We start from the raw sequence: 72,089 nt of genomic DNA, 5'->3' as shown, positions 1-72,089 counted from the left end.
AATGCAGTCTCCAACCCCCTGGTGTGTGTCTGGGGCCTAGCCTGGGGAAGCCAGGATTTCACAAACAAGAGAGACTTTCATTTGAAGTAAGCCTACTTCAAAGGCCAAAATGGGTATAAGAAGGACACCCAAAACCACAGACTTTAGGTCACTTCTGGACATCAAGAGGAACCTCTGTCTGGAAAAGAGCTGAGGAGAAGTGCTGCTCTGCCTGTGACTGTGCTTTGTGGAGCTATCCTGCAGTTGCTGCTTCTGTCTGTGCAAGGGGACAAAGACTGGACTTTGTTCTGAATTCCTCCTTGTGAAGAAATCTCCAAGGGCTTGTCCTGAGCTAGCCTCCTGTTGTTTGAATTCTCAGGGCCATCAAAGACTTCTGCCAGCACCTGGACTCTCTGCTGAGACTCCTGCCCTGCCAAGTGGTGCCCTATCCAGTTCCTGGGGCCTTGAAAGGCGAAGCTGTCAGACCAAGATTGAAAATCCATACACAGACTGCCATGCTGGGAAAATATCGACGCACCTTCCGAGATGCGGCTGAAAAATGACGCGGCATCAACTTCACGGCAGAAATCGACGCTCCACCAGCACCACAGCTGGAAGATCGATGTATGCAGCTGGAGAAACTTCGGGCAACACCCGGTGACGGAGGCTGATAACGTCGCAATCCACATAGCACAGTTTTGCTGATACCGTGCAAAAGGATTTTCGACGCAAACCTTGCTCGGCGTGGAAAAACGATGCAAAGCCTGTCCAGACCCGAGTGCTTGCCCGGACTGATGCATCGCTCTCCTGCAGAGAGAAAAAACAACGCACGTCGTCCCGACTGGAGGAGAAGAAATGACGCACGGTCTTGCTTGCAGGTGAGAAATCGATGCATCACTAACCTTTTCCAATGCACACTTGCCTGCGCATGTCATTTTGACTCTACCCAGGTTCTTTTCAATGCTAACAATGTTTTTACTTGTCAACAGCAGTACAGTGCGTGCTCTACGGGCAACGTAAATGCAAAAAACAGTCCTTATCCAAGGGCATATTTCATGCATTGTGTTTCTATGCAGTATGTTAACCTTTTGCATTGCAGAGCTTTTACCTTGAAAAGTCATTAATGCTGTTTGTAATACATTGTTCATTTGCAAGGCTTGTTTACAGGATTACAGGGTGTGGTCCTTATTCTAAGACATTCTAGAAGCCTTTCCTGCAGCATGGTTGGGTGTGGCTCGTGGGCAGGGCTTGGCTGTATATAAGGGAGCCAGCCCAGCTCCACGTGCTCACTATTCAGAGATCCCGGTGCAGAGCAGCAGCATTTTCCTGAGTTCCTGTCACGGAGGCCTATCAAGTCATTTCCAGGCCTGCCCTCATTTATTTGGTGATCTTCAAGCAGGGCGGTAAGGTGGAGGTCGGGTTAGGCCCGACTCCGTTTCCAGTGACATTCGAGTTTTGGGCCTAAACATAAAATCGAGTGTGCGATTGTTTTCCTGGCATTTGGCTCTTGGCATTCAGGTCGGCAGTGTGCGCGATCCTTTCATGGCAATTGCATCATGATGTTTGAATCAGCAACAGTGTGCGCGATTCATTCCTGCCATTTGGCTCTTGGCATTCAGGTCAGCAGAGTACGCGATCATTTCATGGCAATTGCATAGTGATGTTCGAATCAGCAACTGTGTGCGCGATTCATTCCTGGCATTTAATTTTTGCTATTCGGATCGGCAGTATGCGTGATCATTTCATGGCCTTTAATTCTTGATGTTCGAATCGGCAACAGTGTGCGCAATTGATTTCTGGCATTTAACTCTTGAAGTATAGATCGGCAGTGTGCGCGATCATTTTCATGGCATTTGGTTCTTGATGTGCGAATCAGCAACAGTGTGCGTGATTCATTCCAGGCATTTAACTCTTGAATTACAGATCGGCAGTGCGTGCGATCATTTCATTGCATTTGAATCTAGATGTGCGAATCAGCAACAGTGTGCGCGATTCATTCCTGGCGTTTTAACTTTTGAAATACAGATCGGCAGAGTGCGCGATCATGTCTAGACATAGAAATCTTGATGTGCAGTTTGATTAAGGTGCATAATAATTCCTGAACATTTGAGTCTTGGAACTCTTAATCAGAGTGTGACGCAGCAGTGTTATTCATGATACTAGTACAGTTCATTCATGCAGAGAAAACCAGGTGCTCTTTGATTTTTGTTGTAATGCAGTGATTATTCTAAGAACTATTTGGAGAGCGTTCATTGTTCAAAATATGATATGTTAATTCTGGAATGTTTGTATGAAACTTTGCATACCCTTTCTTAAATTCCAGGTACCTAGATTCCTGAGGCCTAGTTATAGTGAAGCTTTAGGCCATTCATGGTTTCAGTATAAGTGTTATTTGAAACAAAGCTTATTGAAAGTCATTGTGATTAATCTTGCAATTGTGTTGTTTAACTCTTGCTTCCACAGGTCTCCTTCCCCGCTGTTCCCAACCCAAAACCCATTCCTCCACTTGGTCATTCTTTAACTCTGTGTTGTAATAACTGGTAGAGTTTAGAGCTGCCAAGAGGTGGACATGTTGGGAACATGCGCAAGCCCCGAGGATCTGGTCTCCTTGACATTACTGTTTTCTCAAGGATGTAGGACTCTTGTGCTTTTAAAATTAATAACTTGACTTGTGTATGTTGGATTTTTGACGTTTTGGTCTTGTTTTGTTTAGATAAATATTTCCTATTTTTATAAACCTGTGTTGTGTCATTTTGTAGTGTTTTCACTGAGTTACTGTGTGTGTTGGTAAAAATACTTTACACCTAGACTCTTAAGGTAAGCCTGCCTGCTTGTGCCAAGCTACCAAGGGAGGGAGGGGGGGTTGACTGAGGGTGATTCTCCTTTACCCTGACTAGAGTGAGGGTCCTTGCTTGGACAGGGGATAACCTGACCCCATTTCTAACAGCTGTAAAGTGAAACTGGGAAATTCTGTCTTCAAATTTGATCATATTTGAAAACATCTGAAGATCTGATTATGTCTGTGGTTTGGTCCGGTTAAAGAATCTTCCATTTGTTCAAGTTATCTTACAGTTGAGGTGTCTGTAATGATCTGAGTAAATAACTGACAGAGGGCAAAAAGATAAAGTATTAAGACTGTAACTGGATGTTTCTTCTATGCTATAGACCTGCTAGAGATCCACAGAGGTTAGGGAGAAATTTCAGAAACTAGTCAACATATTGAAGAAGTCATGTTAAGAATTGAAAGAAGATATATAGCCCAAAATAACCATGTGCACCAATCTCTGTCCTCACGGATAGTAGCTTGGGGATCAAATACATTTGTAATCACTCTAAAATTAAGATTTTTAACACCATCCCAATACTAGCGAAAATTGTCAAAAGTGATTTGTCTTTGGTGTCTCTCCCCCATGACCAAGGACATATACTAAGTTGGTCTAATACAATTATACATCCAGCTGAGGATAGTGGTAGAACAAGTGCTAAAGTCAATTGATTGGCTAAGGCAGCCCAGTGAAAAAGACTTTGAAAGTTCTACTCATAACTGATATTTGCCTTCCACTGAATGAACAGCAAGAAAATGTTTTGGAAAACTGGTTCTTCTAGTAGAGGAAATCAAAACCAATCTTACCACCGGTCCAATACCTCTCCTTGGCGATTTCAATGCAAAATTTCACTTCTGAATCCCAGGGCTAGTTCTAAAAAGACTAGAAAATGTCCTGACCGTTCAGGAGCAACTACTGAGAGTCTGTAAAGCAAATTTAATGGGCAAAAAAATTGTATTAGCCCTAAAAATCACTAATATGACCATAATAAATGTTAGAACAAATACTGAACTGCCTGCCAGAAGTACAGTGACAAGGGTAGATTGTCCTCCCCCATCAACTTTGCAATATTTTCTTTTGAGGATTTCTCAGTGTTAAATAATTCGCAACTTTGGGAACTATTCAGCAGTGATCATACACATCTCCTGCTGACTCAGTATTATATTGTGAGGTCGAGAAAAACATGGCATAATAGCCAAAACATCAGAGTGAAGAACGAAAGAACAATAGTAAGGTCATAAAAATTGAAAGAACAGTTTTAGGCTGATCATTGCTCTCCTGGAAGTATATGTCACAGACATCTTATGAACAAAATGGAGGAGTAGGTAAAACTGCAAAAAAAATTAAGATCGTGGGCAGACAACAGTTTAAATAAAGGAAACCTATTATAGGAAAAGGCCTGCTTTCTGAAGGAGAAAGCTGAAGCAAATCTTAACAAAATCATTTGAGAAACTTTCAAATTAGATCGAAGACAAAGAGATTCCTTAATAAAACAACAAGGGAAAGAATCTAGGAAGGAGATTTGAATAGCTAATTGATTTTAATAAATATTGTATGAAATTGTGTATTGGTTGAAAGGGGTAGAAGTCCCAGTATTTATGCAGCACACAACCAATAGTAAAGTAAAAATACAGCACAAGAAAAATCCAAAAATAATTTGGCAAAATTAAGTATATTTGAATGATAAAAAATATACCAGAATGACAAAAATCCAAACAGTATAACCAGAATTTTTTAATTTCAAAGTTTTTAGTGAAAATAGTGGCATGAAGCAGAAAGAGCCACTTACGCTTATGTGGCCATGCTGGACCGGGAGAAAGTCACAAGTGCAGACTGACCACAATGGTGCACGGGTCAGATACAGGGACCAGGTTAGTCAAGCTAAAGAATTACTTTTTCAAATCTGGCTTCTGTTCAGGTTAGAGGAAGTTGCAAAGAGGATGCTTTCGGTATCTGCAACAGGTCGGGCATTGCAGCAGGTTTTGCTGTAGAATGAAGACATGGTGGTCATTGGAGCTTTGCATTGGTCGAGTTTCATGGAAGGTCACTTTCAGCATGAAGAACAGGTGTCACCGAAGCTTCGCCTTAGCGGTTGTCACCGGCGGAACAGTTTTGGCGCAAACAGGCCCGTTCACAGTCCCGAAGAGCCCAAGCTTCACGATTTTCACCTTTGAACCTTCATTGGGAGCTCTCACTGATGCTAGCCATTTGTCCAGAACCCGGTGGGGCACCCCTTAGAGATCATAACTCACTACAGCAGAGGTCGGCAACAGGCCTCAGGCAGGTCCAGTTGGTGGGAGTCAGAAAAGCCATTGCAGACAGGCCTCTATAAGCTTGTTGTGTCACACAGAGGGCCGCCAACTAACCTTTGGAGTCACTCTGGGAAGCTTGGCATCAAGGCAAGCATGTCCAATCTTCCTTCTTTAGATAGTAAGGCAGTCCTTCAAGCAGTAGGACAGTGGATCTGGCTGTTCGGCAGTCCTTCTTCTGAATCTTCTACAAGTCGAAGAGAGTTCTGCTGAATGGTTCTAAGAATCCTATTTTTATATCTGGTGCCAGCCTTTGTATGGGGCATACACAATGTATTGGCTCTGCTGTTATGATTGATAAATTACAGGACATGCAAGCTGCAGCATTCAGGGAGAAAGAAGCACATTTGGGCTCAGCAGCAACAGAGGGAGAACAGAAAGGAAATGAACTATGGTCCTGATTCTCTTTTTTTTCCACAAGTAGTCATGACTTATTCATGGACTTTCTGGAGAATGTATGATGGAACAACGAATGCTGGAACCACGCATGCCTGAACAACGCAGTCGGAACAACGACCGCGTTGTTACCTTGAATGCTTTATCACCCATGCCTTTACAATGATTTTTCGTTGTAAAAGTATGCCTAGTAAAGGCACGTGTGATAACGGCAGGTGTGGTTCTAGCATGCGATCCCCCACCTGCCCTAATGCCCAGAAGTACCCCACCCATAATACTAAAACTACCCCGACCCCCCACCCCTAAAACAAAAATAGCCCAGATAAAGAGCCCTAAACCCTTGCCCGACCACCCCCACCCGCCCAAAAAACAATCAACCCTCCCACCCACCCCTAAAAATAAAACTACCCGGATACCCCCACTCCCAAAAACCAAACTACCCCGACCCCCCACCCTGTCCCTAAAAACCTAACTACACCGATCCCCCACCCACAAAAACAAAACTACCCGACCCCTGCACCCTTGCCCCCAAAAACAAAACTACCCTAATCCCCCTACCCCCACCCCCAAAAACAAGAGATAAAATTATTAAGGCCCTATCTGTGCAGGCCATTTCCACTAGAGATCACACCAACAAGTGCCCATCACTGAACCCTAACAACTCCTTACTACCCAAACAATTATTCACACCTTAATCCGAAACACTTGTTACCACACTACCTATATCTGTCCTAATGTGGTATTTGACTAAAAATTTAGTTGGTCGAAATTATCCTAAACTTGATTACCCTAACTGTGTGTCAGAATCAGAACTCACATTCAAACTCCTGCCCATCAGAAACTTAAAGGCAGAAAGTTGCCTTTGTACTTCTGTCATGTTAATGGAGCATTGTATTGTTGAGTGTCAGTATCCGGCCCGGGTCTTAGTCCGCTTTAACCTCAAGAAAGTACTGTGTTTATGCTCTTTAATCTCATTCTCCAATATCTCCAAACTGTTCCTCAGATCTCTCCTGAATGTGTCAAACAGCTCCTTGTCCTTCCATGCTGCTGTATCAATGTTAGTCTGTAGTTTCTGCAATTCCTTGCGCATTTTGGTAAGGTGTGGATCTGCATATTTTAACAGAGGCCCAGTGGCACAAATTTGACCACTATGTAATTTTTTAATCAACCGATGTACCACCATTTGCTGGATGTGCACTTCAATAGCATTTCGACAGTTTTGGTTTGCTTGCTATGCCTGTTGTCAAGCTCGTAGTCGATCATTCAAAGATGGAAATATCCATCGTCATGGCATTCTTAAACATTCCCTGGGACGCCACCTCCCTCTTATTCCACAACTCCTCCATGTTGAACAGTATCCAAAGGATTGTAATAAACCGAGTCATGGATTTAACACCGGTGACAGTCTATTCCTGTGAGACACCCTGGTACCTTGCAGAGGGCTTGCTGAACTCTGAACACCTTTCCCAATTACAAGCTCGAGGATCCGGGCAGGAGTAAACAGCGCAAGTGCACCCCTTTGGGTACATCTCACCGCCTTCAAGCATTTCCCGCATGCCTCTTTGATCATCCAATGTGTTACTGGTGGCAGCAGGTTCCTATACTAGGGGTCGTAATCAAAGAACCGGTTCCTAGAGCCTCCCCGCCGGCCTGTAGCAAAATTAATGTTGGCCCACATATCTCTCCTTGAACAATACTTTGACAGGCTTCGAGTGCCAGCATTTCCTTGTGGGCTGTCTAGGTATTGCTAATAGAAAAATATACATATGCGCAGATGATCCTTATGGGTACTACAGGTATGTAGACTAAAGCCCATATTTATACTTTTTTAGGGCCGCATTTGCGTAATTTTTTTATGCAAACGTGGCACAAACTTACAAAATACAACTGTATTTTGTAAGTTTGCACCGCTTTTGCGTCAAAAAGCGGCGCAAATGCAGCGCTGAAAAAGTATAAATATGGGCCTAAGTATTTTTTAACTTATAAGACATTTTAACATTCTAACTTAGTGATATCTGTTGTTGCAATACTTTTGTAAAATTTTATGGCATTTTGAAGTATTTCACTGACGTACCACAGTACCTAGCGAAGACAAGCCATTAAGTGATTGGCTAACGATTACCATTACAAAACTTAAAGGCAGAATGTTGTTTTGGCTGTGTCTGTGGTATGCTTTTATATATAGATAAGTATTAGGTATGATATGTTTTTTCCCTATCCACTACCACTCTATTAAAGTGGTAATAGTCGAGAAAAAATATTTAGAAATTTCTATATATTTAAAAAGAAATGGATGGACTACCGCAGCACTTTCTGGGAAGTATCTCGGTGCTTAAAATAAACAAATAAATATGATAAAAAAAATAAAAAATACGCTGTACTACAGTTTATTTTACAAATATAGGGCCTGATTTATGAAAAGTTAGCGCCACATTTGCGTAATTTTCTAAGGCAAAAGCGGTGCAGACTTGCAAAATAGAATTATAGTTTGTAAGTTTGCTCTGCTTTTGCGTCAGAAAATGACGCAAATGCTGCGCTAATTTTTATTAAATCAGGCCAATAGTGTGTTACACTGTATATTCTATTCTTGACAGTTGAAATATTTAAAAACATCTAATGGTTACCAAGGTAATATCTATAAATTTCCGCACTAGTTAAAAGTTTTAAAAAATGTGCAGTACTTCGGAAACTGCTGTAAAAATATATAGATAATTATAAATACATATCTCTAATTAATTTCATTTTCATAGGTAAGAAACAACAATGAAACCTAATACTTACTTACATATAAAGTTCCTAACCCAGAACACAGCATCAATGTGCTGAAAATGACATGGCTACCTTTTACCTTTGGTAAACACAGCTATTAGCCAATCACATACTGCCTTCTTATCTGCATGTACTGCAGTATACCAAGAACTTGCCACAGGATACCCCAGCACAATATATAACTATTGTAAAACTTATAACTTTAACACTACCTACACTATTTACACATACTCCCAAAAATGACCATTTACACCTCATAATGTATATTTCTGCCACATCTCTATATGTTCACCCACTTTCATGCTACAACTTTTTTGATTACCACAATCCACGCTACACCACTCCACTCTATGCTATTATAATCTATGCCACTTCACTCCGCGTCACTCCACTAAATGCCTCTTCACTCTATGATGATTCACTGTACATCACTCCACCACACTCCACTCTTTGTCACTGCCTCTACACCACTCCACTGTATGCTATTGCACTCTACCTGACTCCATTCTTTGACACTCCGTCTACATCATTCCACTGTAGGACCATACACTGTACACTGCTGCACTATACACTATTCCACTGCACGCAACTAAACTTTACTGCACTACACTCTATGATATTCCACTCTATGCCACTCCAAAGTACTCTACTTTAGAGTACTGTACTGCACTGTACGCTATTCCACTGTATGCCACTCCACTCTATGCCACTCTAATGTTCTCCACTCCACTACTCGCCACTCCACTCTATGACAATCCAATGTGATGCTATTAAGCTGTACACCTCTCCATTTTACCCCACTCCACTCTACGCCACTTCACTCTATGCTAATCTATGCCTCTGTACTTTACCCTATTCCACTATATGGCACTCCACTGTGCGTCACTACCATGCATGCCACTACACTCAACATTATTCCACTCTACACCACTTCACTGTATGCCACTCCACTCTATGCTGGTCTTCTCAATGCCACTACACTCTACACTATTCCAATCCACTCTACAACACTCTACTCTATGTCACTCCACAATATGTTATTACGCAGTATGCCACAGAAGTCCACCTCACTACACTGAACCCTTCTCCACTCCACTCTAGAACACTCCACTCTACAGTATTCCACCCCACACCACTCTACTTAATGTAACTCCACTGTACGCCACTCCACTACCTGCCATTCCACTCTATGCCACTCCACTCTACCCCCACTCCAGTGTACGCTATTCCATTGTACACAACTCCACTCTACACCACTCCAAGCTGCCCTATTCCACTGTATGCTACTACACTTTACCTCACTCCACTTTTCGCGATCCACTGTATACCACTCCAGTATACACAAGTCTACTCTGTCACTCCCCTCTATGCAATTATCCACTCAACCACTCCAAATTATCCACAATACCCCTCCACTCTATATCACTCCTCCTTTGCCACTCCACTCTGCGGTGCTCCACTCTATGCTATTACACTATACTCCGCTCCACTCTACCACAATCCATTCTATTCCACTGCACTGTACACATCTACACTGTATACTATTTTACTGTTGGCCACTCCACTCTAAACCACTCCACTGTATGTCACTATGAGGTACCCAAATCCACTATAAACTATTCCACTGTACACAACTCCGCTGTACACCACTCCACTGTATGTAATTCCACTCTATACCACTTCTCTGTATGCCACTCCAAGGGACACCCCTCTATTATATGCTATTCCACTGTTAACCACTCCACTTTATGCCACTCCACTTCTCTCTACTCTACACCACACAATACCACTCCACTCTATGCCATTCCAGTGTACCCCACTCCACACTATGCCATTCCACTATGGGGGTCATTCTGACCCCGGCGGTCTGAGACCGCCGGGGCCAGGGTCGGCGGGAGCACCGCCGACAGACCGGCGGTGCCCCGCAGGGCATTCTGACCGCGGCGGTTCGGCCGCGGTCAGATGCGGGAAACCGGCGGTCTCCCGCTGGTGTCCCGCTGCCCTGCAGAATCCTCCATGGCGGCGGAGCGCGCTCCCCCGCCATGGGGATTCTGACACCCCCTACCGCCATCCTGTTCCTGGCGGGACTCCCGCCAGGAACAGGATGGCGGTAGGGGGTGACGCGGGGCCCCTGGGGGCCCCTGCAGTGCCCATGCCAATGGCATGGGCACTGCAGGGGCCCGTGTAAGAGGGCCCCACAAAGTATTTCAGTGTCTGCTATGCAGACACTGAAATACGCGACGGGTGCCACTGCACCCGTCGCACCTTCCCACTACCCCGGCTCAATTCTGAGCCGGCGTCCTCGTGGGAAGGCTGATTTGCCCTGGGCTGGCAGGCGGCCTTTTTGCGGCCGCCCGCCAGCCCAGGGCAAATCCCAAAATACCCTCAGCAGTCTTTCGACCGCGGAGCGGTATTTTGGTGGGGGAACTTCGGCGGGCGGCCTCCGCCGCCCGCCGAAGTTAGAATCACCCCCTATATGTTACTCTCTGTACCCAACTATAGCCACTCAATATTGTATTTGACTCTATGTCACTACGAACTACCCCACTTCAGTGTTAACTAATCCAGTGTACGTTACTCCACTCTATGCCACTCCACTGTACACTGTTCCAATCTACGCCACTCCACTCAAAGTCACTCTAGTGTACACCACTTCACTCTTCACTATTCTAGAGTATGCTATTTCAATGAACGCTACTCTACTGTGTGAGATACCTCTGTATGCACCTTCATTCTACACCACTCACCTGTATGCCACTCCAATTTACCCCAATCCACTCAATGCCACTCTGCTCTGGGACACTCCCCTGCATGCCACTCCACCGTTCACTTTTCCACTGTATACCAATCCACTCTACCCCACTTCATTCTATGCCACTCCACTCTACATTACTCCGCTGTATGCTATTGAACTTTAAGCCACTCGACTCTATGCCTCTGCAGTCAATGCCACTCCGCTCTACAACACTGTACACTATGCTATTCCACTATATGTAACGCCACTCTACCCCAGTCCACTCTACGCTATACCACTCTATCCCACTTCACTCCACACCACTCCAGTCTATGCCAAACCCTGTATGCTATTGCATGGTATGCCACTCCACTCTATGCCACTCCACTCTATGCTACTCCAATTTACCCTACTCCATTCTACCCATCTCCTGCCACACCACTCCCCTCCACTCTGCCCAGTAACACTATGCTCCACTCAGCAACAGTCTATGCCCCTCTACTAGGACACACTGTTCTTCACTGTATAGCACTACATTGTACAACAATGTATTAATGTCAATGCCAGTGTACAACACTTTTCTTTACCCCATAGCAGTTTAAGACACAATGGGGGTGATTCCAACCCTGGCGGTCGGTGATAAAGCGGCGGCCAACCCGCCAACAGGCAGGCGGTCAAAAAAATGGAATTCTGACCCTGGCGGGAACCGCCAACACAGCCCGCCACTTTAACACTTCGACCGCCACGGCGGGACAGACAAACAGGTTGGCGGTCACCGCCAACAGGCAGGCGGCAGACAATGTACCGCCCACCCTATCACAACTCACCAATCCGCCACCTTTTCCAGGGCGGGAGCCCCGCCGATAAAAACACGGCAGAAACAGACTACGAACAGGAAAACGCTCACCGATACACACTCCACGAGGAAGGAGGACAGCATGGAACCCGAATTAAACATCCAACAGCTATTGTCTACCTGCTCATCTACCACAAGTACGAACGCCGGCGCAGACGACAGCGGTGAGTACTGCACCTACGACACAAGGGAGGGGGGAGGAGAAAAGGTTACGGGCACACACATACGCGACACACCCACCCCCCCACCCCCTACCCAAATCCCTACACACCAATGCAGAGCAACAAGTCAGAGTGACACCCCCAAACCCCCCGGAATAATGCAAAGACAGAATCAAAATGAACTTTAAAATTTATGTATAAAATAGGTTCATTGAAGTCATGGTAAATATGCAATATGAAATATACAAAATAAAGAATGAACATAGTGAAAATTATAAACATAGGCAATAAGTCCTGCACAGTTAGTTAAATTTCCATAGTCCGTGGGCCAATGTGTACAAACACATGGGCAAAGCCCACACAGGAGACCGGATACCATTGGAGAGAACACTGCAGGGGCATCAGATGATAAAACTACAGGCACCTCAGGGGGAAGGGAAGGGGGGGCACCTCAGCCACATGAGTCCACAACGCCAGATCCACAAGGGGCCTCCATGCCCACTGTGCCATCCTGGGGAGTGCAAAGCCACAGTCTCTCAAGTCTCTACAGTGGGAGGGTTGCCCACTGTGCCATCCTGGGGAGTGCAAAGCCACAGTCTCTCAAGTCTCTACAGTGGGAGGGTTGCCCACTGTGCCATCCTGGGGAGTGCAAAGCCACAGTCTCTCAAGTCTCTACAGTGGGTGGGTTGCCCACTGCTACATCCTGGGGAGTGCAAAGCCACAGTCCATCAGATGGATAACCGACTCCACTGGTATTGGAGGAGGCATGGTGCTCAGAGTGCTTCGTGAACACCTGCTCGACACTAGAACCGGCACTGTCAATGGGCCAGCGGTGCTTGAGACGGCGTTGCCCAGTGGAGCGGTACTTGAGACGGCGTTGCCCAGCGAAGCGGTGCTTGAGACGGCTGGGCCCAGCGGAGCGGTGCTTGACAGGAAGGACCCAGCGGAGCGGTGCTTGAGACGGCGGTGCCCAGCGGAGCGGTGCTTGAGATGGCGGTGCCCAGCGGAGCGGTGCTTGAGACGGCGGGGCCCAGCGGAGCGGTGCTTGAGATGAAGGGCCCAGCGGAGCGGTGCTTGACTGGAAGGGCCCAGCGGAGCGGTGCTTGACAGGAAGGGCCCAGCGGAGCGGTGCTTGACTGGAAGGGCCCAGCGGAGCGGTGCTTGAGACGGCGGGGCCCAGCGGAGCGGTGCTTGAGACGGCAGGGCCCAGCGGAGCGGTGCTTGACTGGAAGGGCCCAGCGGAGCGGTGCTTGAGACGGCGGGGCCCAGCGGAGCGGTGCTTGACAGGAATGGCCCAGCGGAGCGGTGCTTGACTGGAAGGGCCCAGCGGAGCGGTGCTTGAGACGGCGGGGCCCAGCGGAGCGGTGCTTGACAGGAAGGGCCCAGCGGAGCGGTGCTTGACAGGAAGGGCCCAGCGGAGCGGTGCTTGACTGGAAGGGCCCAGCGGAGCGGTGCTTGACAGGAAGGGCCCAGCGGAGCGGTGCTTGACTGGAAGGGCCCAGCGGAGCGGTGCTTGACAGGAAGGGCCCAGTGGAGCGGTGCTTGAGATGAAGGGCGCAGCGGAGCGGTGCTTGAGACGGCGGTGCCCAGCGGAGCGGTGCTTGAGATGGCGGGGCCCAGCGGAGCGGTGCTTGAGACGGCGGGGCCTGTTCAGCGGTGCCTGTCCTGTCTTTCTAGGGAGCCAGACCTGGCCAAGACACCCCGCTTAGTCGCCCTCCGACCTTGCGGTTGCGGGGCCCTCCTGTGATGGAGTCTTGGGCCCGTGGGTGTCGTCCGTCACACCCGGAATGGGGCTGGTGGGGCCCTCCTGGTCAGCTCGCCTGCTGCATGACTTCTCCGCCCTCCTGCCCTTGCCCTCCTTCGCTGAAGCTCTCTGGCCCTTGCCTCCCTTTGATGATGTGGCAGGTGACGGGGCAAGGCTACTGTCCTTGGTGGCAGCCGTCTCAGGCTTCTCGCGCCGGCCCTTAATTTTTTTTGTCCTCTTCCCAGGGGGTGGGCTGGCTGTCCCCTTGCTGCTGGCCGATGTTCCTGCCCTAGGAGCTGGTGGACTCCAATAGCCCTGCACTATGGTCATACTAGAAGCAGGGCTGGAGGTGGCTGAGGTGCTCTTTGGACTCTTACCAGATGGAGGGGGTGGGTCAGGTGATGCAAAGAGGTTAATTTTGGAGAGGAAAAGTTTTGTAGGAGCAATGGGAAGGGTAGGTGCAGTGGGTATGGGAGTGGAGGAAGAGGATGTGGTTGTAGGAGAGTCAAGTGTGCTGTCTTTGGGTGCAGGTGCTTGTGACGGAGGCTGTCGTGAGGTGGATGGCTGTTGGATGGGTGGCTGCCTGCGTTTGTGTGGTTTGGAAGAGGGGGTGACAGACACACTGGGAGAGGACACAGGGGACGTGTAAATGGCAGTGGGGGTGGTGACTGCACGTGTGCGGACTGTACTGGAGGGTGTGCTGGTGATGGAAGTACTGGCTGATGGTGGTGTGCATGCAGGTGTGAGTGGAGACGTCACAGGGAGGGAGGAGGGAGACGAGGAGGAGGGGGACACAGAGGTGGTAGTGACTGTTGCCATGTCTGCATCTGGATGTTGCTTGGGTGAATGCTTGTGGGATCTGTGGTGCTTATGTCTGGATGAGCTGCCCTTGGGTGTTGAGGTGTGTGCAGGCTGGTCTGATGGTGTGAATGGGATAGGCTGAGGAACAGGAGACTGGGACTGGGTGGAGGCAGTTAGAAGAGGGAGGCTGGAGACAGGGACAATGGCTGCCGTCAGTGCTGAGGCCAGAGCGTTGAACGATCGCTGATGGGCAGCTTGACCCGAATGAATGCCCTCCAGGTATGCATTGCTCCGATGCACCTCCCTTTCTACACCCTGGATGGCATTCAAAAGGGTAGACTGCCCAACAATGATGGTCTGGAGGAGGTCAATGACCTCCTCACTGAGGGCAGCAGGGGTAACTGGGGCAGGGCCTGAGGTGCATGGGGCGAAGGAGATGGCCGGCTTCCTGGCCGAGCGGGCATGGAGCGAAGGCTGAGAGGCTGCTGGGAGGGCGGGGCTGGTGCGCTGGGTGGCGGCTGTACCTGTTGTGGCGGTGGGCACGGATGTTGCCGCCACCGCAAGGGAGCTCCCTTCCGAGGACGTGTCGGTGTAGCTGACGTCTCCACGGGTCCCCGTTGTGGAGCTCCCCTCGCCCTCCGTCTCACTGGTGTACTCGGAGTCTGTTGCATGGCCCTCCGGGGCGATGTGAGATGCAGCTCCCTCGTGCGCCGATGCCAATTCTCCTCCGCCTGATGATGCTAATGCACACATGCACAGGAAGAAAAAGAAAAAGGGTGGGGGGGACAAATGAAGACAGGTTGAGTGCATGCATTGGCAACACCGTTGTCGGAGAGGACAGACACAGAAGCCCCCAGCACTACGCCGCGCAATCGGGGTACGCTACTCAGTTCTTGTGACTAGGCCTACAGGTCTATGGATGACAAATGCACACATGGGTGATGCAGGACCAAGGATAGCTGTACTTGCACCCTACAGAGGTGGGGGGCGGGGGCACAGGGCCATGCCTAATGGAGGGGACTAGCCTACAGAAAGCGCCCTGGCCTAGAGTTACCCACAGCCCTCCTCCCCAACCCAGACACCTCCACTGCGCGCAAAGATAGCAGAATGTGCTGATACTCACCCCCTTGTGTCTGCTGTGATGTCCTCACGCGCCCATCCAAATCGGGGTAGGCCACCGCCAGGATCCGGGACATCAGGGGGGTCAATTGGCGGCTGGCACCCCTTCTACGTTGGGAGGCCATCCCCAGCAGAGACTCGGCGGTCTTTCTAGTCCCGCGGCGGATGTCCTCCCACCTCTTTCAGCAGTGGGTGCCCCGTCTGTTGTGGACCCCCAGGGCCCGGACGTCCTTGGCGATGGCACGCCAAATGTCGATCTTCTGATGGGCGCTGACCTATTTGACATGTACAGGGTGGGAAAGGAAATATCATCACTTTTCTGCATGATCGATGTGAGTGGCCCCCCCTCCCCAACCTTGCCATGTGGCACATGCTCTCATCTGTCGTGCGTTGCACTCCTCATTCGCTCCCCTCCCCACCATCTTACATCCACCCCACTCAACACAGGCATAGCCCATTCAACGTGCACCCTGTGTACTAACCTGTTGGTCTGGAGGACCGTAGAGTAGCGCATACTGGGGGAGGACCCCATCAACAAGTTTCTCCAATTCCTCAGATGTGAAGGCAGGGGCCCTTTCCCCAGTCGCAGCAGCCATTGTATCTCCCAGACCGAGGTCACAGCAGCACTTGCAGTATAGGTCCTCTCCTGTGGATGATCAGGTCTCGAGTGATTAATCAGATAGAAAATGGCGGTCACGCACGCGGCGGTGCGTACCGCGGCGGTGCGTACCGCGACCGCCGGCGCACATCGTCATTGGCTCCTGAAACCCATAGGGTGCAATGTTAACCAATGCGGCTTAGCACCGCGGTCTTCGACCGCCTACCGCCACGGTGTGCCACTCCAGCGCATTGACCTCACATCCCACTGTCACACTTCACAGGTCAGGCAGCCACCATTTCAAGGGCCCACATGGCATCATTTCAACTGCGTCACACAGGCCTAGGCCGTGCATTGCCACTCATACAAGCCTTTCAATGCATTGCGATTCTTTCACTGTGCAAGCTGTGTGAACGAACCTGTGGCTTGCTTGACTTTCTGCTCCATGTTGTCCTTCCTAGGCACCGTCCGCTGGGACTTGCGAGGAGAAGGATTAATCCTCCCGTGTACCGACCGCTGGTGGACCTGTCGACAATGGAAGAACGACATATTATACTTAGATACAGGCTTGACAGAGCCACTATACATGAACTGTGTGCCCAGCTGGAGCCAGACCTGATGTCACCCATCCGCCAACCCACAGGGATTCCCCCTCTGGTGCAGGTTCTGTCAGTACTCCATTTTTTGGCAAGTGGGTCTTTTCAGACAACAGTGGCCATGTCATCAGGGATGTCTCAGCCTATTTTTTCTAAGGTTTTGTCCAGAGTGTTGTCTGCCCTGATGAAATACATGCGGAGCTACATTGTTTTCCCTGAGGTGGATGATTTGGCTACAGTGAAGGGTGATTTCTATGCCCTTGGACATATCCCCAACATCATTGGTGCCATTGATGGGACCCATGTGGCTTTGGTTCCCCCCAAAGAAAGTGAGCAGGTGTACAGAAACAGAAAAAGTTATCATTCGATGAATGTCCAGGTGGTCTGTTTGGCTGACCAGTACATCTCCCGTGTAAATGCCAAGTTCCCTGGGTCAGTGCATGACGCGTATGTTATGCGAAATAGCAGCATCCCTTATGTGATGGAACAGCTACAGAGACACCGTGTGTGGTTATTAGGGGACTCTGGTTACCCCAACCTCTCCTGGCTATTGACCCCAGTGAGGAATCCCCGGACCAGGGCAGAGGAACGGTACAATGAGGCCCATGGGCGAACTAGGAGGATCATAGAAAGGACCTTCGGCCTCCTGAAAGCCAGGTTTAGGTGCCTGCATATGACAGGTGGATCCCTAATGTACTCACCAAAGAAGGTGTGCCATATCATCGTGGCCTGCTGTATGCTTCACAATCTTGCTTTGCGACGCCAGGTGCCTTTTGTGCAGGAGGATGGTCCAGATGGTGGTGTTGTAGCAGCTGTGGAGCCTGTGGAGAGTGAAGAGGAGGAAGACGACGGGGACGACACGGACAACAGGGATACAGTCATACAACAATATTTTCAGTAGCACACAGGTAAGAATCAACCACGCCATTTCACATTTACTTAAGGCCTCCTGCGTCTCTACTGTCTGTGTTTCCCCCCAGTTCCTTTTAACTGAATTGTGACTTTCCCTTCCCTTTTCAGAGCTGTATGACCCACTGCGTGACTGCTTTGTTTGCCCATGGACTAAAGCTTATTGACATTGGTATGTTGTCATCACAATGTAACTGAACATAATTGCACCGTTATGTGTAATACATTTGTGATAAATACAAGCAGACTCCTGTTATTTTAAGTGCAATTAGTGATTTATTTCAAGTGCTACATATAGGTACATGATTGTAAAACGGTGATGGGTGGGGTTGGAGTAATGTCCATGGCAGAGTCCAGTTCTCAGTTTCACAGGTGCATTGTCCATATGCCTGTGGAAGGATGGAGCAGGGCCAGTTTAAGGTTGGACAGGGTGACAATGTGGGACAGTGGGATGACATCAGGGGGTATCTTATGCTGGCGGGGGTCTTGGCATCCTACTCTGTCTTCTTGTGAGATCTCAGGTTCCGCTTGCGATGTGGTTGTTCTTCAGCAGGAGGTGGGGTTCTGGTGGCCTGTCGTTGTGTGGGGGCCTCCTGTCCACTAGCGCCGGCGGAGGTGGTAGGCTGTTCCTGGTCCAGGCTAGTGACAGGGGCCCTTTGGGGTGCCACATGGTCCCGCAATGTGGTGACTATCTGGTTAAGGGCCAGGACGATGGTCCCCATTGCGGAACCAATGTTCCTCAGTTCCTCTCTGAACCCCATGTACCGTTCCTCCTGCTGTGCCTGGATCTCCTGGAACCTGGCCAGTACCGTCGCCATCGTCTCCTGGGAGTGGTGGTATGCTCCCGTGATGGTGGTGAGGGCCTCTTGGAGAGTGGGTTCCCTGGGCCTGTCCCCCCCGTCGCACAGCAGCCCTCCCAGTTCCCCTGTGTTCCTGGGCCTCTGTCCCCTGGACGGTGTGCCCACTACCACTGCCCCCAGGTCCCTGTTGTTGTTGGGGTGGTTGTTCAACCTGGGTGCCCTGTAGTGGCGGACACACCGCTGATTGACGTGTCCTGGAGACAGAGGCATGGGCCCGCTGGGTGGGAGCTGTGCTGGTGTTCCCAGAGGGGGTTAGGTCTGCTGTAGCCTGTGGCTGTGTGTGGGGAACCGACTGTCCAGAGGTCCCCGATGGGCCGGGCTGGTTATCTGAGTCCAGGGAGACAGAGCTGCTGTCATCGCTGGGGGCCTCTTCTGGGGGTGGGATGGACATCTCTGGACCCTCCGTGGCGGTGTGGTGGCGTTCGGGTCCTGCAGGGGTATAGGGTATGGTTATTGCTTCTGTGTGTGGCATTTCGTGTGATGGGTGGGTGTCGGTGTACCCAAGTGCAGGCATTCCCTTGTGGGGGCTTTTGTGAGGGTGGCTTGTGGGGGTGATGTGTGTGTGCAGTGGGCATGCTTTGGTGATGGGTGTCCATGCTTTGTGGTCGCATGCAGGGCTTGGTGTTGGGATGGGTGGGTTGTGATGGTGAGCCATTTGCAAGGAGTTGGTGTGATGGGGGTGGGGGTGAGGGTGGGGGTATGTGCTGGCATGCAGGTGGGGTGGGGGTGGGAAGTAGTAGTTAAGAATTGACTTACCAGAGTCCATTCCTCCAAATACTCCTGCGAGGCCGTCAGGATGCAGGATGTGCAAGACTTCCTCCTCCCATGCTGTAAATTCTGGGGGAGTAGGTGGGGGTCCGCCGCCAGTCTTCTGCACCGCGATGTTGTGCCTTGATACCATGGAACGCACCTTCCCCCGTAGGTCGTTCCATCGCTTCCTGATGTCGTCCCGATTGCGTGGATGCTGTCCCACCGCGTTGACCCTGTCCACTATCCTTTGCCATAGCTCCATCTTCCTAGCAATTGTGGTGTGCTGCACCTGTGCCCCGAAGAGCTGGGGCGCTACACAAACTATTTCCTCCACCATGACCCTGAGTTCTGCGTCAGAGAACCTGGGGTGTCTTTGGGGTGCCATGGGGTGGTGTGGATGAGGTGAGGGAAGTTGTATGTGTTGTGGAGTGTAATGTGTGTGGTGGTGTATGGTGTTTTGTGTGTGGTAATTGTGTGGGTGATGTTGTGATTTGCCTAAGTGTGATGGTCTACTCTAAGCAGTGCTGTCTCTCTCTGTCCTTGATTCGCAATTGTGGTCGTAGGGGTTTGTGGGTGATGTGGGTGTGTGTTTTATATTGTATTGGGTGTGTGGGAGTGGTGTGTATATGTGTCTCAGGTGTGTGTATTTCAAATTGTCCAATGTGGTTGTGTTTTGTAAGGGTGTGTGTATTTTGACCGCGGCGGTGTGTACCGCCAATGGAATACCGCGGTTGAAAGACCGCCGCGTGGATTCGTGGGTCGGAATGGCATGGGCGTATTTCTGTTGGCGTGACGGTGGAGGTTTGGCCATCGCCATTTTTTCGCTGACCTTTGGTGTGGCGGACTTTTGTGGATGTCGGGTTTTTGGAGGTTTTCAAGTAGCGGGTCAGAATGACCGTGGCGGTTTACCGCGACCGCGGCGGTGTTATGGCGGTCTTCTGACCGGCGGTAAGCGCCTTTTACCGCCGAGGTCAGAATGACCCCCAATATTGCTCTCTACGACATTCTAAGTGACCCCCTCTATGTCACTCTACCCCAGTTGATATACTTTACTGTATGAGACACTATTCCACTGAACTTCTCTGTACTTCACAACTGTACTCTACTCCCCTCCACTCGCTACTCTATGCCACTCCTGAACCTATTATGGCCCTGGGGACCCCATTCACCAGGGCCATATATATTTTAAAGAGTAGGAGGGCCACATGGACCCTTCCGAGCCTCAATAGGATATGGGGGCCCTATCCCCAAGACCTTATTTATTTTGAAGTGTAGGGGTCTGTGTGGCCCCCTCCCCAAGCCTTATTAGGCCATGGGGACCCCATAACCAGGGCTGTTTTTGTTAAAAAAAACAGCAAGGGGGCACATGCACTCCTCCCAAGCCTTATTAGGCTCTGGGGACTCCATCTCCCAGGGCCACTACTCAAAACGAAGGGGAGGCACCCCCAGGCCCTGTCCCACCCCTGGGGGATTGTAATAAACAAGCATGGTGGCCGGCGCTTGTTTATTTTTGCCACAGATCCACAGACCGACCATGAATTTGAAATAAAATATTTTTTAAAGTTTTTATTTGTCAGTTTAAACTGTGTTTTGTCAGTGAATATATAGATATAAATAAATATGTATATGTGAATATTACCTACTGGCCAGTAGGTCGTTTCAGTTAGGACCATGTTTCCATAGAAAAAGTGTTTTTGATTTGTCTGGATCTTTGGCGTTGTTTGATGAATCTTCACAAAATTTTCCCCAAAAAGTGTTCCCGTGATTCTTAGTATGATGGAAAATTCCAGGGTGATCCTTCAAGTAGGGGCCGAGAAAAAAAGCACGGTCAAAAAAACGTGTTTCCCATGTTAATTCCCATTGGAGTTTTGAATATGACTACGGCCGAAACCGCTGGACGGAAGTACACTAAATTCGACAAAAAGCCAGCTGTTGATACGCAGATTGTGCTTTAGGTTATGTGGTGTAAATCTGGTCAGTAGTTTTTGAGAAATTAAAGGGAAAATAACTTTGTATATCTGAGGTCGTGGTGACTTTGCAAATAATTATGAGTTTGTGCGCGGAGCTGCAAAGCTCTGCTTAGCTGCTAACAATTCATACCAGGAAGTGTTGGCAGCCATCTTGGGACCTGGCTTCAACCGAGTCCCAGAAAAAAAGTGTGAAAAATTAGATAAGGGGCCAGGGTAGGAACACCCTGACTCTTTAGCTCTGGTGTTGGGTCCCAGAGGGATCCCACCCCCTCCCCCCCCCCAGGGCAAAAAGTATTAAAAACATGTTTTTTGCTGTGAATTCGCAGTGGATCTGGGAATCTGCCACAAAAAATTAAACAAAAACAACAAGCAAGAACTCCGGGGGAGTGTCACAAATAAAGTGGGGGGGGGGCACATGTGCACCCCTGGGCTTGCTGAAGCCCCGGAGACTGCCACCTTCCCAGGGCTTAAATTCTAATAAGAACACAAAGAGATCATTCCTCTTCCTGGGATTGAATTATGGAAAGTGCCACAGGACCATAAAAAGGTGGCAGGTTGTGAGTGTACCCCCTAAAGGTAGCCACCTTGAGGGTCAAAGTAGGCCCCATGGACCCCCTCAGACATTCCCTTGCAGGCAGGTGCAGTCACAAACTGCACTCGCTTGAAGGGGGATCTCTAAACCCTCTTCAAATAGCAGGCAGATTGCTGCCTGCACAGAGAAACAAGGATCATCTTTAAAGCAACCACTCTGTATTTCACTTGAATGCTTGAATTCCAAACACCTCTGGGGTGGAACCCTACTGAATCTGCCCCTACTCCAAAGGTGAACCAGGCATATATATTAGACGCTCAGACCCAACTCTTCAATGCATCTCTGGACCTGTGGGAGATTCATAAGGAATGCTGAGCAGCTCTGCAAGAAGGACTGCTACACTGCTGCCCTTCTGCCCCTCTGCCTGGGAGAAACCCTGGACCTGCATTGTAAACCCAGGACCCCAACCAGAGTGACATCAAGGGAAATTGGAGGTCCTCATAGATCATAGCCTCAGTGAAATAAAATGCTCCAGTCACCATGAACCTAGCACCTGGACTTAGTACGCTGTGAGTCTTGCCCCCCCCCCCCAAGTGGTATCACCCCTGTCCTAGGGCCTTGGAAGTGGGACTGAAGGTGCTCTGCTAGCCCAGCTGGGGTCCCTGTGAGTTGAACCAATGCAGTGTGATGCATCTCCTTGCAGCCACTGTGGTTCCATCACTGCGTAATACATCCCAGATGCAGGTCTTTGCATCACAGCCCACAGCCTCCTTGGATCCACAGCTGTGTGACGCATCCTTGATGCAGGCCTTTACATTGCAAGCCCCTCATCAACTGCATTTTTTACTACGACGCAGGACCTCACATCACAGCCCCACAGCCCTTGGAACCTCTGCTGAGTGACACATCCTCAACGTAGGATCTCACCACACTCAGCAAACCAGGATTTAAAGTACTTTCGTTCAGCCTGCCTACCTTGGTCCCTGTATTCAGCCCACACTCCATTCCAGTCAGCTTGAACTTGTGACTTTGTCCCTGTCCAGTGCGACCAGATACCCACAGTTGGTTCTCTGTGCTTCTAGGCACTATTTTCTTTATATTGCATATGTCCACTGATTGGATTTTTGTTGTTTTGGTGTCAAATAATTTGTTACATTTTACTGTATCTTTCTAATTTTGTGTGGAGTTTTCTTCTGTTGTGTTTTCACTCTATTACTGTTAGTGCTTCTAAAATAAGTCTGACTATTTTCTGCCAAGCTACTAGAGGGCTAAGGCAGATAAACTGGGGTTCCCTGTGTCTCACCCTATTAGAGACTTTGGTTGCTACTTAAGTAGGGTTTCACCCCACCTCAACCAGTAACCCAGTTTGCATCAGAAACAAACTGTCTGACTTTTTACTGTACCACACATTTACTAAAGAGGTGTAAAGCAACTCTCTGTAAATGCATACCATTTTAAAACTTTTGTTTTTTGTTATATTTCCATAGAGAGAACATAAACATTATTACAATTCCTTGTCTTACACTCGGTGGGTACAGGGCCAGACTGGGAAGGCAAAGCAGCCCTGGCAATTATTTCTGACCAGCCACAAGGGGTGTGGGGTTAGGGGGTGCTAGGAGGTGTACAAGTGTGAGCTTGCTGCTGCTTTCGTTACTGGGGGGCGATATTGCAGCACCTCTTCAAAATCGGCCACCTGTCACAAAGCCAGCCCCCACCACTGCAAAACCAGCCCCACCCTTCCAACCCACTGGGAAAATGCCCGATTCCCCTTGCCGGCCCTCGGTGGGTAGCTGTGGCTAAGAGTCAACAAACTGCAACTGAGAGTAACCCTGAGATTCCTACTCTACTTAAAAAAAGTATCCTGACTCTTCAAGTGCCCAGATACTACAGTGCTTAATTTGTAAAAGAATGAGTGCAGGTGTCCAAAGCTCTGCTCAGAATTCCACGGCCGGTGCTATCAATTCTCAGTGCCTCGAGTACTAGGGCTGGGTTGTCTTGAATCCACCTTAGACTTCTTAAATTCACTCCAGTCAGTCCCTGCCCCTTTATTTCACTCTTGTGCGTTCCTGCTTTCTCTCTTTGTGACGGTTTTTCGAATTTTTCACTTCTTCCACTTTCCTCATTCTTCGTTTTTCCCCCACTGTTGTTTTTGAAAATGTCTGAAAGGAAAAAATAAGTTACGGTCTCCAGAAAAGAGTGCCGGGGGCCATACAGGCTCTTAGTACGCACTGTACGAGATATTTGGTGAGCAGTGGCGTAACAAAGGCCCATGCTGCCCCTGCGGTGCGGGGATGCCCGAGCTCCAGAGAGCCCCCTCAGCACAGTACACTCTGCACGGGCTGCAGGCCCCTGACTGGGTCCAGGGGGAGGGGACCCCCTTCAGGGACTTTGCATCGAGAACCCCTCAAGATTGTTTACTCCACTGTTGGTGAAGCTTCCACCTTGTGCGAAAGACACATAGGACCGGAGAATTACTTTGTCAAATTCAGAAAATAGCTAAAGAATCATTTATACTTAATCCAACTATTCCTCATGCCACTGTGGTTACTCTGCAGGTTTTGGTTTAGTCTTTGGTAAACTTTTTTTTTCTTTTTTCCACCACATGGGAAGTAATTTTCCACTTGCAGAAATCCTTTAATTTACACTGTTTATAAATAAGGGAGTGTTTGGGGTCCCTGCCCAGTCACTTTGATTGCTTCCTACTTTGTTACTTGTTTAGGATGTTTACAATGTTACTAGCCTTCCATAAGGAATACCCATGTTGCTGCAGGGAGCCCGTTACTTGAAACAGCCGAAAACCTGCCAGTCTCATAAGTGAGATTTACAATTTGAAAATTCACTACATCCTGAGGTTAAATTAAAGTATTGTAGAATGAAACTTCACATGTGCGAGTCCAGGCATGTGATGAAAACAAATGCAAGCACACACAAAAGCAGTAGTTTAGCAACTTCCACGGAAAATAGTAGAAACCTGAAATGCTTGTTTACAGATTTCTTGGGAACTCGATTTCCTCATTCCATTGGTAAGAATAACATACTACCAGGCAGAAACAAGGGCGGTGAAGGTCAAGGTTATATAGTACATGTATAGGCCTTATTTATTTGCTGTAGAAAATACTGCTTGCATGTTGAACCTACATATATTTATCTACAGCACCTGGAATAATGGAGTAGTGCAGAAATAAATTATGTGGCAAGAAGAAAGGATAAATTATGTAATATTATGGACCACATCCTGTGGCTGTTTTATCACACATTGCTATAAAAGGGATTTCAATTCTTTAGAAAGTAATAAGGGGGGCACATGTACGAATATATGGTCTCAATCACCATGACAATTATAGCACCATGCCAGTTTGATCAGAACTTCACAAAAAACGTTTGGTGTATTGGTATGTAAAACTTTGTATACATGTATATTTAACTTATCATCATTCCATTTCTAAATTATTAGGAGTCATTCTTATAGCATTACTCAAAATGTAGAGTCTGGTGTAGAACCACGTGTAACAATTGAAACCAGTAAAAATGTTGTTAAAATCCGATCTGAGTACTTGTAGATCAGTTCCTAAAACTCCAAATCGTAGTGGGCCACACTCCAACCTACCTTATGAATACTAATGAAGTAGGTTGGCAATCAGACCGACTTTGTTTGGAGACCGTTACAGGGATAGTGGCCTGCTTGTAGACCACCATACCTGTGATTAATTTTAAAAAAAGCAAACTGCATTCAACTTAAAAAAATTGAAAATATTTCCTTTAGTTAAGTTTAGATATGAGTTGGCAGTGTCCCCCAGGACCACTGCCTACCCTTCATTGAATTTCACTTTCGCAAAGGGTAAGGGGTTCCTAGGGAATCCTTTCACTTTTGTGAATATATTGCCACCTTCTTTGAGGTGTCAGTACATTTTCAGGGTTTTGGGACTGGATTTTGTTTGCAAAACACTGATAAGATACTGATTCAGTATTTAGAAGAGACGTCTTTAGCATGCCTTTTTCAGCTCCCAATTAAGTATTCATTTAGATTCCCATTTTAGGAGTCAAAAAACTTTTGTGAGTTAAAATGGGATTAGTACACAGGAAAAGTGTTTTAGCCAGTGGCAAACACTGAATTAGAGCATTTGTGACCGTTAAAATATTAAGAACATCTTGCCCAAGATTTCTTAAGAAAGGAAATTATACTTATTCATCATGCCCTATTTGTTAGACCTGACAGCCTTTGGGTGGTCTTCCCCCAACTTTTTGTCTGCCCCCCTCCATTTTTCTGATCAAATTTTTGCTGGTTTTGGGATTCTGCACACTTTACCATTGCTAAGCAGTGCTTTTGCTCTCTCCCTCAAACATGGTAACATTGGCTCATACCCAATTGGCACAATTAATTTACCTGTAAGTCCCTAGTAGGGCCTGTAATTTAAAAGTGACTAGTGGGCCTGCAGCCCTGTTTGTGTCCCCACATAAGTAGCACTGAAACCATGTCTCAGGCCTGCCACTGCAAGGCCTGTGTGTGCAGTTTCACTGCTACTTCAACTTGACATTTAAAACACTTTCCCAGGCCTTAAACTACATTTTTATTACACATACGTCACTCCTATGGCAGGCCAAAGGGAACCCATACGGCAGGGTGCTAAGTAAGTAAAAAGCAGGGCCTGTACTTACATGTTTTCATGTCCTGGTAGTGAAAAACTCCCAAAGTCATTTTTCACTACTGTGAAGACTGTTTCTCTCATAGGAGACCATTAGAAATTCATGTTTGGTATGGTTGGAATGGTAGTGAGTAATTTGTCTTTCTGGTGTAGTTGGATTATACATTACTATTTTAGAAATGCTACTTTTAGAAAAGTATGTGTTTCTCTGCACTCACTGCCCTCCGTGTTTTACAGCCTGTCTCCAATCCACGTCAGGTCAGTGCTGGTTGACGGCTCCCCTTGTGCATTCCACCCTTACAGACATGAACGCAGAACACTCAGCTGCATCTGCACTCTTTTGCATACTGATGGGTCTTCCTGGGTAGGAAGGATAGAGGGGCGCTGGCTTACACTTCAAAGGCCAGTGGCCTGCCCCCACACAAAGGACTGATAACCCCCCCACAGAGCTCCTGACAGACAAGGCTGGGTTGAAAGGGGAACCCGTGCACTTCAAAACCATTCTTTGAAGGTTCCCCCATTTAAAGTCACTTTTGGGTGTATATATACTGGGTCTGTGACCCCACCAAATCAGACACTTCTGGACCTACACCTGGGCTCTGTCAGAGTGACTTCCTTGCTGCCTAAAGGACGCATCTGGACTGCTTTGCTGGAAGGACTGCTGTCCTGCTTGTTGCTCTGCTGCCTACTGGACCCTGACTCTGCTGAAGGACTCTGCCTTCCCCCACAAGTGCTCGCAAAGGGCTTTGATGTAACTTGCCTCCTGTTCTGAAGTCTCAGGGCCATCAAAGACTTCACCAAAGAGAAGAAAATCCAGTGCATTGTAAAATGGATGCAAAGCCTGCAAAATTCAATGCAAAACCTGCCAGATCGACGCAGTGCTTGTTGCCTCTTCACACTGTGTTCTGGGTTTTCCATGCACCATCCCTCAAAATATCCCCTCATTACAATGAGGAACCAAGGCTGCGCTCCTGGAAACTGATGCATCACCTTGCTGCGTGGAAAGAAACGACACATCGCCTTTGCTGCGCTAGAAAAAACAACGCATTACTTTATTTTCTGACGTTTCTCCTCCTCTGTGGCCCTCTGCATCATTATTTTTGACACATCCCAGATACTGTGCGTTAAAAGAATACAACCACTGATTCTTATGGGTTGAGACTCATCTAAACCTTTCAAAAGTGATATCTTGACTTGTGCATATTGGATTTTTGTCCTTTTGGTCTTATTGTATTCAGATAAATATTATCTATTTTCTTAAACTTGTGAGGACAACTTTTTGTGGTGTTTTCACTGTGTTACTGTATGAGGTATTGCACAAATACTTTACACATTACCTTCTAAGTAAAGCCTGCATGCTCTGTGCCAAGCTACCGAAGGGTGAGCACAGGATAATTTAGGTTGTGTTGTGACTTACAGTGATAAGAATGCTGGCCCCTACTTGGACAGGGTACATGTCTCTGCCAACTACAGACCCAGGCCCAGATTTAGGAAACGTGGTGCTAGTACATGTAGCGTCGGCATTTTCAGAAGTGGTGTTATCAGAACTGTGACTTACAACCTAACTTCACCTTTAAAGATGAGTTTAAATTACAATTCCTCAGCCAACAAACATAACATTTCAACATGCTTTCAATCAAAATTAATCACTTAATGAATTAAATAAGGTTATACAATGTTATCCAATGGTTGAGATAGGCCTTGCAGTGGTGAAAATGGATTTAAGAGTTTTTCACTCCCAGAACATGTACAACGTAAAAGAACATGCCCAACTTTTTAAATAAATGTCACCGTGCCCTATATACTGTTTAAGGCCTACCCGAGGGAGTCTTATAAAGTATTAAAAAGGAAGGGTAATTCCTGGCAAAAAGTTTATTTTGCCCGATGGGAAATAAATCTGCAAACACAGGCTGCAATGGTATACCTCAGATAGCTTTAAAGGGCTACTTAAGTGGCTGGCATAATCAGTGTCCCAAGCCCACTAGCAATTTACAGGCCCTGGGTACATGTATTACAAATTTACTAGGGACTTACAAGTAAAGTAAACAATCCAATTGTGTGCAACCCAATTTTACCACATTTAATGACAGCGCACATACACTTTAGCCCTCGTTAGCAGTGGTAAAGTGTGCAGAGTCCTAAAGTCAACAAAAACAAATTCAGCAAAAAACATAAGGAGTAATGCATGATGTTTGGGGGAAGCCCACCCTAAGCCTGACTAACATAATTTAAAAACGTCTGCACACATTCCAACCCAAAGACATAGGGGCACCTTGTGATACTACATCTTAATACTGGACAGTATGCACACACACTTAAAGAGCCCCTTATGGAAGTGAGGGGCCTGAGATCCCTCCAACAGCTCCACCAACTCAGTGTGAAGCACTAACCCAACAATGTGCACCTGTGGTTATGTATGGAATACGTTACATATTAAGTAGTGTATGTCACACCCTCAATCATAAAATGAACTGATGGCCTGTACCACAAAAAGCCATCAGTGCATTTAATGGATATATCTGTAATTTACTACATCAACTGCATTGAATATCTAATGCCTGACTGTGATGTTTAACTGTTTTCCTCATTTAGCAAGTATCAATAAAACCTAATGGAAAAATATAATCTATGTGGTAGTATATCCTCTATAATGATTGTGAGGATTTTTTGGAATTATGTTTAGCAAAACGTATTTATGCCTTGTTTACTTTACAGACTTCCCTGGCAAGCTCTTGGAAACAGAAGTCAATCTATGGTAGACACCAATAAAATCCTTTCATTATCCCAGACAAGATTTAGACCCGGCTTCTCTCTGACCAAAAATGCTCTTACAATGACCACCACCAAGGGAGACTTAGGGGATTGATTTTCTCCTGGATCTGACTATGGCCTTCAATACTATAGACCATTCCATTCAATTGTGTTGACAAAAAGTTTAATATCTTGGCCAAGACATTCAGCAGTTAGAATCATTTATGTCAAACAGACCCAGGCCATCCAACTGGTTACATTTTTACCCGTGACCTTTCTGCAAATTCTTCAGAACATCTCGTTGACTGGCCTCCTTGTGCTTGGGCATGTCTCTCCTACTGCTGCTTCAGTTGGGAGCTGCAAAAATGAAGAGGAACAGCGTGGATACAGCACTTACCCGAGAGACATGCACTTATAGCTGTCAGACAGCCAGAGACATTTTAAAGTATTGGGAAAGTGAGTTCTGGCCCAGGTCCATCACATTTTAATAGGACCCTCAACTAAGCTGTAGGAACTTTCCTAAACTTTTGTAGAGTTTTAAAATAAGCTGTTTTTGTGTACTTACTTTTCAAAGACAGGTTAGCCATGATCTGGCTATAGTCATCAAGATTGAGAATGAGACTAAAAAGGATAATAAATTTAGAGATGTTCTGAGCCGGGGGCCCAAATTATTTTCACCCAGTCCCTCAAAATCATTAAGATGTCCCTGCAGAAATCTTGCCCTGCAGTAGGGACTTCAATTGGAAAGACATGCCACACTGAGAGGTAAAATGCTTTAAATTCTGTAGACCTATGGGAATTTCTTGATAAAATTATTGGATTGAAAGGAGAACCTCGACCTGCTTCTCCCTTTTTTTCTAGCTCACACCACAGATGCATTGTGAAGAAACTGAGTCAATTTGTAGGGAAAAAGATCATCTGTGGTGGGTTTCCAAGTTTCCAAGAGAGCCAGAGGCGACATACTGGTGATCCATTTATCTATAGAAGCAATATTCATCATTCCCAGTAGTTCTCGTGCTCCCCAGTGTTCTCACAAATGCATGACGTTCAATACTCTTTATACTTGTCTTGAGAATCTTCTCATGATCAATTATTCACTAAAGATAAAAGATAATCACCCAATCAATATTAATTTACTGTAATGAGACAGCAGCTTCATTATTTTTCCACCAAAACTCATATTTAATTTTCAAGGCAACAAAACATATCCAGGAAACCACTAAGAAAAACAATGCATGCATCATGTGAAAGATTTGTACCACTGTGTGTCATACATATTAGCAGAGTATCTTTGATTATTTTCCCCATAAAGGTGTCTCTTCACTATTTGATATTCAGAGCTTATTTTACTGTGTCTTGTATTTTACTGTGTTTTGTATTTTACTATGATTGCATTTTACTGTGTTTTGTACTTTACTGTGTTTTCTAATTTATTATGTCTTGTATTTTACTGTGTCTTGTATTTGACTGTGTATTTAATTTTACTATGTTTTGTATTTTATCGTGTCTCACATGCATTTGACACTCAGCAAGCACACTGCCTTCATTCATACTGTGACTGTTGCCTCACTAACATCTTCCACCTCTCTTACCCAACCACTCCACAGCAAGCATTGCATGCCTATAAGCCACATGGTTTGCATACTTCATACATTCATGCCACATTCCACCAGAACCTTGAGTTTATCCATTCATTGATCCATGAAACCCTTCTCATAAACCACAATTACTAATTACCTCATGTGGACCAAGCTCATCTGTGCTTATTCTGGGTGTCTCTTGCGCAGTATACATGTACCCCAATGTAAACTTCAGTACCTCATGGGCCCCAAATAATCATTCAATATGTTCATCGTGCAATTACCTTGACCGCTCGAAACACTGTATGACCTGGAAACATTCACACCCTTCACACTGTGCACATAATGTGTACTCGATACTTGCCAATAGACTTCAAGCATCTCAGAAATGTACAAGCCCCTTGCGCCGCCAGTGCCACTCTTTTGATGCTCTTGTGGCTTATTGTGCAGACTCATGTCTACCAGGCCTCACAAAGTCACTTTGCGTGGCTTTCATGTCCTCCTAGATATGGTGTAAGGTAACAGACACAAGTCACTGCGTTTGCCTTACAATGTGTGAGGGGGCATTTCATGGGAGTTACGGTGGATATTCCAAAGCAACACCCATGGGTTTTGGCACATTCCCAGACTTACAAGGCTCTGTAAACCTGGGAATGCGTAAAACACTTACGCCTCCCCAGGGCAGGTGCAATGAGGAGAAATATCTTTAGTCTCCACGTTTTTTCATCTTTCTATATGTTCTGCATTTTGCAGCACTCCTAAAAAGAGGAAGAGATCTCCCAGGACTGTTTTGTGTGGGAAGGTGCCCATTCCTGCATTAACCCCATCCTGCATGGAGCACAGGCACCCTTGTACTATGGTGCAAGAGTGCCAGCATTGGTGCTAGGCAGCAAAATGTGCTCCAGCACGGGGGAAAGAATAGAAATGTACCATATCTTGTAAATACAGTGCATTTCTGCCCTTTCCACGGGGCCCTGAGCAGCACAGCAAGGTTACTTGCTGCTCTGCCCTGCACCATATCCTTGTAAATATGCCCCTATATTGCCTGTTTACATGGGGGACTCTCTCAATGTCTCAGAAGATTCAGACCTGATCCAGCATGCCTCAATTACTTCAGGCAATTGGTAGGTACAACTCACAGGCATTTTGTGCCCCTAGACTCTCATTCGACGTTTCTCAAGTACCCAAAATATTATTTCCTGGTGCTGGCTAAGGTGTGGAACTGATCCAAAAAGAAGTGCAGGTATTTACAGAAAATAACATTATTTTAGCAGTAGCATTCTGAGTATGAGGTCCAGTTTGTATGAGGTATAGTAAGTAGGGTATGTTTGAGACCGGGTTATTACTGAGACTAGGTTGAATGGTACGACAAAGGGGCATGGACTTGGGCTACTACTGGACAGTACACTATACTTTTGGATTTTAAATATTTACTTTACAAATACTTATGGTCTGAGGCACACACATTTAACCCATGCATGTTATGCGTCCAAGACTCACCATGTCACCCAAGCTAGTGTCAATTTAAGGATTTTGTGGGCCTCGGGCAGTAAATATTTATGGGGGCCCTGTTCAGAGCAACTTTGAATTTCAATTCCCCTTTTCTGGTAAATCAAGACCCATGATGTCAAACAGTATTCAATTAGGGTCAAAGGATGACATAGAAAAAGAGGCAGGAATCAAGATGGAAAAAAAAACAATTTTGCAGATGCCCCTTTAAAAGTGGCAGCCCTTGGCAATTGCCCACTTTGTTCCCTAGAGTGTCTCAGACCCACACTCTTACTTGGTGCCTCAGACACTCCAGTCTTTATCTGTGCTCCTTGTCCCAGGCACTTGCTCCACATGACTCACAAGTAGCACCTGCACTCTTCACTCACACCCACACACACACATCTCACATTGTTTAACACTTAACCGAAATGCCTCTCCAAACCAGGTGCATAGTCGTGTACGACGGACTGTAACTCTGCATGCACAACATGTGCCAGGACCCATGTGTCTTTCACAAGCCACGGGGGCCGACACTTACCCCATGCTTGCTGTGAATCAGACTTTCCTCAACACACCTTTCTCACACCAGCACATATCCTAAAAGCCTCAAGCACTTGGTCAGTTCTAACACGGTCCTGTGCACAAAGTCCACTTTTTATTTTGAATCTTTGCTCTACAGATTGTTTATGACACATGAAGTAACGAGTTACAGGCCATGATTAATTACATTTTTTGAGAAGGTAGGCAGTTGTACAATGTCCCAAAGACCACTGTTTACTCTTAAACAAGTGTTTGTGATAATTTGAAGAAAACTTTCTGCATTTAAAAAAATCTCTTTATTTAAAAGCAATCACAGACATAGGTGTCTACTGACAATAGACGGACATGATCCCTCTGATGGCAGCGAATAATAGTGTGCACAATTTGCAAACTACCTCATTAATATTCAGGAATAGGTCGAATTGCAACCCACTACGATTCAGTGTTCTGCAAGCTGAACTATTAGTAGATAGGTCGATTCACAAAACACCACACTCGTCACAAAAAATTTGCAAATTGCGACAAGTATTTTACACGCAGTGTTTACTACATCTGGCTCTAAGGGCCAGATGTATCAAACTATTTTGCATTCGGAAACGCTGCGAATCGCAAAAATTCACCATTGCGAATGCAAAATAGTCTACCACAATATATGAAAGGCATTTACAGTGCAATTTTAAGGAATCGCTAAAATAGCAATTCTCTAAAATTGCGACTCAAATTTGTGAATCGCAAATTGCGATTTGCAAATAAGGAATCGCACTTTAAATGTGTGAATCAATTTTGAATGGTCGCAAATTGAGAATTTTGCATGTGCAATTTACCACTAACTCAAATCAGGTGGTAAATAGGTGCATCATATAAAAGGAGGTCCTGCGTGCATTAGCCCTTTTCAACAGTGGCTGCACTCGACGTCATGGCGAGGAGGATGAGGATCCTGGCAGTTTTGAGGAGAGGGCAGTGCTTAATTTGTGCTTGTTTTTTGCAGTGCAGAGCACCAGCACTTCACGGATGGCACTTATTTTTCTGCCTCAACCATTTACTGCGAGCAAAAGACACGTATAGGAAAGACAGAGGAAGATAAAAACAAAAAATAGTCACAATGGGAGAAAGCAGAGAGCTGTAAGAGTGAGCAGAAGGGGCAGGGAGTGGCTCTAAATGGATAGAAGAGACCTGAAATGACTTCAGGATTACACTGCCTCAGTATTCCATGCTTGCAAATTTAATTGCAGCAGACGCATGTTTAAGAGGAGGGCTTTCTGCACTGGCACGTTTTTATTTTGAAATTAAGCACTGGGAGAGGGAGGACACAGGATCTCATTTTCAGAGTGCACATTACTCTCTTTGACTATCCTAACACCATAACTCAATCCAGCCACACCAAGTGAACGGAGTTACAGTGCTGCACATAGCAGGACATGAAGTGTTATTAAGAGGACCTTTGGCCTGCTGAAAAGTTGCTTCCTGTGCCTGCACAAAAGTGGGGGCGCACTACAATACAGTCTGGAAACCTCCAGGAGAGATTGTGGCCACATGTGCTATGTTGTACAACATTGCTATAACAAGAGGCATATCACTGGATCCCACAGATACAGAGTCAGATGTGGATGATGACCCATTGCCACCACCTCACCCAGCAGACCGATCCAGAGCAGCAGACAGCAGACATGCCGAGATTATGCACAACTATTTCTGACGTGTGTAATGACAACACCACGTCTTGTTTCTTTTTTTTGCTACAGGTATCACGTATATTGCCTTAACTTCAGGTCAAATATGTGGGCGTTGGACATAGGTAGTCCAAAATCCACTATCTGTACTCATATTGAATGTTATACTATCAAAATCATAGTTTCAATGGAATGTCACAAAATAGGTAAGGCCCAGCACATGTCCACATTACTTTTTGCATCCACGCACTCCACTAGAACACACAGTGGGCTCAGCTGCGCCTATCGTTGTGGGTTCTGAGACAGTGCTATGTCTGGAACTGTGACACCTAGGATCCATCACAGGGAATGTGACACTACTGAGGCTGGAGAGCTCCTCATTATCCCCTTCACCCAGCACGCTGTTAGCAGCCCTCCGGCCTGTCTGCATGATCTCCAATGCATTGGTAACCTGAACCTGCACCAATACCGTGCAACGGCCCCACTGCAATGTTCCATTTCCACTTGCATGCTCACAGTACATCGTGACAGCAAAGCAGTTGCAATAGTGAGGCGATTTACAGATCTGCTGAACCCATCCAACCTACCCATCAATTGGTGATGGAGCCTACGGTGGGTGACATGGTCCTGCTGCATTACAGTGCAGAGTTCCTTAATTGCATTTGTCATTTCCCTTAGAACTTCTGCTGTAGCGTTCTGTCCTTCCTGCAGCTGGCACATGTTGTGATTGATTGACACCAACTGCCTGTGCATTGATTTCATCTTCTTACATTGTAGGTGCTTCACCTTTGGCCTGGATGCCTCCAGAACACCAAACAGAGATGGGCCCCATCTTCCTCTGTGCTCTGTCTGACATCTGCTCTACCCCTCCTGAGGGGAGTATACTGGCACTGGAAATGGGGCTAACATCTGTGGGTGCATCTATCATCAGGAGGTTGTGTCTGTACGTCTTCTTGCAAGTCATCAGAATCTGGAGTAAATTTAGTGAGTGGTTCCACTGTTGCCCTGCATCTGGATGGTGCTGGTGTAATGGACTTGATGATGTCGGTCTTGTGTCTGGCTTTCCTCATTCCCCCGTTTCTGTTTCTGCTGCATCAGGTGCAGGAACACCTGCAACAACATAATGCACTTTTCTGATTTCTCATTTCACAGTTACCATTTTCAGTAAACATTTTCCCTGGCATAGTGTCTCTAAATGTCTTTTGTATTGTCTCTCTGTTTGGTTTTGCACCATAGTGCAATTTTTGTTGTAGGTGCACTGTTGAGGGTATGGACTTCCACTCCCATAAGACATTGTTGTGTAGCATGGGCGATGTGGCATGGACAATTCTTTCACCGGGCATGGCAACATTGCAATAATCTAAGGGACAATTGTACATTCACATATATTGATTCAAATCATTACTGACCTTACCTATGCTGGTGCCAGGTGTGCCAGAGATGTCTATGTCAGTGACACCACCTACTGCTTCAGGCTGCAGTGTTGACTCCACCATGTCCTCCAAGGGGATGACGGTGTCTGAGTGGAAGGTCCTCTGTCATTGCTCCTTGCCTCCTTCAGCCTGCTTGCTACCCATCTTGTGACCATAAGTCTTACCAGCGCTTGTGAATCTCCTCAATCGTCTGCTGCGCAATACCCACCGCACTGATTTTAGCCTGGATGTCACTCCACATTTTCCTCTTCTCATTTTCCAGGACACAGAGTGATCTATTGCCAAATAATTTGCCATGGTTCTTGACCACCTCTTCTGTGAGCACCTTCAATTCCTGCTCACTGATTCTGAGCTTTCTCTCTCTTCCTCCTATGTCCTTGCCATTCCCTTCAGTGGCCATTGTTTATTATGGTCCTGACTGACTCTCCTGAGTGCCTCCCTGATGCTGTGCTAGGAATATCTGCCTGCTCCTGTGGTTTCTGGAAACAGCATGCACTGGCTCACTTCCTGGTTGTGATGTCATCATGCTGCTCCAGAAAGCAAAATTAGCAATTTGCGATTACCAAATACCGATTTGCTTTTTTATAGAATCGCTATTTGGTACTTGCTATTTGCGATTGTGAATTTTTGATAATCGCAAAATATTTTGTGATTGCCTTGTTACATCGCATTTTGCGTATCCCAATAACAATTTGTTGAAAATCGCTATTTGGGATTCGCAAATATGGGGTTTCATACATATGGCTCCAAGTCACAACTCAGAGTCAGATTCCTCACTCTAGTGTAGGTGTATCCAATCAGTCGATCACAAGCTACCAGTAGCTCGCAGACACCTTCAGAGTAGCTTGCAAACTTGAGTTAATTTTTAAATATACACAGGGTCATATTTTCCTTTTAAAGTTAAGGACAGGCTGTGTTTATTTTATATTATTATCATCTGGCTAGAGATAGCAGGGCCTGATAAAGAGCAGTGCTAGGGCACAGAGGTGAAGAATTGAAGCACTGCACTCCTAAATAAAAGTCCATGTTAACTCAATAATTGAAAGAGAGAACAAAAGGATGTTTCTGAATGATTTTAAATGAGATAAAATTGAAATGAAAAGTTACCTTAATGATCAAGTTAACTCTTCATTTTCATTTTCTCCCATTTCAAAGTGTCACATTTACAAACAGCAGGTCTCTTGTTCCCAGTAGCCGGTAGACACTGAGCCATATTTATGACTGAAAAATACAATCATTTTTCTTAAATGGGAGAAATTTAAAGTGATGAAATTACTTCTATGAAACATTAAGTCTTAATATTTTCCTCCACTTTCAATTCTGCCAATTATGTCTTAACATTTTATAAAGACCTCATCCGTCAGGCTAGCTTGAATCCAGTGCACAGTAAGCACGGGACTCACGTCTAGACATAACCTCCCCACTTAGAGTGACTATACCAACACAAAAAGATGATGGACTGAATGCTGAATATTGTGAAACATTTGCCCCTAGTTACAGATTGGGGTTAAATCCATCTTTTGTTGCTAGCTTGAATCCAGTGCAACAGTAAGCATGGGACTCACGTCTGGACATACCCTCCCCGCTTAGAGTGACTATAGCAACACAAAAAGATGATGGACTGAAGGCTGAATATTGTGAAACATACGCCCCTAGTTACAGATTGGGGTTCAATCCATCTTTTGTTGCTTAACACGCCACCCCAGCTTGGACCCAGCCATATGCAAATCAGCCTTGACCCTGCCCCCCATGGGAACAGTCCAGCCTAAACTGCCAGGCCAGGTCCTCCCTGGACAGGAAACAAGCATCCTGGGACCAGTTTCAGGATATCACCTCTTATCAGCCAGGCTGGCTTGAACCTAGTGCCAGTGAGCACAGGACCCACATCTGGGCATACCCTTCCCAGTTAGGGCGACTATAGCAACACAAAAAGATGATGAACAGAATGATGAATATTCACCCCAAGTCACAGATCAGGGTTACATCATTATTTGTTTTGCTCATCACGTCACCCCAGTTACGACCCAGCCATATGCAAATCAGTCTTGACCCTGCTCCCAATGGGACCAGTCTAGCAACAACTGCCAGGCCACCTTTTTTTTGCTCACTGAGATATTAGTTCTTTCCAACATGTCAACAGTTTTTGATACTATCAACCACGCCATACTCCTTGCAAGGATTGGCGACCTTGAATGTGATCACTTGTCTGGTAAGTGGTTGAGGTCCTTTCTCATTACTGAGATTCAGCCCATTTTTCCTCCATTTAAGACTGACACTTTAACCATCTCCTAGGTTGTCCTGCAGGGCCCAATTCTCTCATCTTTGTTTTTTAACATCTATATGACACCAATGGCCCTGCTCCTTCAATCAGTGGGCAAAGTGGCAAAGACATGTCCAGATGTTGGTCCCTTGCTCTCGCTGCTCTTTCTGCCACTGGAACTACAACTGCCTGAAAAGCCCCAATCAGGGTGAATTCAGTTTTTGGTTGCTTGTGTTCCAGTTCAGGGAAGACCTGGCCTGGCAGTTTGGGCTGGACTATTGCTATTGTAGCATGGACAAGACTAATTTGCACATGGCTGGGCCTAAGATGAGGTGCAATGGTGGGCAAAAGAATGTTGGGTAAGAATGCTACCCTGAGCCAGTGGTTAGACTCATTTCAAGAATTCCTTGCATTACCTTTTGTTTGTTTGAAGTCTTTAGCCACGCACCTGACTCTGTCCTGGAAGGTTTGGTGGTGGGTAATGTGATATACTGTTTTACAGTACTTCAGACTGAGACAAGACAAAATGAAAGAATGACAACAATGCAGGAATCCTAGTCTGAGTAATAAATGTTTTAAGGTACTTCTCAAGGTTCGTACAGGGAAAGCATGTAGGTCAAATGCAGCAACGCAAGTACACTCCTGAAAATAATCACAGAAGGAGAATAATGATGATCATAGAAACAAACAATGAAATACACTACTTCAATCATGGCTAATATAGCTACATATAGTGATTATATATTCATGCACAATGAAAGCTAAAAATATTAATTAAAAATGCATCACAATAGGGCTTGCCGTAGCATCATCTCCTTGCCAACTTCAAGTTGAGAACCCTGCGACTGCCGAAAGAGAGAAAACGACCCTCAATGGGAACCGGGCAAAGACGTCCCCTTCCCAGAATGAGTTCTGTCGTCAAGCTTCCCTCTTAAATACCTTAAACAAGCTGGAGAGGAGAATTCTAGAAACTCCCCCCTCCCATACTCTAAGTTGTTGTTCAAACGCTGGCCACACCAGGTCAGTATTGGAAAGGAGCACGCATGAGACTGGCCAACTCCACAGCATTTTTCCAAGACCGAGCTGTTCCCTGCCTTACAATAAACATTCTCAGCCTGGTACAACTTATCATCAGTGTTCTTCACTCCTCCATGTTATGTACCCATCCTTCAGTGAGAAAGAGCGAAAACATGTTACAGAAGCTGTGTGGGAAAAATACCCAAAGGTGTGTGAAGCTAAGCTAAACACAAAATGGAGTCAGTGGTCAAGATGGAGCTAGTGGTTAAATACAAATATCATTACATATACCCAGGACATAGTGGGCTGAAAGGGGCTTTAATTTCTGATTATTACTATAAGTGGCATTAAGGCATTTTCAAAACAATTAGAGAAGGGGAAACTAAAATAAGGTGACTTGTGCAAAGTCTACCTTCAAGGTATGGAGTTATGACGACTTCTGTAATAGTAGTAGCGTCAGATATGGTCGCTTCCTTCCATGGCTGATTGATCATGGGCCCAAGCACAAACTGTAGAGTTGATGATTTGAACATAAAGACAGGGATCTTATCCTCCACTAAACACCCTGACAGGTTACCAAAAACGCTTTTAATGTATTTTACACATGTGCACTTCTGTCTGACCATTGCTGTGGTGTGTCAGTGTTTACAATACTCTACAAGACTTGGCAACAGCAATTTTACAAGAGAAAAAAGTAAAATCTGGGTATATAAACTCTAGAACAAGGAAGTAGCAGCACATGGAAGTAATGGAGACTACCTAGAACACAAAAAGCAAGCAAAGTTAGGTTCACAAGGATCAGGTCTAAAGTCAGTGTACAGACTTGCAAAAATGGATTTCCTCTATAACTTTAAGATATGAACGACAGGGGATGTTCGCAGAGTGAAGAAGCAGCAAATGGCACATGAAAACGTTCACTAAAATAGATATACTGGAGAAAACCCAATTAGTCATTCAATTGTAGCAGAAGAATGGCCTAGCAAATTTTTGGGTGGGAAATTTATCCTAGAAGCAACTTTGAGACCTACTGGGTAAAATGTTCTGCTAGGTCTCTAAGACCAACATTGTCGACTGACAGGAATCCTGCACTAGTGTGCCAGTCTGGAGAGCAGGATTGCCCTCATGTGGGGCCCTCTTTGGGAATGGACAGTTACATACCCATAATATCATCTGTACATTGAATCCTACTTGTCTCCGTACCAACCTTTATCATTTGATGTGAACATACCCAGGAGACGTATGTTTCGAAAAATCTTTTATGTTCTAAAATCTGCTCCCTTCCCACGATGAAGATTAGAAAAGAGAACATCACCTCATATTCATTTTGAACAAAAATCGAATAACTAGCAGAAAACACCACAGCCAAACCACTCTCTCCATGGACAGCAGAAAAGGTAGGAGGGCTGTGATAAGGGTGAATAGATCATAGTTTAAGATAATAAGTAAATATTCAGGCTCATAACTTTATATGAATAATACTGCAGTCTGGAAAATGTATTTTACATTCTGTGACTGTGTTGGCCTATTAGATTTTTAACATTTCTACAGTTAGTGTGTGAGTCACTTGGTTTCACTTATGAGTCATAAGCAGCTATGGTGATGGTCTGCCCCACATTATCTCCTCTCAGCCTATTCTGATACTCTGTATTGGCATTTGAATTACTCAGAAATTCAAAAACCTATGTTGCTCTATAACTTCTCAGCTATGCTCATGCAATGAAAGTGCCCATACTTCCATACATACAATTTTTGTAATCTTTCTTATAGCATACTATATGCATACTATAAAGCTGATTTTGAAAGTCGATGATGTGTTCCTGCTCCTGGACATTATAAGAGTCTATTAGAATACCAGAACAGTGAATCTGATTGAAAACCATTAATGTCTGCAGTGTTTTTGCATTTCTGTCTTCAAATTCATATTTCTACAGGGACACCAGATTGCCCATCTTTTTTGTAGCCGCAGCACATATAATCATCCTGGTGCTTTGCAAGTCCTGTGATGGAGCCTGGGCAATGATGCAGCTGACCTCTTAATGCTTGATGGCACCAAAATGCATGAACATAAATACGAATAATCGTGGGGCTCGGATAGCAAAACAACATCTATGGTTGCACTTTTTCTTCTAAAAACAAACCTGGAATGTGCACACATGACTTTTCTGGCAAGGTGCAGCATGATAATGGTAATGTATGTATCCTACTATAGTTTAATTTAAAGAGTTAGTTACAAATATTTTAAGCCTTGAAAGATTGCAGTTCATTACTCCTAATTACTATACATTTTCATAATCTGCTCACTGGTTTTTAACACCATCTTTTACTACTCTCTATTTTAGAAATGTATAATTTTGGAATAAGAGATTCAATAATGTAACATATTAACTGATAATCCATTTCCTGCCTTTCTTGGAATCTCACCTTGCCTCTTCCTTTCATTTCTCTAAATCTCTATCCATCAGTGCCTCAAACACCCATAGCCACCGCCTCATTGCCAGCGGATGAGTCTCCCCCAGGTCATGCCATTAGCTGTCCTGACAGTGCCAGTGTATGCTGCACCCATTCCTCTCTGGCTATAACAAATAGAAAGCAAGGAACTCATTGGGCATAAAATCCAAGTCTTGAAAGCTTATTGATCATTAATGACAGGTTACAAAGCAACAGCACCCTCCTAAATAATACACAAATAGAGAGAGCGATAGCTCATGTGCTCTCCCTTTCTGCGGGATGCTGCCCCTCCTAATTCTCCATGACCCTGATTCTATCTCGTCTCCTTATTATACTTGGGCTTCACCTGAATGATCCATCTCCCTACCCTCTCGCCCCTGCTTTTTAATTTTGTCTTCCCTCCCTTCTTTTTACTCCTGTCCTTTTTCCTTCCTTTAATTTTCTCCATCTATAGCTTATGTTCTCACTCCTATCCATCTTTTTCTTCCATCTTATATTTTAGTAACGTTTGGTATTTGGTCCATGTATTGCTAACGGCATTTGTCTCCTGCTATGCATTCATGCTGGACTTGCATGTCATTGAATTTGCTGATATTTCTTGTTGGTACTTAATTTATGGCAATAAAATTAACGATACACAAAAAAAAAAAAAAGTACCAATCACCAGAGCAGGACCAGCACCTGCATAATGAGGATAGCAGCTATCTGTCCAATTCTTCAAACTGTTGTGTTCTGATTCAGACAAACTGCACTCTAACAGTGCTGGTGAGAGAAGCATCTTCTTATATCACTTAAACTAAGCAGGGGGTGAATGAGCAGCCATTATTCAGAATGCCCAGGCTTCAACAACAATCCTCATATGACCATAGTGGGAAATGAAGGTCTCATATAATCTTTTCCACAATTTGAGGAGGGGACATGGAGAACTTACCTGTATGGTGCGTTCTTGACTCCCAACCACTTTGATATCAGCCACTACTTATCCATAGTACATGCAAAGCTTTCCCCTTAACACTCCTCACCTAACCATAAATGCATACATCACTGCAGACACTCCGTGCTCCCTGTGGAGGGTACTCAGGACGCTTACACATGTACGAGATGCAAGCATGAACCAGTCCCAGAAAATCAAATAAGGTAACCATTTCCAAGAGCGCTATCTACCCTAACACACCACCGGTAATTTAGATATAGCAGAGGAGACAAGTTAGGGGGCTGTTTAGAAAGGTAACTTACACATGTGAGAAATTTGTATGATTAGTTCTGCTATTGCACTTTGTGGAAACTTTACTACTTTGGGTTATTCACAAAATCCATATGTTACTACAAAGTCTAGATTTGCCCCTGAAAAAGGGTGAAGAGACACAAATTATCAGGGTAAAGTTACTACTGTCAATAAGCATTGGCAAAGTCAATTGGGCTCTCCTATGTGAGAGCTATTGGTTTTGCCAATGTCTTTTAGCCATGTTTTGAAGTAGCCTGGCAAAAAGGTATAAAAAAAGAAGTATATATATTTTTTTAAAGTGCTATGATATTGGAATGTTAAACAAAAAGTGCTTTGATGTGGTCAGTGCCGGCTGCATCAGAGCATTTTTTATTATGTGGTTTGGTGGAGGGGACAACTCAGACAATGGGACAGTGGTGGGGTTGGAAGGGAAGTGCCAACACAGACAACAGGAGGGTGGGGGTGGTATGGGAACGGCAAAGAGGGCAACAGGAGGGTGGGAGACTGGAAGGAAAAGGAAGCACCGACAAGAGAGTTTGAGAGGGAAGTGGCACATGTTGCCTAATTAGGAGGTAGAAAATAAGTGTGCCAATGAAGCCAAAAAATGGTAATGGGCTCCAAGACCCTTATTGTGCATAATATCTCCCTGAAGCAAGAGAGTATCCATTGCATGCACTGTCACACGCAGGTGTTAAAAAGAAGCGTCTGAAAGTGCAACATCCCCCCATGACCAACCACTGATACTGCAACACCCTCCAAAAATAGTGGAAGTAGGAACTTAAATTTAAACCCCCATAGAAAATCATGTTAATTTAAAAAAATAGTTACAAATATAAATAAATATAATTTAATGGTAAGAAATATAAAAGTAAAATACATACCTAACAACTTTTTAAATCTAAAGATGAATGTAAAATTTGAGTTACTTTTAATTCATTCTACGAATCATTTTAAATTGTAATTAATACATAAAACACAATATACTGTTTCACTTTAGGTGAGTTTTATATTTTAACTTTTAATAATTCTACTTTAATTTTTAAATTAAAGACAAGACGCCGAAGTACTTTTTATTTTGTTTTACATTTAATATATGTATATATATATATATATATATATATATATATATATATATATATATATATATACATTAAATTTCATTAAAATTTAACATGAAAATATCTTTGCTAATAAGGAATAGGGAACTTTTCACTATACTTTGCCACACAGAGATCTTTGCCCAACTGTGGAACCCCTATGGTAAAGTATAGGGAAAAGTAAAAAAGTGTATTAAACTTGAAAAAAAATAGTAAAATATGTATATATTAGATACTATTGTAAATTAATGTTCATATATCTGTTTTAAATGTAGGATAAAGTACTACAGCTTTACCTATTTTAAATTTACAGTGTAATATATTTGAATATGTTGAAGTAGAGTAAAATTATATTTCTGAAAAAATAATTCACACTAAAAGTTAAAAATATATATTTTTGTAAGTGTTTATATGTGTTAAGTGTTGAAAGTATAGTAATAATTAAAACTAATTTAAGTACATTTCAACAAAAAGTAATGTCACATAATTTTTAAATTATAAAAGGTTATTACATGTTTTATTTTTAGACTTTTTTTAGATTAAATAAAAATTATTTATGTAGCTTTGCAGTTGGGGTGAAGATCCCCACACAAAAAAGACAGGACAAGTGGAGGTGTAGGCTTCTGCATATAGTTTGTGGATAGCATTTTGTAGCATGTGGCATGTTTGGTGCACTATTATAGTATACAAAATGTACTAACAGGAGCAGTTTGTGACTACGACTCTCAGTGTTTTAGAGTCCTGGTATGTACGGAAAGCTGATAGCAGTTCACCCATTGCCTCTTTTCCTACTAGGGATACTACACTTGGGGCCAGATGTGCGAAACTTTTTGCATGGTGCAAACTGCGAAATTTGCTGTTTGCGCCATGCAAAAAGCACATCACGATGCTCATTCCCATTTTGCGAGTCGGTAACCTGGTTACCGACTCGCAAAATGGGAATGCGAATCGCAAATAGGAAGGGGTGTCCCCTTCCTATTTGTGATTCGCATCGCGATGTAGCATTGCTTTGTGACCGCGGTCGCAAAGCAATTTGCAGTTACCACCAGTGTCACACTGGTGGTAACCCATTCGCAAAAGGGGAAGGGGTCCCCTTTGTGAATGGCCCTGTAAACATTTTTTGCAGAGCAGGCAGTGGTCCATAGGACCACTGCCTGCTCTGAAAAAATGAAAACAAAACGTTTCATTTTTTTCATTTGTATTGAAACTCATTTTCCTTTAAGGAAAACGTGCTGCAATACAAAAAAAAAAACTGCTTTATTCAAAAGCAGTCACAGACATGGTGGTCTGCTGTCTCCAGCAGGCCACCATCCCTGTAAGTGCTACGGATCGGAAGGGGGTCGCAAATTGCAACCCACCTCATTAATATTAATGAGGTGGGTCTTTGGGACCCCCTTGCGATTTGCAGATGGCGTCGGGAACGCCATCCTGCATCCGGGTTTGCGACATGCAAATTGCGAGCCACTCATTTCCTACATCTGACCCTTTGTTCGGTAACCAAAGATTTAAAGAGTGATAAGGTGAGTGCTCACCTTGTCTGAAGCAGAATTCTACACCCTAGTAATTCGATTGAGCCCCTTAACCATAAAACATATTTTTTTTGCTCTTGGGGTTATATAATATATGCAAGCCTGTTCTAATTCATTATTGCAGTTATTTTATTACTTTCTAGTCATTTGTAATAATGAAATCATATAGCCAGAACCAGGAGCAAGATAAAAAGCAGGTCGCAGGGCATAATTACACTTACAGTTTAGGCAATGAAAGTGAGAATTTATGTTTAATTTTTCTGGCCTGTTTTGTGAAAAGGAACACTCAGGACAGGAATATCCCCTGCTTTCATTAGGGACTGTTTCCTGCCCTGAGTGCCCAGCTGCATGTATATCAGGTACATTGACTTTTATTTTGTCCCTGACATCTTACTAATCTAAATGTGTGTGAAGGGGCCTATGTCTGTCCAACTTATGGCAGGTACTTGACCTGTTCAGTCACTTGGAGGTGCACACCAAATGAGTGCTCATTGTGAGTAATGGACTACTGTCTCTGCCCTAAGTATAGGTCATAAAGTGGTGGTGGCATCATACTGTGCTTTATAAGTAAGCAGTAGTGTGATGAGACATTTTTATCTGTATTGCTAACAAGGGGGCATACTGGTCCACTTATCTAAAGTTTCCCTATTATGCCTGTGCATATAAGCTTATGGTGGCATCACTTGCATGTATATCTGTAGTGTATGTAAAATGTGGTAAGCTAATATATGTAGGAGTTAGACTGAGCATTGGTGGGCAGTGGCATCCATTTTGGGAGGCCCTCGCGTGGCACAGCACAAGACGAAGGGTGAGGCTATGCTAGCAGACAACGGAATCGTGTTGTACACATTCCTGTAGATGGAGGGAGAAGATCCAGAACTTGGAGCGAGGAGGATGGGTACATGGCTACATTTAGAAATTTGATTAAGCCTTTTGTTAGAAAGAAGCAGCTGATTGGGCTTCAGGTATACTGCCTTTTGGTGAATGGTAGGAGTGAGGACGTTGGCCTGCAGTCTGTGTTGTAAGACTTGAGGAAGCTTCTAAGAGAGGCCTGTTCATTTATCTGTCCCTGGTTACTGAAACCACACACCTCTTTGTGCCTTTGTGGTTGGTGCTCCATGTTGGAGAGTGCTCCAGTGTTTCTTGCTGTGAGAAGCATTACTCTAATATAAAAATGCTGTGTATGGGGAACTCTTGACAGGAGAACCACCGTAAACTGGGTCTACAGTTTGGGGCAGTAGATTCACTCCCATATACAGAATAAAACTGGGACCAACCATCCCACTTTGTTCCAGTTCCAAATCCTTCATGAATAGTGAAATGACCAGTGAAGAAAGTGCTCCACAGAATACTCAAAGGACGGTCATTGAAATAGGTTGTTGTATGCCTGGGAGGCAGTGTCCCAGAGGTGAAGGGACATCATCTAACATCTCACTTTCTGCTGGAGGAATGTGCCCTGAAGCACCAAGAAGCCTAAAGGCTGATGAGAGAAGCAAGGAGTCTGTCTGGCCCAGCAGGAAAGATTGTCCAGGAGGAGAGGGGCCCAGCGGGTCACCAGTAGGCAGAGGTAACTAATGGTATAACAGTGAGATAGGGAGGGCTTTTTGCCATTTGGACCACCTGGTTCCTCATCCCAGTTCCTGGTGAGAAATGCTACTGCATAAGAACCTTAGGACTACCCATGGCAGCAACTGTGTGATTGCCCGTGGCCAAAAAAATGGCTGCAACTGTGTGATTGGGGGTGGCCGAGACACCAGCTATGATTGCTGTGATAACAGTATGCTGGTCCAGATGAGGGCTACAACTGCAGAGATCACTGTGGGCTGATACGGGGGCTATGACTGCTGTAATGAATGTACGCCCAACCCGGGTTACACCTAACTCTGGTCCATTTGGTATCACACCTGCAAGTTTGGGAGACCATTGTGGCAAGTCTGACGCACAGCACCACAGGCTCCACAGCTTGAGGTTGGGCCCACGCTCTGCCTATCATGCAGCCCAGTGAGATTTGGCTTGCCACAACTCCCCTAAGAAGACATGTGGGAGATCCACTGCTTCAAGGAGCAAACTACAATAACTCAGAATGTACCACCTGTGTTAAAAGTGGGTAGGACTAAAAGACTGAGTGCACATTTGGCTGTAGGTCTGGAAGCTGCATCTATGATTGGTTCACACTATTTCCTGACTTCTAAAATATTGAGGTGACAGAAAAAGGGAGCCACTCAGGAGGGAGTGATGGTGGGAGTGGGGAGAGTGGAGGGCCTTGGAGAAGAAAAGCAGTCATAGACACTGAGTTGCAGGATTATTGAGATTGTGCAGTAGTTAGCAGTGTGAGTAAAGTACTTAGGGCCTGATGTACGAAATACCCCTTTGACAAAAGTGGCCGCAAACTGAGCATGGTCTTTTTGTGAATGGAATAGTATATTATAGACTGAGCTACATATAAATAGATCAATTCACAAATACAGAATCATAGTGGGTCGCCATGTGACCTACCTAATCAATACTTATAAATAACTTGTGAATTGCACCTCATTACTATTGGATTCCCTCACTAGGATGGGGCAGACCACTATATCATTTTATTAAAAACAATTTTTTTAAATGCAACCTATTTCCCTTCAAGGAAATGAGACTGCAATTACTCAGAAACATTTGAGATTTCTGCCAGTTATATATTTTCCAATATTCCAAATTACCCATGAAGGAGACCCCATCTGTATTTCCTGTCTTCCATCCTTATTTATTGAAATAGTTTCACTTTGTGCTGTGTTTGTGGTTGCACCCTCTTCCGGTGACTGGCTTACATTGCAAGTGCACAACTACATTCAGTCCTTAAAAGTAGAGCAGTATCTTTTTCCAGTTCTCTTTGTGAATTCTGAATCAACGTCTATTGGTCAGAGATCCAGAGGAGCAGCACACTACCAGTTCAAATGTTTCCCTTTGCAAAGTAGGCCTTTTGACTCTCTCTCAAAAAACATATTTTTAATTTTTTTTATATAATTGGCATGGTAATTTTTGGGAATTTTATGCTTTTCCATGTTTTCAAACTAAATTTGTAGGGTACAATTCAGAAAGTCATTTACTGGCATAGGTTTAAATTATACATTCAAATTTTTGATTTACCAGGTTTCACTTTTGTAATGCAAATCTGAATTTACACTCCTAAATCCATGTAATGTAATCATAGTATGGTATAATATTTCATTTGACTAAATCTACTGCAATGGGCAGGTAGTAGATGTTATATTGAGTCAATTCCCTTCAGAATTTTTCATGCACACACAAACTCACAATGTAATAGGAGAGGTTTCTCAGTCCATCCCAGACTTGGACATGGAAACTTAGTACTGGCAGGGGCAAGAATAAAATCTTTCCCAAAGTGGTAAGGGAAAGGAACACCACCCGAACCGGCAGGATGCACAGAAAGAAGATTCTCTAAGGAAAGAGATATTTATTCCATAGAGAAACCAATTAAAACAACCACTGGCAAAGGCAACAGTTCTGGCCTAGGTAAGATATGTGGTTATTTTTTAATCAGTTTGTATATTTCTGGCATATGCCACGAAACATAAAAATGCCTATATCAAAAATGTTAAATTTAAAAAACATTAACCGCCATGGTTGTTTTACTAGTAAGGTTTATATATAACAAGCCATTCAGTGGTGACACGCATTTTTGTTATTATTTGTGAAGGAGGTGAGAATAAATGACTAACTAATCAAACAATCAAATCACAGGCAGCTGCTGTGGTACTTAAAATCTTCATAACTCTAAGAAAAGGAGACAGAAAAGAAATCACCAACTAACTAGGCATCCAGAGTCTAGACACTCTAAATAGTTTGGGGCTCATTACGATCCTGGCGGTCCGACAACAGGACTGCCAATACAGTGGTGGGAAGGCGCCAGACAAGTTGGCGGCCTCCCTTCTGCCATATTTTGATCACCCGGCCAGGCTGGTGTGCAACGACAGTACGGCAGCATTGGCTTCAGCTCTCCCTGTGCAGGTAGTACACTCGGAATGTGCATTGTCTGCCATGGCAGCCAGTGTGCATTCCAAGTGTGCTGACAGGGAGGGCCCTGCACTGCCCACAACATGGTCATGGGCAGTGCAGTGGCCCCTCTGTGGCCCCACCTCTGTCTTTCCGCCAGCCTTTTCATGGCAGTGACTCCGTCATGAAAAGGCGAGCAGAAACGCAAGTCGTGATCAGCACATTGGTGCTGTTATTGGCACAGCTGTACTTGACCAGGACTTCCACCGGCGCCAACATGTCGGGATCCATGATCCTGCCAGTGGCGGCAGTCTTCTGGTGGTCCAACCGCCAGCATCACAATCTGGTGATCGGACTGCCAAGATTGCGGCTGTCAAACCACCACAGGGGGTAAGGCAGTCTTAGGACCGCCGTTTTCATAACGAGGCCCTTAGGCACATATTTATGGTTGGTTTGTGCCATGTTAGCATCATATATTTTGACGCTAAAATGGCGCAAACTTAACTCCATATTTATATTTTGACGATAGACCCATCTAGCGTAAAAATATTGGGGTTAGCAAAATCACCTTGTGTCAATGAGATGCAAGGTAGACGTTCCTGTCCTAAACACGACGTTAACCCCCTAGCGACATATTTAACTTTCGATGCAAAAATGACGCTAACTATGGAAGCAAACAAAAAAAATTATGCTGAGTCTGATTAGCACCAAAATGTAATGCCTGGTCAGAACAGGCGTTAAAAAGAGGTTCACACACCACCACTCAAGGAAAACAAAAATGAGCTCTGGAAATCATACTGCTCAAGCTGCGGAAACACACTGCAGACATCTGCGAAGACAGCAGATCCCTCCACCACCACCGCAGCAATCCCAAACATCACCACAGCAGCCAAAAAGGCAGCGCAGAAGGAGGGAGAGGATATTCAGACAGAGGACAACCATCCTTGGAATGAGGGAACAAAATGTGGTCAGGATGTACAGATTCAAACAGGAGTCCATTGTACGCCTGCTGCACCATATTGCGCCACACATCACGGCAAGGGTGCAAACTCCCCATAGCATTCCACCCATGACAAAACTCCTTGAGGTCCTCCATATGATGGTGTCAGAATCATTCCAGATAACAGGGGCACAAGTGGCAGTCATCCTTCTTCGTCTTCCTCCCAAAGGTCCTGGATACAATCCTAAGCCTTACACCCCACCACATTTGCATCCCAAACACACAGCAACTGCAGCAGGTGACCAAGCCAGGGTTCTATCAAATAGCTGGGTTTCCTCATGTGCTGGGTGCAATGGACCGTACCCATGTGCAACTGGTGCCACGTGCAGGAACCGAACACCTGTATAGAAACCGCAGGCACACACATTCCATCAATATGCAGGCCATCCTGGACCACTGTGGGCTCTTCAGTGACATCCTGGTGAAATATCGCGGCAGCGTCCATAACGCATACATCTTTCGTCATTGCACTATCAACCAGCTGTTCCAGGATGGCCAATATGGCAATGGGCTACTCATAGGTAAGCCACCATACCAATCATTACACACAACACACCAACCATCTAGTACAAACAAGACAAACACCACACTAAATACATATGGACAGGGCCACAGAGATGTACAGGCAACAACACATATGCAACATGCCACACTATACAGCATACATTGCATGTCACAAACACATACATCTAAATGTTCATAACATAGCCACACCCTGAGTGGCACACCGCGTGTGGACAGGTGGAGCCAAATTCTCATTGCATACAGACGCTGTTCACAAACCACTACAAGTGTCCACAGGTTGACAACTACATACAGATCTCAGACACACATTACACCAAACAAAGAAGCGCCCAGGCATGTCAATGGCATCGGCAATGGGCATTCTGAGGAAGTCAAACATAGGCACAGTCCCACATAAACCATGGTGTGCAAGCCTCTGGCAGAACCTATATCAAATGCCACACAAGTGGTGCCATTACCAAATATATATGTCAGCTACACATACCTGGCATACCTGTAGTGTGCACATACACCTGTCTGCTGCATTGTGTCGCACACATACAAATACAAAATTATTTGCCATTAAAGACCATGGGGCTGAATCATGAGAAATGGGGCAGCACCTACTCCAGTGCCACCTCACATGCACCCCTAGTTCCCCCTAACAACATCATGTTCCATTGCAAATACCAGAAACGGTCCACCATGGTGCTGAGTCTGTAAAAACAGCAATAACAATCCTGGATGTCATAGTAGGACTCGTTAAGAGTATAGATGACATACCTGACCTTACATGCACTGTACCAAGTGACCCATGTTACAAATAGCTGTGCCCCCTCCCAAACCCTGCACTGTGCATGTGCAGAAAAGTGTCTGTCAGTAATAATGTATTGGAAGCTAGGAGATACTACTGCACCAAATTACATCATCCTATGAATGTGTGATACACACACTCGTACACTTGATGGCTGGCACAACCATCATCTGTCACAAAGGGTCAAAGTGTCACACTGCATGCCTAGTGCTACATGGTAAACTTAATGGCACAGTCTGGCCTTGTAAGACAACCATGGTGTTTCTACATCTGACACCGTAGTGGTGCTAGAAGGTGGTAGATTCCATCTAACAATAGAACACCACTATAAATATTGACCACACAAAACATTTGCCTAAATCATTACCATCATTTTGGGATCAGCATACTTATGCCCAGGCCCTTGAGCCACTACGCAAGATTGCCATGTCCATCAACACAATCCAAGGAAACCATTTCACAAGAACAGTAACCTACACTATAGCCCAAGCAAGTCTGTGTCACCACTCCAACTAAAAAGTACAACTGCCGTGGTATGTCCAAAACCACAATCAACACGTTCAAACATATCTTCTCTCTCTCCATTGCAGCTGATCAAGGGTCTGGCATACAACAATGGGTGATGACCCCCTTTGTCAATCCCACAATGGTGGAAGAGTAGGCCTACAATGAGGGACACAGGAAAACTTGCAAAGTGGTGAAGAGGACATTTGGTCTCCTGAAATCAAGGTTCACATGCCTGGCCCTGGCAGGAGGAAGCCTTGTGTGCTCCAACACTTGTTTGCAAGATCATTCTGGCATGTGCAATCCTGCAAAAAAATTGTGTCCGGACAAATATCCCCTTGGATGAACAGGTTGATGTTCCCAGCGATGAAGAGGATGACGATAGAGCAGATAATGTGGAGTGTGAACAAATGAACACTGCTGCAGGAGTGCATAGGAGACTCCACATTGTGGAGAACTTCTTCCCATAATCACCATACTTTAAACATCACCTTGTAAATAGCACAAATAAATCACTTTGCACCTGAATCTCCATGTTCTACTAATTCTCCACTACACACACCATTGGAATGTGATTCAAACCTCAGTGAGCAGGTAAGTAATACAAAGGTGACTAGTATGGTAGCAACATTGCTATGTGACGTAAGTGGGTCTACTGCCACCATCTGACATATCAATGACATGCAATTTGAGGCCATGTGACTCCTGAAGGTCTAGATCCATGAACCACTACATATCTTGTTCTGTCAAGTGGGCAATGTGCAAATACCTTTCTCAGTCACCACAAAAACACCATGCATAACACGATGCATGCAAGCGGAGGCACACATAAGGTAGGAGCTGTCATCAAATGCATATCAAATTATGTAGGAACAGAACATTGTCACAACTCATGGTGACAGTAGCTTTGCCTGTATGGTACATGTGTGACCAGGGTGGAACATCATTGCTAACTGTGGTTGTTCAGTAAATGTACAGGGATTGTAACCAATGTCCGATGCTGAGCCTGCACAGTGTATCCATGGGAATGTGTCCTTGCACTGCCATTGGGCACAACCCTGGCACATGGTGGACTGTACCTCACTTATGGCACACACATGTTGGCTTTGGAGTGCGTAATGGGTTAACTGCCTAAACTATCAGCTACAGGTGCAGAATCACTATCCAAACACATGACCCACGATCCATGAAGTTATTGGGACAATGCCCCACCAAAGTTTTACCTGGGTCAAATGTAGGCAGAGTGTCAAATTTTAACTATGTACATGAGATGCACACTTGGCACACAAATCTGCTGTCTTGACACATGCCTAGAGCACATCCAGGAAAACATATGAAGACTGATGTACGGGGTATGTCCTAGGTAGCAACAGGTTTGCCAGTATCAACAATTCATGGCGTGTGTGCATGTATACCTAGGATGCTGTGTATAAACACATCACACAGCACAACGCAATACACACCACTCATTGTCACTCACATGACAGAACAAGTGCATGATAGCAACAGTAACAAACTGCCCCATTCAAGTTGTGGCCTCCAACATCGTAATCAGGTGTGGGATGTGCTAATATGTTCAGCATTTTTTAAAGATGTCTGAGGCACAACACCAATCTGAGTGTGAGTAGACCTAGCCAGATATGTAGCAATTGGCATATGTACTGTATGGCACTGAGATGATTTCACACCTCAATATCATTCAGTCATGGTAAGAGTTACCTAGGTTGTGGCATGCTGGAAGAAATGCATACCCATGATCAATGGAGGTTGGGGTGTACAGCCTCAAGACAACCACAGACACTTGCAAATACAAAACAGGAGGTGAAATGGAGACAACACAAGTGCTGTGGCAGGAGTAATTTCATGCGTGTGTGGAACTCATGACATCTAACAAATACCGTCAATGGAACCATAACTTTCATGTAGCCAGTAGAAGGAGATGTGTACATCTTCCAATTACACATGTCACATGTTGCATTCTGTTCATGTATAACCAGACAATGTTGCGGTAGAAGATCTGTACAAAGTGCAAGCAGCCTAAATAAGGGGAGCAATCTAGGTGACGATACATGCCTTACCAGTAGTGCAGGAATACATGGAGAAGGGACACACATAGACCAACACTGACTGTACAACACATCAATGTCTACGTGTCAACATTTCACATATGTACAGAGAGGGTGGGTAGGTCAGAACAAACCCAGTCATGCTGGGCGGTAGCATACTATGGTATTTGCCCATTGCTTGCCACCATGACAGGCGGCTGTGACAGATAACCCCGTCTCTATTCTGGCACGTTTCCAATATTGAAGCCACAACAGATATACAAGTCCAACAAGCTGCCCAAAGAAACAGCTAAGGACATCAAATAATGTCACATGTCCCACAAGTGCAAGCACCTGAGCTCTGTACATGAGAGTGTAAAGCTTACATCAAGTATCACAGTGGAAAATTATATCCTGGTCTGTAGGACCACAATTATGCATGTGTCTGTCTTCTGGGGAGTGTGCATAATTCTGCTGAGTAGCAATCCTGAAGAGGCTAGGTCCCCGCTCAATACATCCACACCACTGTTCTCGCTACATAAATGGATCACCTTGTCAGGGGCCTGATGCATGTGCACAGGGATCTGAGTAAACTGGAGCTCCATCAACTTCCCCCTTCACATGCAACCATGGATTTGTATTGCCAGACAAAATCACACAGTAGTGATGATGAGTAGTCTGCTCTCTGTGCCAGACTGCAAGACTGGATTGCTTGTGACTGTCATAATAAACATGATGTATACAAATGTGAGTGCCCAGTTGATGGCATGCACACATATGCCACATTTCAAAGCACACATGTACCACTGTAATGGCTCAGTCATGGCAATGTGTATGGAATCTTAGCAAAAAGCAACCTAGCACTATAGTAAGGGCATAGGTGTCACAAGATCAATGACTGCAAGAAATGACCTTCACATGTGTTCCAACATATGGAAACATAGGTGGCACTGATGTGACATCGCATGCATTTGTCAAATGCAAACACGTGTACATGCAGGAAGATAGTAATATGAAGTTTCACATCTTATGAACACACTACTGTCGTCATACGTTACAGATATGACAAAACAAATGTCATACACACATACATACACACGGCATTTACCATTCTTCACCAACACATGTGTACAGGACATCTCCTGCAAGTAAGATGCATGGGGGACCAAATGACACACGTATAGCAGAGCAACATGAAATAAAATCCAACGAACCACACAGTGGACACACATGCACACGCAAATTGGAAGGTTTACGGGATGTCATTCCAGTCCAAGTCCACTGAATACTGTGAGTGGAAAATGTCATGGTTGTCACATGCTTTACCATGTGTTGGATATAGGCCACCATATATAATGTGTTGTAGGTACGTGTACATTTGTATATCTGACATAACAATAAGTCCACCCACAAATTAGCATACATACACCTGTGTACACACATAGCACACATATGCCAACATGTATGTGGACACAGTGCAGCTACACATGCACACATGCACAAAGTATGAGTAATCACATCCAGCAGACTCATAAACAAACCTATAGGTTACACATACCATTGTCACCGCAATGGCATTACTGGACACACACACACATGATCTCATAACAAATATTCAACATCCTTACACAGCCCATATAACATGTTAAGTTAATCACGGTGCACTTAAGACCTACAATGCCAACATCCACGCAAATTTATCAGGCGTCAAATTGTTTTGCCACAAACACATAAACCACACATTGCAACATTTGTAAAATGACACCTGGACCCTCAGTTGCAATTACACGTACACATGCCTCTGAACGCACCATGGTGTATAATCCACGCATGACTGTCATGCGTCAACATTTTTCACGCATATAGTGAGAAAAATGATGCATGACTGTCATGCATAAAAAAAAATGATGCATGATGGGAAACGTGAAGCACACGCCCAGGAAGTGATGAATCAGGACATCCTGCCTCCAAACATGGTACAGTGTATTCACTTTCATTTCACAGTCTTATTGTCTGTGACTGAGTGAGGATGTGTGGAGGTGTTGTTGGAATTGGATTGGTGCTTTTTGGAGTGTTTGTAGTGTGCTGTGTCTTGTACGTGTTGTCCTTAGTTGTCATTAAACTTATATTTTGTAGTGTAATTGTACTGTATTTTGTCTCTGTGTTGTGGGGTGTTTGAGGTAGAATTGTTGGGGTAGTTGGGTTAGAGGGTAGGTTTACTTTCATTTGGGAAAACTGCAATTGCAGTATGTCTGGAAAGGGGAGGATGCAGCAGATGTCTGCGGATGGGCTGGCAGGGAGGTCTATCTGGCTAATACAACACTGCCTGCCATTGATGCTGCAACTGGGTGGCAGGGTAATACTTGGATACCCCACAGAGGCACGGTGGCTGAGGTGAGGCAAGGTGCTCCACCACCTCAACAGGATATTCGGTGTTAGAAGAAACAACCACCAACTAAAACATCAATGGGCAGATCTGGTGACAAGGGAGCGGGACCTGCTGGACCATCATCGAATTGAGATTGGTGGAGCAATTGGTAAGTCACACATTTCCACACAAAGTCCTTACTTTTGCATGTGCATGACAGTTGCAGATATGTTTGAGTGCTGCATGTCATACCCGTGGATGTGGACATGTCGTATGCTACCTGTATAATGAGTCCCAGCGCCACCTTAGACCTGCAAGTCAAATGTACAATGAGGAAGCCAATGCTGGGCAGATGTACCATTACAAAGTGTTGTGATGAATGCATAGGACAAATCAGTGATGAGCAGCACCAAATGAGGCCTGCGCCATGTATCATATGTGGAAAGGGGACCCAAACCTGTATGGGTGGCATATATCTACGCCACTGAATACTTTGGGAAATCCCTTTGTACAATTATGCTGGCACTCTGAATGGCTGCTGAGAGCAGGTGTGATATGGGGGGATGAAAATGTATGTGCTGGGGGGCCCCCAATGTACTCAGTAGAAGTCATGAGGATCTGTCATTTACCTACACAGAAATAGATCTATTAGGACCCTACCTGCATTATGATGTGACTTAATTATCATTAGGTGCACACATGGCGGGGGTATAGGGTGCACCGATGGCCACAAGGACTGTATTAATGCAATTGGTGCAGCACCCCTGTTGTTCTATTGGCCTCTTTGTTTCATTGGCCAGGGCCATGTAAGGGAGCTTGACCATGCACTGGGTCCAAACTACTAGCACTTCCCTGTTCCTTGTGTATCACATGCACCCTATACTATATTACCACACACATGTGCAGAGTCAGTTCCACGAGCCTGCCGCTTCTCCCCGACAGTATGTGGTGGCCCTGCATCTGCTCCTTCACTGGCACATCATTCAATAACCTGCAGCAACAAAGGCATCCTTAGACTACAGAGCAAGTGCTTCTGGGTTGAGGCATATTCTATGGTCATGTCTTTATCCCTCCCTGGACAAATAATGGTAACCCATGGCAACAATGCCTGGCCACACACTATTGGCAAGACATCCATGATTTCAATCAGTCATTGTGCAGTTAGGTACAACTGTCTTCACATTAGTATACTCCCATAGCATTATTGCTTATGTGTGTGGCTTGTGATGGCACACACACATTACTAACTTCACTGAAGGATGTATCATGTCATTTAACACCTTGGAATACACACACAATCCCTGGACAGTAGTTGGTCAGTTTGCTGTGACAATGAGGTAGATGTCTACATCCGAGGCAGCCACAATTGCTATGGGTGTCACAATGGGACAGCCAATGCAACAACTATTGCATGCCCCTCAGATGCAACAGACAGTGTAAAGCAGTCCCATATGGTCATGGAGGTGTAGAGCTAACAGACACCTGCATGATAATGCCATGTTTAAATGGTGCAGTGAGGCAGCCACAATTGTTTTGGGTGTCACAATGCGACAGCCACTGCAACAACCATTGCATGCCCCTCAGATGCAACATACAGTGTAAAGCATTCCCATATGGTCATGGAGGTGTAGAGCTAACAGAAACCTGCATGACAATGCCATGTTTAAATGTTGCAGTGAGAAGCACCACAGGAGTGTCAGGGCAAGTGATGGTTTGTAGGTGTGTGGGTCTACATTATCTGTGACTATGTGTGATTGACTGATCACAGATGTTTGTTACCTGCACTGTCCTGCCACTAGGATATCGTGCTCACTCAGCCTAACAAGTTAAGGGCATACAATGTCGTCCATTTACTGTAATGTACAAATCACACTATCCAATGTTTTCCATCCATGTCTTACAGGTGGACCTGAACCCTACACCGTGAGAGGTTGCGCAATTCGAAGACCCTAATGCATCCTGTAAGGGTCGTCTTGTGCATCATGGGTGCTAATCCAGGATTCAGTGTGAGTCAGTCTGTAGTGTGGAATGCCATGAAAGATGGTTTAACCTGACCAATGATCTGATATCATTGGAAAATGGATGGTGACATCATGTATGTTGAAACGTTGTGCAATGAGAATGGTTTGCATGTAGTTCAAAGGGGCAATGTGTGCTGGGATGGAATTGGGTGAAAGGGGAACTGTCATGGCTGACCAGTTAGTCACTGGTGTCTACCATGATAGGTCTCAGGGCAGCTGTCTATGTACATAGCATGCCTGTTTACAGCCACTTTGTCACAGCACCATTGTCAGCACAGTCTCCCACACATAGCTTACACTTACTGACAAGGCAGTACAGATGTGGGTGACATCTGCAGAGGTCTCTAGGGGGCTTATGTAGGAGACACAAACACTACAGGTGCCTCAGTACCCTTCAGATATGATGAGTCTGTAGTACTGCAAGGAGCCATATTGTGCTGTACAACAATATGTAGTGTACATATGTAGTGACAACTAACCTCCAGATGCTTGTGTGAAAAGTCTATGGGCCCTCATTACAACCCTGGCAGTTGGTGTTAAAGCGGCAGTAATACCGCCAAGAGGCCGGCGGTAAAAAAAATGGAATTTTGACCATGGCGGTTACCGCCATCCAAAACTGCCATGTTAACACACCGACCGCCAGGGTGGTAACGGTCGCTGGACTGGAGACTTTGGTCTCCAGCCCGGCGGCCGTCACAATCCCACCCTCGGGATTACGACCTGGCCTACCGCCATGGTTTTCGTGCCAATCTTACCGCCACGAAAACCATGGTGGTAGGCACTATCAGTGCCAGGGAATACCTTCCCTGGCACTGATAGGGGTCTCTAACTGCCACCCTCCCCCTCCCCCCTCCCCTCCCTCTCCTGCCCCCGCACATATACACACCCACACGTGCACCCATATACACACATATACACACATTCACACACGCATACCCAACACCACCCACACAAGCACACATACATACCCACACACCGCAACACACACCAACATACCTTGTCACACACATGCATTCACAACACACAAAACTCACAATCACTCATTAACGCATGCATCCTACGCGACTCACACCCGCATGCACGCATACCTAAACATACACACACACCCCCACATACACACAACACACCCCACACCCCTCTCCGGTCGGAGAACCCGACTTACCTCCTTGCGGGGGGTCTTCCGGCTGGAGACAGTCCGTGGCGCTGCTGTCAGCAGCAGCGTCCGCCAGCAAAACACTGCCAGGCCGTATCATTGGTCATGATACGGTCGGCCGTGTTTTGCTGACGTGGCGGTGCTGCTGTCAGCAGCGCCGCCTTACCGCTGTCCGCCGCCATGACCGTCGGCGGTGTTCTGCCAGCATTCTTGCGGAATACCGTCGGCAGCCATGATACGTGTAGATGGCTGGTAGCCACAGCGGTGGTATTTTGGCGGCCGTCGCCATGGCGGTAGGCGGGCAATACCGCCAATGTTGTAATGAGGGCCTATGATTCCCACGCCAGTCTCAAGCAGTTTTCACAACATGGTCCTGGCACCATGATAATTGTGAGTGATGTAGGTCACATCACATATGAATATGATGTAAATGTTGTGTGCGTACCTGGTACTTTGATGACATCTGACACGCATGTGCAAATGATGTACAATGTTACTGGATACAGTTGCAGCACCCACTGCAGTGCCAAACTCACTGTGGGCCTAAGGGCACCCATACAGGAAACATGTGTGTGCCATTTATCACATGTAGCACTACAGTGCACAGGGTAGGGGGCTTTAGTTCTGGAACGTGTTCATATCTCTGATGTGCAGCTCAGGCTTAAAGCCAAACTTTATGGGAAGTTTCAGTCAGTTGTACATGTGGGCACATCATGGGCTATGGCGTGCCCCCTTGTTGCGTATGCTCAGGTCAGGTCTTACAACAGGACACATTAGTGTTGAATAACCAAACCTTTGAACAGAAGGTGGGAAGTTACCTGACCCCCTATCATATAGCCCACACCTTGCCTCCATGATGACTGGGCAAGCATTGATGTTACACCAGGTGTGTTGAGGTGATGCATTGCATGCACAACCCCCCTTATGCACAGGGACACAGGAAATCCAGACTTGTAGGGTCACATGATCCTCACAAGTTAGAAGACACAAATGTTGATCATGGGCAATTTTATCCACTCAGCTTTGGGCCATGTTGTTTCTAGTACATTTCCGTCATCCCAGTGACATGTGAATGATGGTGATGATGGCTAGTAGGAAATAGTCATAGATGAGGAGTATTTCATTTTTGAGGAATGTGTGTTGGACTGTATGTGTCATCTGCAGTTGTAGTGTACATTATATGACTGTGCAACCTCCACCCAATGCTGATACTGATGCTTGCTTTTTCTCATGTTTCAGCTGCCAACATGACTGAGGCACAGAGGTGAGACTTCCATAGAAGGGCCAAACGTTACTGCCACATAATGGAGGTTGGTGATGCCTACCGCCAAATGGGCAGGAGATTCTGGAGGGAGAAAGCATCAGGGGGATGGCGTGCCTTTCCCCATGGGGGACCTCCACGACAGCCACAGCTGGACACTGGTGACAAGGCATGAGGGGTGCAGGGGGCCACAGCTCGACCGTAGCTCTCAACATCTGCAGCAACAGTTGCAACGCAGCCACCGCCATAGCCACCTGCAGAAGTAGTGCCAACTCATTTTAGGAGGACCTGAGGAGGGACATTGGCCAGATTTTGGTAAGACTCACAAAATTGGAGCAGAATGCTGCGGAAGACCGCAAGTTGTTGAAGTCCATAAAAATAGTTAAAAAAGAACAAGAAATCAATCTTTCACTTGTGATACAACACCCCAGTTCATACCCCTCCCTTTTACAGGTTTGTATAGTTTATATGGGTTTTTTAGATGTGTAGTGTTAGGTTAGTGAAGGGTAGGTTAGGTTAAGTATAGTGGGGGGTGTTTTTTTTCTACATTTATTTATTGTTGGGGTTGGGTGGGAGGTTATGTTCGGGTATTTGTGTGTATATTTATATTTGTTTAGGCCATAGGTTAGGTTAGTACATGTTATTTGTGGTTAGGTTAGTTAATGTATTTCGTCTCTTAAGGGGTGTGGGGGGCCAATATTTAGAGTGTGGTGTTACATGTGTAAGATACGTTTAGCATAGGTTAGATAGGTATAGTATTAAGTTAAGGATAGATAGTGAAGGCTGGTTTGGATTAGGGTAGGTTTTAGTAAGCATGATTTTTTTTATATTAAATACTGTTCATCTTTGCAAAATTAGTTTTGTAATTGATTGGGTCTAGGGCTTGTCATGAGTGCACTGGCCAAGTTGGGGGAATGGCCTAGGGTATGCTTATTGTCTTGATTTCCCAGGTTTCCCATATGCATCCCCAAGACCAAGAAGCTGTCAGAATGGGAGCTACATACTGCCTACTAGTGCATACATTTGCCATTCTGTTTTCCAGCCATTCACAATGTGTATTTTATCTTTATCTTGGACAGGTAAACATGGTACTTCTAGCAACACAAAAGGATGATGGACGGAGTGTTGAAACTTTTTAAACACTCACCCCCACTCACAGATCTGGGTTTAAATGATTGGGTAACGAGCCATACAGGTCGTATGTAAACTTCGAAGGATGTGGGTTCCAAAGCATTTATTGTTCAAAGTCAGTTGTTTGTTGCCCACAACACTATCATTCAGCTCCCTCTTGTTTGGATCCCAGTGTGTGGCTTAGTGTCTGACAGTCATGCACTCACGTACAGATATTCTGTACACATTGACATGGATTGACACAACGCAAACTTTTCACTGAGTAGATGGATCACAGTAAATGTCAAAATGCTACATGTGTGCAAGGTGCTTTATTTACAGGTGCAATAGTTATAGTGATTTCTATGGAATATCCATTTCATAGAATCCATGAGTGAATGTTTGCAATATGTAGCACAATCGGAGTCCAGGGTTGAGGGGCATCATGAGCCATGGTTAGGTATAGTGTGCGTTAGTGAGGAGTGCCTAACATTGCCATTTGATATGGTAGAGACAATCACAGCACATAGCAGACATTTCTACAGTGGTTAGCTGAAGAGGGCACATTTCATACTGTCACAACACTGCCTTGATCTTAAGCCCGGAGCTAAGGAGAAACTGTTCATGTGGCACAGACTGGTGCTTTTCTTTGTTAATGTTATTCCTTCCACATCTTTAGTCTCTGATGTGTGTGGTGGCTCCTGTGCCATGGCTGGTGCTGTTGTAGCGGTAGAGGGGGTCACACACACATCAGGGGATAAAGAGGTGGTGCCAAAGGACCCAGCAGCTGCCATTTGTGGCAACACATAAGGCATCACTGCTGCAAGGAGGAACCTCTGATTCTTCAAGACCGCTACAACATCGCAGTGGCAGGCAGCCAAGTTCTCCCTCAGGGAGGCCACTTCCTGCTGTATGGAGTCGAGGGTATTTTGGATGCTGCTGGCATTTTGGGAGGGCATTTGTCATAGCCTCTCCTTCATGACAACAGCTTTGTCTGCCAGAAACTGCTGGACTCCATACTGTATAGCGGGAGTGGGTGCCTCTGATGGCAGTTGAATTGTCCTTATTTGGACTGAGGCACGTCCGCACTCCCTCTAGGCTGCCTGTCATGGTCTCCATCCTGCTCCGAACCTGCTTTGCAAGCTCTTGCTGGACTGCTATCACTGTTCTCTGAAAGCTAAACTCTGGGTTCTCGGAGTCCAGGGCAGTGTGTGTACTGGCTGGTGGCGTGTATTGTTGGCTGGATGGTTCCTGTGGAGACCCTGCAACGCTGTGTGTCCCCCCTGCAACTGGAGGTGGTGTATGTAGTGCTCCTAGGACATGCTGAAAGGTCTGATCATTGAGGTTTGGCAGCTGGTCATCCATGTCAGCAGGGAAATCAGGACAGGCAGAGTGGCAGGATTTAAGCCATCATCCACTGCAATGAGATAGTGTAAAATCAATATTGTATTGTATTGGCTGTAGACATGGGACATCATATATCTGCCACTGGAGACTCACTGACATGTCACTGACTCAAAATGATGGTTGTACTTATAAGTAACACTGTGCATCACACATGGGTCAAGCTCACTAGTAATGGAATATGGCAGAGCGCAACACTGCGCTGAGAGTGGCAGGGCCCCACTGCGTCCATTGCTCAACGCAGGGATGCACCATACTCATTTGCATACGGGGCACCCCTGTGTTGTCCCCTGCACTGGCACTACATAGAGCTGCCTAGTGCCAATGCAGGCATCCTTGCACTATTGTGCAAGCATGTCTACATTGTAAGGTTTGATTGTTTCTGTGTGGGAAGGTGTCCGTTCCTGGACATACACAAACACTCATGGCAATTTGGATCCTCTATGTGTGCTGCAAAATGCAGCACACGTAGACACATATTAACAAGGGGAAATACATGTATGCCTCCTGGATGGGCCCTGCTGACACCACCCCAGGGATGGGCTTACATTTTTTGCACTGCCACATGTTCAGTGATACTCGTAAACCTGAGGCAGCATCCAAATGCAATGGGTGTTGGAGTGGGCGTACCACAGCAACACCTATTGCGTTTTGACACACCTCCGATTTTTTACTAATTGTATTCCGGACACTGGCCCAATATCTGACACCAGTCCTGGGGAGGGTTTTGCATGTCATGATCTAGGAGTGATACTTCATTTCTTGCTTTTACTATGTGTGCTGCATTATGCAGCACACAGAGTGAGAGCGAATCACACTTTCAGGTTGTTGTTGTGCAGGACGGAGTTCTTTTCAGCACCGACATATTCTCCCACTCAACACAGCCATCCTTACACTATGGTGCAAGGGTGGCTGCACTGGTGCACAACATCTGATTACCACTTTCGCAGGGAGGTATACAGGGGAGCGGTGTATTGTAATGTATATGGTGCATCAGTGCCTTTTTTTAATTCGACGGAGCGTGATGCTGCTTAATTTTGCACAGCAGCACACACCTTCAATCAATCAATCAATCAAAAAAAATTGTAAAGTGCGCTACTCACCCGTGAGGGTCTCAAGGCGCTTGGGGGGGGCGAAGGGGGGCCAGGAGGGTCACTGTTCGAACAACCATGTCTTGAGGTTCTTTCTGAAGAGCAGAAGGTCTTTGGTTTTGCGAAGGTTAGTGGGGAGGGAGTTCCAGGTTTTGGGGGCGAGGTAGGAGAAAGACCTGCCTCCTGTGGTGGTGCGTTGGATGCGGGGGACTGTGGCTAGGGCGAGGTCGGCTGATCAGAAGTTGCAGGTGGGAGTGTGGAAGTTCACTCTTTCGTTGAGGTAGGTCGGGCCGGTGTTGTGGAGGGATTTGTGTGCGTGGATGAGGATCTTGAACGTGATTCTCTTGTTTATGGGGAGCCAGTGAAGGGATTTGAGGTGTGGTGAGATTTGTTCACGGCGGGGGAGGCCAAGGACGAGGTGTGCGGTTGTGTTCTGGATTCTCTGGAGTTTGCGTTTGAGTTTGAGTGTGGTGCCGGCATAGAGGGCGTTACCATAGTCTAGTCTGCTGCTGATGAGTGCATGGGTGACTGTCTTCCTGGTCTCTGGGGGAATCCATTTGAAGGATTTTTTTAGAGTGTGGAGTGTGTGGAAGCAGGAGGAGGTTAGAGCATTGATTTGCTGTGTCATGGAGAGGGAGGGGCCCAGGATGATGCTGAGTTTGCGTGCGTGGTTTGCGGGGTGGGTGCGGGGCCTAGGGCGGTGGTCCACCAGGAGTCGTCCCATATGGTTTTGTTGGGGCCGAAGATGATGATCTCGGTTTTATTGGAGTTAAGCTTGAGGTGGTTAGTTGTCATCCAGTTGGCGGTGTCGAGGAGAGCAGCGTGTAGGTTGGTTTTGGCGGAGGTGGGGTTGAGGGTGAGGGAGAGGATGAGTTGGGTGTCATCTGCATAGGAGAGGATAGTGATTCCGTGTGATCGGAGGATATTGGCTAGGGGGATCATGTAAATGTTGAAGAGTGTGGGGCTGAGGGAGGACCCTTGGGGGACTCCGCAGATGATCTTGGTAGCGGTGGAGTGGAAAGGTGGAAGGGGGACTCTCTGGGTCTGGTCAGTGAGGAAGGAGGTGAGCCAGTCTAAGGCTTTGTGGTGAATTCCTATGTTGTGGAGGCGTGTGTGGAGTGTGTGGTGGCAGACAGTGTCAAAGGCTGCGGAGAGGTCTAGGAGGATGAATGCGACGGTCTCGCCTTTGTCGACTTTGGTCCTAATGTCGTCAGTGCATGCGAAGAGGGCGGTTTCCGTGCTGTGGTTCTTGCGGAACCTGGATTGTGAGGGGTCAAGAGTGTTGTTTTCTTCGAGGAAGTGAGATAGGCGGGAGTTGACTAGTTTCTCTGCGACTTTGGCGGGGAAAGGGAGGAGGGAGATGGGGCGATAGTTGGAGAGGATCTCCGGGTCAGCTTTGTTTTTTTTTAGGAGAGTGGTGATTTCTGCGTGCTTCCAGGGGCCTGGGTAGGTGGCGGAGCCGAAGGAGGAGTTGATTATGTCGCGGAGTATGGGGGCGATGGTTGGGCTGGCTTTGTTGTAGATGCGACGTGGACAAGGGTTGGAGGGGGATCCGGAGTGGATGGAGTTCATGGTTTTTCGGTTTCTTCGTGTGTGGTGGGGGCCCAGGTGGTGAGTGTGGTGGGGGGATCATGAGTGGGGGTTGAGTTGAGGGAGTGAGGGGTGTGTATGGTGGGTGTGTGTACCTTCATTTTCGGTCAGATCTAGCCCTCTGACTTGTCAAATGGCGAGATTGCAGCCACTTGTACAGCTTCACACGTGATATTCCTATTCATGCACAATGTGTTGTATGCATTTATTCTGTGTCCATTCCCATGTGACGCATATGGTTGTGTGTGAGTTGTTGTGGGTTCAGCCTGTACGTGTTGTGTTCCACAGGTTGTAAGCTTTAGAACAGATATTTACTAATTTGGCATGGCTCAGGGCAGCTGCAAGATGTGTTGCACTACACTGCAGAAGTTTTGATACGGAGTGATTTGCCATATTTTCCTGTATCCAGTACAGCCCTGCAATTCCCCCTGCACCTGCACAGATTAGTGCTCCCTGCACCAACACTACCATTGTTGCAGCATGATGATGGGGTGGCTGCCTTTGTTCATGTGCAGGGAGGTGTCAATTCCTGAACATGTACAAGCTATTTTGGGGGAGATGACATTTCAAAGTATGCTGCAAGGTGCAGCACACATGAGTATAGACAATGCAACATTGAGTTATGGAAGCATTTTGGCCTGAAGCACCACCCTGACACCCCCAATGGGGTGGTATTGACTTCCATCCTGGTCTCTGATGTCTACGTTGTGTTGGTACAGGGTCTTAGGCTATATGCACTGGGTGTTGTGATGGCACAGCCACAGCAATGCTATTTGCACATGCCTACCAGGCAATGTGGTGTATATTTACACGGTTGAGTATAACCATAATGATTGGCCTATGTTGACGCTGTGTATATGTTGATGTGCATAGTACAACCACAGAGTCAGTACATATCTGGCTTGGGTGAGGATGGTACAATTTTACTTCGAGCCTATGGGGGTCATTACGACCCTGGCGGTCTGAGACTGCCAGGGCTAAAGTGGTGTCCGTAACGCCAACAGGCTGGCGGTACGGAGACCCGTATTTCGACCGCGGCGGTAGCGCCGCGGTCGCACCGCCGTTTTTAGCCCCGGCGGTGATAATCCGCCAGGGCAGCGCTGCTTGCAGCGCTGCCCTGGGGATTATGACTTCCCTACCGCCAGCCTGTTTCTGGCGGTTTGCACCGCCAGGAAGAGGCTGGCGGTAAGGGGAGTCCTGGGGCCCCTGGGGGCCCCTGCACTGCCCATACCACTGGCATGGGCAGTGCAGGGGCCCCCTAACAGGGCCCCATGCAGCTTTTCACTGTCTGCATAGCAGACAGTGAAAAGCGCGACGGGTGCAACTGCACCCGTCGCACGGCCGCAACACCGCCGGCTCCATTAGGAGCCGGCTCCTATGTTGCGGCCGCATCCCCGCTGGGCCGGCGAGCGTAAACTAGGTTTGCGCCCGCCGGCCCAGCGGGGATGTTGTGATGGGCACCGCAGGAGTGCGGCCGCATTGCCGGCCGCATGGCGGTTACAGCTTGGCGGGCGGTGTAATGACCCCCTATGTGTCTAGATGCAATCCTTTAGCATGCAATGAGTGTGTCCTATGTGCCTTCCGCTTCTGCCATTAGTGGAGTTCCAGATATCCCCTTCTGCAACTTATCCTGCATTTGTGGTGGTCCCTGGTAGTCTGCACTGTCCTGTCGTGTGATTCCAGTGACCAGTTCCTCCGGGATGAGAGCTACAACCATCTCCTCCAGGTCTTCCTGTGGTGCAGGACTTCCACCTCTAGTCTGCAGTGCTGCCCTATGGTTTCTGGCAAGTTTCTCCTTAGTTCTGCACTTGCAAACGTGCCAGCGCTTCTTGACCTCAGTGACAGTTCTCTTTACTTCAGCTACACTCGTTATTTTGTCCACTATTTGCTGCCATATTGCATCTCTCTTCCAAACTGGCAATCTGGAGGTGATGAATAGCTGATGTTGGTGCTCCGTCACCTCTCTGACCAGGATGTTGTGCTCCTCCTCACTAAAGCGACACTTACGATTTCTCTTCTCCTTCTCCTGTGTTTTTTCTGTACCCTACTGGCTGGTGCTTGGGTGTTGGGTGTCTCCCTGGGGGTCTCCCATGGCCTGTTGCTTCCATCTTCTGTTGCAATTGCACTCTTTCCTGCTTTTGCATATTAATTTGATGCTAATGCGGTGTTAGGATGGCGCTAGCCCTTTTGCGACATGTTTACATGCCGCAAAATGGTGTTGCACCATTTTTGCAGCATTAACGTCATTTTTACTTACCGAATTGCGCAATTGTTAGCGCCTTTTTTTTGCTGCTATCCATTTATTACCGCTATCCTACGTATTTTTATAAATATGGCGCTAAGGAATTACGCTAGCAGGCGTTAAGAAAAATTACGCAAATCTGCATTTTTGCAGTTTTGCGTCATTTGTCATAAATATGCCCCTTGGTGTTTAAAGTTAATAGGATAATATAAAAAGAAAAAAAATCTGCTTTTTGCTGGCAGATTCGGAAATCGACCCCATGATATATGCTGTGGCGGTTGAAAGCAAAATGTGAATGAATGAAACGTTAATGGACCAAGTGGCCTCTGGCCGACAGCCACTCTATATACATATCTTTATTATGTGTGTTTTCTGAAGACAATACAGTGGCTGTCTTGAAGGCCAGACCTTAAAATGTTAGCAAGTGAAAATCCACTTTTCATAAGTATGCACTCTATGTACAAGTACAATGTGCAATAACATGATGGATTGTACTCGTAGAACGCTGTGTCTGTCTCACCTTCCCAGAAGTACTGCTATCGTTTATTTTAAAAGTAGAGCTAAACATAATGTTGTATTTCAATACATTTCTTTATGAATCTGGCCATCCATTTTCTAGAAATATAAGCCTTTAAAAACACTCCCATAGCAAATATTGTGTAAAGGCAAGTATTTATCCATAGTAGATAAAAGGCGCTGTCAACATCCTTGAGGCTGAATCCAGGCTGGATTATTTTGTAGATTTTGTGTTGGGGTATGGCCGGACACCTTTTTAACAAATCTAGCAGTCAGGGGACTGGAAGAAAGGAAGAAAGTTTTGTAGCAGTCAAAGTCTGAGACCTATGTTATATATCCGGTCGTGATGCATGAATAACTTTAGCTATATAGCTTAATAGCTTAAACTCCAATGTGCCAGAATCCTAACTTGCAAAGTAGTCAGAGCACCTAAGTGTTACTTAGTGTTATGAAAACGTGGATTTTTACATGGGGTTCTCACAACCTCATTCACGAAATCAAGATTTATGAATTTTTGCATATTTCGTTTATTACAGGGGATGGAATACCAGTAAGGCAAAACGTCCACCTTACCAATAACCTGGTTATAAGAAATGAGCTGAAAGCAAGGTGCTGTTTTTCACACCTGATAAAACTCAAAGCCTCACAGTTCAGACATTTTTGGGATCAACAAATAGGACACATTCAGAATTTTGGTGAAAAACATGCACATTTAGATTCCCATTTGACCTGCCAAAATGTAATGAAAGGTGCAGACTTTAGCATAGCCAGTAAAGCAGACAGTGAACACTGCGAGGGTGCTGGCCAGGGGGAGCCCTGCACTGCTCATTATAAGGCATGGTAAAAACCTTGGAATTCTTACGGCCCTTGCAAAAAGGGGTTTGTGAAGGGGACAGAAAACTCCACTCCACTCATAATCACATCTATGGTTGAAGGAGTTCCAAAATGGACAATGTGGTGGTCACTAGGAAGAGAGTAAACACCTTCTAAGTAGTCAATCATCGGACATTTACATATATCCCCACAAAACGTACGCACCTAAAATTAGTACCGTCAAATATTAAGGCCCTCATTATAACCATGGCTGCAAGCAGCGCTGCCCTGGGGATTTCGAATCCCCTTACTGCCGGCGGTAAGGGGACTCAGGTACCCCTGGGGGGCCCTGAACTGCCCTTGCACTTGGCATGGGCAGTGCAGGGGCCCCCAGGCATAGCCCCATCGTGCAGTGAAATGCGCGACGGGTGCTACTGCACCTGCTGCACATCAGCATTGCCGCTGGCTCTATTACGAGCCGGCAGCAATGTTGATGTGACTTTTCCGCTTGGCCACTGTAACACTGTTCCCCAGAGGAAAAGTCGAAATAGGGAGCCAGACATACCGCCAGCAATGGCGGTATTCTGGCGTCCGCAGCCTTGGCGGTCTTCAGGGAAGACCGCCGAGGTTGTAATGAGGGCCTAAATTTGGTGTGAAGGACATTTCATTAGGTGTAAAGGGAAGAGATTTTCCCCCACAAAAATATGTTCTCAAGTGGATGAAAGACTGCTGCATTTTACACTAGCAGGTAACATGAGTGCTAGAGTTATGAGTGCAAAAATAATTCTATGATTGTAGTAGATTTCCAAGCACAAACAAGTGATTTTTATATATGTCATAAAAAGAGTGAATATCCAAAAATTTAAGGCATAAGCTAATGAGCTGTAAAGGTAATTTGATTAGTTTAAGAATGTAAATTTACACCCAGGAGTTTCCACCTAAATTTGGGCGTAGATTTAAGAATTGTTGAGAATTCTCAATGACTTGCAGGAATGCTGATGGAAATCTGTGACCTCTGTAGCTTTTTAGGACTATTCACAATTGTGATTATCAGTGCTCATATTACATAAAGTTTACAATTCCACGGGGTGAAAATACTTACCAAAAATGGATTTCCACTTGTTAACTTTTTCAGAATTGAAACAGCCTTCCACCCACAGCCCTACTTAGTTCCTGCCCTGTCAACAGATTTAACAAGATTAGGGGACCCATGTGCAAAGTGTTTTAGGGGCATATGTATACCCCATTTGCGCCGAATTTGCATCTTTTTTTACACAAAAGCGGCGCAAAACTCACTCCATCTTTATATTTTGACGTTAGACCCGTCTAACTTCAAAATATTGATGTTTGCACCATTTTTTAGATGTGAGAACCTACTTTGTATCAATGAGATGAAAGGTAGGCGATCCTATCTAAAAAATGGTGCTAGCCCCATAGCCCCATATTTATCTCACACCTGGGTCAGACCAGGCGTTAGGGGACCTCCTCAAGCCCCAGGAACACCCCCACCCAAACCAGAGAGACACCAGGGGATGGGCGACCCCATCCCAGGTAAGTAGGGTAAGTATAGGAAAGTATTTTATTTTATTAAAGTGCCATCGGGGGCCCAACTTGGGGCCCCGTGCATGGCACAGGGTGCAATGGCCATGCCCATGGGACACTGGTTCACTGAGCTGGACACTGGGGTGGTGGGAATGACTCCTGTCTTTTCTAACACAGGAGTCATGTGGTATGGATGGTTTTATGTCAGAAAATGATGCTAGGCTGGTTAGAGTCATCTTTTTTTTACTCTAACCAGCCTAACGTCATTTTTTGGTGCAAAACCCCTTCTCCCATACCACCAGCCCCACCCGGCTAACGTCTTTTTTTTATGCTAGCCCTCCCTTTGCACCGGCTTGCACCATTCCATAAATATGGCTACCCGGCTGGTGCTCAGAAATGGTGCAAGACGGTGCTAAAGATTTTGGTGCAAAACTGCATTAGTGAAGTTTTGCACCAAAAGGTATAAATATGCCCCTAATAATTCATTCAGTGAATCAGAGGATTTGAAAATGCATAACACTTTTTA

Source organism: Pleurodeles waltl, chromosome 11 (genome assembly GCF_031143425.1).
Source record: "Pleurodeles waltl isolate 20211129_DDA chromosome 11, aPleWal1.hap1.20221129, whole genome shotgun sequence".
Taxonomy (NCBI): Eukaryota; Metazoa; Chordata; class Amphibia; order Caudata; family Salamandridae; genus Pleurodeles; species Pleurodeles waltl.
Note: the sequence above shows the minus strand (reverse complement) of the source record.